We start from the raw sequence: 71340 nt of genomic DNA on the forward strand, positions 1-71340 counted from the left end.
CAGTTTAGGGGTTCACCAACCCAAACAGGGAATTATGTGGGTCACACAGAAAACAGACTCACAAGTGAACAAATAACAGAGTAATTCCACTTTGAGAAACATCAGGAAACCATCTCTGTATGTGTAAGGAAGAACTTTTCAGGCATGGAGGCATGGGCCTATATTCAGCACAAGTCTACCCAGCAGAATAATTAACCTGTTCAAGCTCATCTACCACTTGCTGCTCCTTGAAATATGTTGGAACTAGAAGGTTCTGTGCCAGTTGGGAAAGGCAGTTGACACAAGGAGCAAACTGCTAGCATTGACAAGGATATGATAAATGCTAGGGCGTGCGGAAACTCTAGAACGAGTGACAAATTAGCAAATTAGTGGGCAGTTTTTGATGGTGGGATTATTATTATGGCCACAGATTTGAGTTACTTACTATTTGCTAGGCCCTGAGGGTATAGAAAGATAAAGGAAGTAATCCCTGTTCTCAAGAAGCTTTGGGAAGAGAGAGACACACAAAGTTACACCACAGGACAGCAGGTGACAAGTATCAAATGGTTGTTCTTGGCACTGTGCTAGAGTTGATGGAATAAGACCATCGAGAAAAGCTACTGTGGGCATGTAACACCAGGTAAGTGGTAGCGGTATGCCCTTCCTCTCTTCCTCCTTCCCTCCCTCCCTCCCTCCCTTCTTCCCTTCTTCCCTTCCTCCCTCCCTCCCTCCCTCCCTTCCTTCCTTCCTTCCTTCCTTCCCTTCCCCCCTTCCTTCCTCCCTCCTTCCTCCCCTTTTTCTTTCTTTCAATAGATATTTATTCTGTTTTCTAATTGCAAGGTACTGTGCTGGACAAAGAGAACAGTGAGATAAAACATGATGCTGAGAGGAAAAAGGAAAGGCACATTTGGGGATTAATTGATGATAATAATGGCTAAAATATAATGGGCCCCGTATGAGTTTCCTGTGGCTACCATAATAAATTATCACAAATATAGTGGCTTAACACGACAGAACTTTATTCTCTCACACGTATGAAGGCAGAAGTCTGAAACCAAGGTGTTGGCAAAACTGTGCTCTGGGGAGATTCCTTTTCTTGCCTCTTCCAGCATCTGCTGGCTGTTGGCACTCCTTGGCAACCTGTCTCTACCCTCACATGACCTTCTCTTCTGTCTAGTTACCCCGTGTCTCTTATTAGAGATGATCTTTTCATCTCAAGATCCTTACTTACATCTTCAAATGACCCCTTTTCCAAATAAAGTAACATTTGTAGTTTCTAGGAATTAGGACATGGGCATATCTTCTGGTGGGGGGCAGGGGGGACACCATCCAACCCATTACAGGCTCTTTCCATGTTCCAGGCCTTGTGCTAAGCATATTATATGTATTAACTAACCTAATTCACAATAACCCAGTAAGATCAGTTATTATTTTGGTCCACATTGAGGAAATGGAAGCTTGGAGCCATTAGGTAACTTGGAGCCATTACTTAAAATAATTTGGCTTGAATCGTGGGCTTGTGTCGAGGAGGAGTGAGAGACAAGTTTGGATAAACAAGTTAAAGTCACATGCAGAATGCCTTCAATTACACCTAGATAAAATGTTGTGCCTTATTCTGTGGGTAATGGGCAGCCACTGAGGGTTTTGAGCATTGATGTGTGGGGATATTGATCAAAAAGCACTGCATTAAGTAGACTGGAGGAGGGTGGGAGTGGGAGACTTATTAGAAGTGCTCACGTAATTGCTATGAGAGATATGTAGGCCTAGACTGGAGAGCTGGCCACAGAAACAGCTCATCCTTCTTTTCATCCCAGCATGTGGAGCCAGACTCCCTTTTCCATTAGACTTAGCTTTTCCATCTTCCTAGATGCCATTCCAGGAGGCAATTGAGAGATCGGACCATTTCCATTTGCCCCATTTTAGCCCACACTGGTTTTTCCATTAAAGGATTGCTCTCAAATTTGAAGGCACCTGAGCAGCGCCTAGAAATGCAATCCCTGTGATTTTGATGGTGGTCCCTTTTAAGACAATGGCACTTTGGGGACTGAAGGATGTCTCTCTTGAGTTTAAGAGATGCTCAACCCTGACCTTATGATGGAATAAGCCCTGAAGCCAACTTAAAGCATAAATAAAGTCAATAACAAGGACTCATGGGAATGGTCATCGATGTGGCTGCCATGAAGCTAGACCTTTGCTTTCTTTCTCCAGAATCAGCAGACAGGCAGAGGGAAATATCTCTAGTCTTACTTCTCATCTGTTCTTCTTAGTGACTATTGCTGCTCCTGTACAACCTGAATATTAAACACCCCTTACTCATTTTTAGTCTTTTCATCTCCTTCTGATATGTGATCAGTAACGCCTGATGAAAAAGGCATTTCCTATTGGATAATAAAAGGTTTGAGTACGAGAGACCCCCATTCATACTCTGAGTCCTCAGCCCAACCTGTTATTTAGACTTCAGAAGCCATTAATGCTAGTCAGAATAATGAAATGTTTCCAAAAACTGTAAGCTCATTATTTTTCTTTCTGCAAGAGTGAAAGCAAAAACTTAAATGCTTATTCACACCTGGAGTTCGATTAATTTTAAGGAATGCTTTCCTACAAGGACCAGACATTTGGTTCATTAAAAAGTTTTTGATACAGAATAGCATTCGTTACAAAATAAAATGCAAGTATGGCAGGTGAATATAAAATTAAAAAGTAAAATGAAAACATTTTTAAGTTTGAGGAGGATATCTTAACTCCTAACTCCATGTAATATTCTTCCAGGGTAAAGAAAAATTTTTTTTCTAATGCCTTTGTCCCCAAAGTGTGGTCTGGAGGCCACCAACATTGGAGTCCTGCAAGAGCTTTTGGAAATGCGGGATCTCAGTCTCCACCACAACCCCTACTGAATCAGAACCTGCATTTTAACAAGGCACCTCAGGGAAGGGGTCAGTTTTTCACTAATGTTAGTCCTTTGGAAGATATCTGAATGGTTACAGAAACTAAAAGGAAGAATTGGGATTAACTAATTCATTCTATAGAATTATGTGTGAACAGACCCAATTTTGGAACACATCACTAGAGAATCAGACTTTGGAGTGACCTGTTAAAGAGGTACGTGTCACTCACAAGTAGGCCACCTCCCCTTGGTCCTTATAGTAATTACAAATTAATAAGAAAATCATAGAACCAGAAACTTTTAGAACTGAGATGAATGATAGAATTTTATGGTTAGTGCATGTTAGGTTCTGAGCCTCGTATTGGGTTTGTTACTCATGAATTTGGGTACGAAGTTAAAAATAAACATGTTCTTGGTGAGATTAGATTAGGGCCTCACAAGCCCCGGGACCTTGAGCAAATTTCTTCATGTCTTGGAATCTCAGTCCATAATCTGTAAGATCCAGTCGGCAAACTTCATAGCCTTGTCATGCATGTTAAGTGAGGAATGTTGAAGCACTCTGAAAGCTGTGAGAACCTAGAATGTTATCATATGGCAGATTTCAAGGCCGAGTCCCAGTTTCATCCAATTAATTGCATCTTGTGTGAGATAATATCACAGCCAAAGCCTGTCTGATGTAAATACAAAGGTAAGCTTGGGTGCCTGGGTGGCTCAGTGGGTTAAGCATCGGACACTTGATTCCTGCTCAGGTCATGAGCTCACGGTTTGTGGAATTGAGTCCCACATTGGGCTCTGCACTGACAGCACGGAGCCTGCTTGGGATTCTGTGTCTTCATCTCTCTCTGCCCCTCCTCTGCTTGTGTGCACTCTCTCTTTCTCAAAATAAATAAGCATTTTTAAAAAAGAGGAAAAAGGTGAGCTAATTAATAAGAAAGTGTCATGGTGTTTCCTACATTGTCCAGCAGGAAAAGGTCCTCTGATAGTCATGTTCAAGTGTAGATGGAGAACCACTATTGTTCAATGGTCAGGTTCTGTTGACCGAATGTATGAATTACTAAGCTGGACAAAGGTAATTTATTAACATTCATTCATTCAACAAACATTTACTGAGCCAGGCTGGCTAGGGACACAATGGTGAGCAAAAGCACACATCACCCTTGCCCACACGGAGCTCACAATCTAATGAAATACTCACATGGATAAACGTTAACTGTGTCATTGTTCTGTGCCATAAAAGCTCAGGCCAAGGAGCCAAGAGAACTTGCCCTAGAGAGACTTGACCTGGTCATAGGGGTTAGAGAAGACCTCCCTGAGGAAATGGCCCCTAAACTGAGAGCTGATGGATGAGAAACAACTAACGTGGGGAAAAGGGGATGGAAGAGTGTCCCAGTCAGAGGGAACAGTGCATGCACAAGTCTTTTTGCAAGAGGGAGCATGGTGGTCAGAAAGGCCAGTCCTGTTAGGTGGAGTGATGGCTTGAGGCTGGGGAGGACATCCAGGGACTGACCATACCCAGCGCCATGCATTTGAGCTTGGTTCTTCTCAGAACACCTGGAGGCCTCTGAAGGATTGCACTGTGGTGGAGGAGGAGGAGGAGGAGGAGGAGGAGGAGGAGGAGGAGTATTTTGCAATGACCAGACCTGGGTTTTGAAAAGATCACTCTGGCAGCAAAGAAGAGTATAACTAAGGGGCAGGAGGGCAGAGTGTGTGTGCAGAGGCAGGCAGGAGATTTTACAGCCTAGGAGAGAGGGAGGAACTGCTCCCCTCCACAGAATATCCAACTGCCGGTCTAGTTCCCTCCTCCCGGGGCAACCTTGCTTCTGAAAGTCTCTGTCCACCAACAGAGAGGCAGCCTGTGTGCAATGGGCTCTCCCCTCTAGACAGACAAAGTGAACAGACCAGAGGTCCAGCCAGCAAATTAGTCCATTTTGAATCCATGCGAATCAGTCCCCTGTAGGTGAAATGATAAAAATGCAGTGTCCGAATATGCAAGTTGAAAATTCAGTCCTGGATTCTTGGTGGTGCTAAATACCAGGTAACCTGAAAGGGCCCATCTGAGAGTGTCAGCCAGGCTTCAGCATCCCCTTAACTCATTTCCTAACTCCCGTGAAGAGGCCATCTCTTTCAACCACTCACTGAAAAGATGTAGAAAGTAAGGCCTAATCACACAGTAACTTTTAAGGACCAGTTCCTTGACCTTTCTAAAACTCATAAGGCGTGTGATCCTTTCAAGATGCCTGACTGGTCAGCATCATCTTCATAGACAAGTAATGGAGAGAGTCATAGAAAAATGTCTTTAAGTTAAAAAAGAATTTTTTTTTAACTTCTGTTCTTTGTACTTTAATTTCAATCTCCAGCCCCTAGTGTAGAAAGGCTAAAGAGAATGGGTATATTCCATCTATACCTTAAAACTGACTACCTGAGCCTTCAACAATTTCTGGCATAATAAGACATTCACAAATGTCTTTAATGAGGCTTTCCATATAGGTGTCACTGCCTTTATTTCTAGATTTAATTTCCAGGCATGACTGGAGAACTTTGATCCAGTTTTCAGTCTCCCAGAAACTTTGATCCAGTTTTCTTTCCCTTGCTATTCACTCTTACCTGCCATTCTTTAGCTTATCCAAGTACAAAAAGCTCAGCGATTGTCCTGGGCTTCTCAATGTACATTCTAGTCTAGCTGTTCCTGTTTCCCCTTTGCTTCCTCATAGGGTTTCCTGCTCTGACCCTTTCTTTCATATGGTTTCCCTTATACCTCTGAGCCCTTTTGTGATGTTTCTGGGCTTTATTCTTGCATTGTTACTTGTTTATTCTTTTTTCTACTGCCTGTTCCCTCAGGGAGCCGCTAAAAATTCAAACCCTGGCCCTCGTGTTGTTGCTAGAGATTTTACCGTGTATTTGTAATAATTATTCACGTACGTTCCAAAACAAGCAAAAAACCAAACAGATCCATTTCCCCCATCATTTTTGCTTTAAGATTGAACATTAGATGTGATTTACTGTTAACTAAAGTTAAATGTAATCTGGTTTTCACATGGTTTTCTTCTTTTCCATGCTTGCAGTCATGATTTTTGATAAGCAAGATTCAGAGGTGTGTTAGTATTTAGCAGGGTGGTTGTTGGTTTTTTTTGGTTTTTTTTTTGCAAGAATCCTTTGCAACCAAGCTACATTTTGGATTGATAATTTGCAGGTTGGAGGAGCTTGGCATTGAGAGCAGGATGAGGTCTTTAGAGGGCTTTGAGATTGCAGTTTGTGTTACACATTTGATTTTTCACTCAAATTGGCAGTCTCTTTCCAAAAGGAGCATTATTCTCTCATCTTTAAAGTATGCTGAGTTTAGTCAGTTTGGATACTAAGCAAATTATCAGGAGAGTTCTCAAGATTTAGGAAGAAAAAGCCAAACCATTTTATTCAACTAGGGGCCACAACCTCCAGGGTTGTTGGTGAGTAATTCCATGGCTTTCTTTTATTTTAACCCACTTGTGGCTGTGTTAACACTGTGCAAGGGCTATCAGCTGAAAAAGGATAAGTATCAGTCTAGCTACCAAATTACTTTGACTACACAGCGCTAGGGGGAAGAAAAGTTTATTTGACTGAAATATTTTGCGGTCAGGTAAGTGGGATTACTCTTTGTGGAGTGCATGATTACAACTTTTTACACCCTGGAAAATGTAGCTCCCTCCCCATCCCTCCCCGCCTTTGTATGTGAGGATAAAGCACATTGTGAAATGGCTTACAAGAGAAAGAAAAGTCTGCACCAGATGGGTTCTCATGAGTGACTATCGGGTTGAACTGAACCTAAGAGCCTGTTTTTATATGGGTCTAAACATCTTCCAGTTCTGTCTGCTTAGGTACTGAAGGGATGGCTGTCCTGTTTGCTGAGTGCTGCTGCCTTCTACATCTCCTTACTGGTTCCTCTTTGGGCATTAAATTCTCACATTTGGATAAATCTGTTTTTTAAATAAAGGGACACAGCAGCTCCCAAGAGGTGGCAAAATGGTATTCCAACCATTTCCACAGGATGTCTTGACCCAAAAGGGGCTCCCTAATTTCTCTATAGGAGGTGCTGGTTGGAAGGAGATTTGAAGCTGTGTTTACACAACAGGATCAGATAAATGTCCATTGTCCATACCAAAGGAGGGGAGATTATGAAGTGCCAAGACTCATCTCCCCACTCCTTACCACTGCCACCATCCAGATTTCATTGCAAATTTAGCACATTAAAAACACCCTCAGTATTTTCCCCTTAAAATCAGCTCCCTTCCCTCCCAACTTCACCTGCTTAGCGCAGGATTTTCCCTGTCAGGTTAAAACATTTGAACTACCTTTGTTAAATTCTCCTCCTTAGTTTTCACCCTCCCAATTAATCATCAAATCCTATCAATTCTTCCTTTATAATGTCTTGGAAACTTTTCTCCATTCTTTTCTGTTACTGCAGAACAGAAATAGATGAGGGTCCAGCTCTGTAGTGTGGATGGGGAAATGAGAAACACACCACATACAAATGGGGGGAAAATAGAAATATATTTTTTTAATGCAAAATAACAAGGCTCCAAACTAGCCTTATGTATAGATCCTGAGGCACTGGCTAGCTTTGCCTTTGTCTTGTTTTGTCCAAAACAGTGGGGGTTCTTCCTCCTGTTCAGGGGCTGTGGTGAGGCCTTTCAGGGGTCCGGCTTAGGTTACCTGATTCCAGCCACCCCTCTACTTTAGGATCGGGAACTCTTCATTTCCGGATGAACTAATCTCCACTCAGTGCATATGTTTGCACTCTAAATTCATGTTGGTACAAGTTATTGAGTATTTCATTGTAATTTAAACATTTTATACGTTTATATTTTACCTCCACCGGACGAAGCGCATTCTTCCTTATTCTCAACCGCCCCTCCCCTTCCCCATAGCAACCAACACAGGGTTTGGCTATTTGTAGTCCATAAATAAAATGTTTGTTCAATCATAGAGCCTTAGAATTTTAGAGTCAGAAAGAATCTGAAGAGATCCTCTTGCCCAATCCTTTATGTTTGAAGAAACAGGTCTAGAGAGATTAGTGGACTCTTCTAAAGTCACACAGCTGGCTAGTGACAAAGCCAGCACCAGAACCCAGGTTGCCCCTGCTTGAGGTCTGTAGCCTAAACTGTCCTTAGATAATCAGTGACAGAAATATCTGCCTTTACACAAGGTCTCCTAGGGATGGTGGTGATAGGTGTAAATATTTACTGATATATTTACAAAGACTCAGTTCTTGCCGCTTGCGAGACTGCTCCTAAGGTCTAACTCCTCAGCTCGGTGTTGAGGAGTCCCAAGTTCATGCAGCACTCCTTTACGGATGCGGCCTCATCCCGGTTCTTTGACAGGACCCGCACCCCACCCCACCCCAACCCGGGAGTCCCGTACCCACGGGCTCCCCCTCTCGGCCCCTCCCTGGATGCAGTCTGTCACACAGCGGGCGCGGTCTCTGGTCTCTTCTCCTGGATGCAGGCCGGTGGAAGCCCAGAGGGAGGGTCTCAGGCCACCCGCCAGGCGGGGTCTTGGCTTTGCGGAGACAAAATTACAGGGCAAGCCATTTAGAGAAAGAGACAAAGGTGTATCAAGCATAGAAGTGAGAAGGGAGCTACTCTCCGGACAAAGCAGCCGTCTCTCCTCCCAGGTGAGGAAGAGGACCCCCCCCCCCCTCCGCCTCTAAAGAAAGGTTTTATAAGTTTTTCAAAATCAGCTAACGTACGGGAGGGGCTTATTCCTAAACTTCAAGTTTATCATTTACACCGAGCGGTTAGTTTCTCTGTTGTCTTAGGGTTGTGGAATTACCCACAGGGAGCAATTTTAAGAATGTCCAGCCTCTATGACTTTTACTGCCAGAGGGAGTCCGGTCTTGTGGTCTTCCATGAGTGGGATCTTGTGACTTTTTATGACCTGCTGACTTTTAGGTTAAGGGTCAGCCTAAATACCAAAATGGCTTTACTTAGGTCAACTTGTCTCCCCAGCCTCCCTTCCCTCCTGCCTCACCACGTGGACTCAGCTCGGAGGATCAAAGTCTGTTTGCTGCCCGGCCCCAGTAGGCGTGAGGGGTGCTGCGAGGACCCGCAGGGCCGGAGGAGCGGCCCCGCGGTGCTAGGGGACCCCGCCTGCCCTGCCCCTCCCCCTCTCCCCCACCCCCAGCTGCACGCGGCCCGCGCCCCCAACCCTCCCCCACGACGCCCGCCGCTGCACCCGGCCGCGGCCCCCGGCCCACGCCCGGCTCCCGGAGGGAAAGGCCCCGCCCCCATCTGTTGGAGCCTCGACACCGCCCCTTCCCGCCCCTCCGGGCCTCCATCCAATAGCGAGCGCAGATGGGCGGGGTGCGGAGGCTGTCGTGAGGGGGCCCTGGCCAATGGGGAAGCGTGCCGGGCCTGGTGGGCGGGGCGTCGAGGCCTTGTCACGCTCGGGTCCGTGTGAAAACGGGGGTTCCGAGTGCAAAGCAAAGTTTTTTTGTAAACCGTCTGCAAAGGAGGGGGGGCGAAGAAGGCGCCGGAGACCGGGCCGAGTGCAGCTGCCGTGGCCGCCGCCTTTTTAGCTCTTCAGGCGTCGGCTCCCGGGTCCGAGCCACAGCGGAGGAGACCAGCAAGGGAAAGACCTGCGCGGAGAGCCTGCAGATGCTCGGAGCCTTCGTAGCGCGGAGCTGCCCGTCGCCCGCCCCCGCCGCCCGCCTGCTCCTGCTCCTGCTCCGGCTCTTCGTCCCCGGGCTCCGGGAGCCCCAGCTCCCCGCCGCCGCCGCCGCCTCGGCCTCCGCCGCCCCTCTGTGGGTGTGGGGACTGCTGGGGCTGAGCCGGGCCTCCGCGCCGGCTCCGAGGACGGACGCCTGAGGAGCTGCGCGCCGCCGGCCCGCCGGGGACGCCCGCAGGCGCGGGGGCTCGGCGGCTTGACCCCCGGGCTCGCCCCCGTCCGGCCGCGGAGGCCCGTCAGCGGTTTCCCCAGCGGCCCGGTCGGGCGGCGAGAGACCCGCGCGGCCCTCCCGCCTCGGTCGCCCGGTCGCCGGTCGCCGGCCGCCGGCGACTCGCCGCCACCGCCAGTGTAGCCGCCGGGCCGCGCTCGGCGGGCCCCTGAGCCGCAGCCATGGGGTGCTGGGGTCGGAACCGGGGCCGGCTGCTGTGCATGCTGATGCTGACCTTCATGTTCATGGTGCTGGAGGTGGTGGTGAGCCGGGTGACCTCGTCCCTGGCGATGCTCTCCGACTCCTTCCACATGCTGTCGGACGTGCTGGCGCTGGTGGTGGCGCTGGTGGCTGAGCGCTTCGCCCGGCGAACCCACGCCACCCAGAAGAACACGTTCGGTTGGATCCGGGCCGAAGTGATGGGGGCTCTCGTGAACGCCATCTTCCTGACCGGCCTCTGCTTCGCCATCCTGCTGGAGGCCATCGAGCGCTTCATCGAGCCGCACGAGATGCAGCAGCCGCTGGTGGTCCTCGGGGTCGGCGTGGCCGGGCTGCTGGTCAACGTGATGGGGCTCTGCCTCTTCCACCATCACAGCGGCTTCGGCAACGATTCCGGCCACGGCCACTCGCACGGGGGTCACGGCCACCCCAAGGGGGCCCGCGGCAAGAGCAACCGCACCGGGAGCAGCGACAACAGCGTGACCCCAGGCGAGCAGAGGCCCGAACAGGAGGAGACCAACACCCTAGTGTCCAATAGCAGCAGCTCCAACGGGCTGAAACTGGACCGGCCAGGTGAGAGGAGAGAGTGGCCGCCGCAGGTGGTTGGGTCAGGGGAAACCGGGACCCTAGGCTGGCCCCGGGGCGGGATGGCCCGCACGCCCCCTGGTGCCCGAGCCGGCCGGCGCCGCGCCGCCTCCTCCCCTCGCCCTCCGGGTCCCACACCCGCGGGGCACACGAGGAAATAGGACCCCTCTCAGCCGGGTGCTGGGAGCCGGGGTGGGGGCGGGGGCGCGGCTGGGGTGTCGGTGGGGACTGTGGTTTGGGGAGTGGGAAAAGGGTCAGGAGGTGACCGTCAGCCCGCCGCAGTCCACAGCCGCACTTGGCCGCCCTTACAAGAGACTGCCTGCTTTTGGTTTTCACAGGATCAAAAGCGCTTCCTGATTAAATTTCTTGGCCCTCTTGGGAAACGGAGAGAACCCCCAGTTAGTTCATCCTTGGTCGGTGGCTACTTGAAACCTTGCCCTGCCCGAGCAGTTCTTAGGCCCTTTAAGCGAGTTTCTCAGTACGATATTCAGAGCCAGCTAGCCTTGGACTTTGCCGAGCTCCAAACCCTGGTTGGAGGTTTCTTTTATGAACAGCAGTGTGTGTTTCAGTTAGTTGTCTAAAATCGAAGCCTAATCCTGACAATCCTAGGTTTAGGACCTGTCTGGTCGTGTTTGACATTTCACTGAGGACTTTTCAAAATCATCCTAAAATAAAAGTGATGGCCACTTATTAATCTTATTTTTTACTGTATGCTTTTCATTCTAAACATTATTGCTCCTGAAGGTAATTTGGAAAATGTTGAAAGGCGATGGAAAAAGGAAATCAACCCAAGTCCAACTACCCAGGCTCAAAGACATTGACAATTTGGTGTATTTCCTTCCGATTTTTTTTTTTTTTCATTTACATTTATTTGCTTGGTAGTATGATGCTACACAGACAATTGTTGCTGTTTTCAAGATGCAGGGTGTCGTGTTAATGACATTCAACTAGTACGTTTGAAAAGGTTTAATAAACGATTGAATTTCCCCTCACCCATGCTCTCCCAGGTGTTATTGCAAAGAAAATTAAGCTGCTCTGGTGTGCATACAGTAATTCCTTTCAAAGATGGATACATTTGGTTTAAGAGCTAGTAGGGTTAGATAGTGGTCATTTATTGCGGCTTTTCCTGAAGTTTATGATTGTTGATGGGTTTGTGTTGTTGATTTTTTAGTTTCTGAACCCTCTCCACCAAGATACTCTATGGTTTACATTCATGATAAAAGTTTAAAAGTTAGCCACTACACCTTAGTGACAAAGAGTGACTAGAGCTGTGTGTCAGATCAGGCACCGTGGCATTTAATTTATGGGGGATCGCATTAAATTTTATATTTTCTGTTTGTTTGTATATGCCAAAAAGTATAGTGGAATGTTCCCACCCCCACAGGAAAGATGAAATTTTGGGGGGAGGCGGGCAGATAGGAGAGTGGTTAGGAGGATGGGGAAATGTAGTGTCTTCTTAATAACTTGATTTAGCCCTGGCCATTTTGCCCTGGCTCATTCCCAGTATGTCAGTTTATATTAAACTGCCCTAGGCACACTTTTAAATCATATTTTATGAAAAATGTTCACCTCCTTGACTAAGATGGAGTTAGATGAGGATGTGTGTGTAAACACTTTAAATGTATTTGATACAGCAGTTTTCTTTCTTTGTAGATCCAGAAAAGTCCAGAAATGATGCAGTGGAAGTACAAGTGAATGGGAATCTTATCAGAGAACCTGACCATATGGAATTGGAAGATGATAATAAGGCTGGACAACTTAACATGCGTGGAGTTTTCCTGCATGTCTTTGGAGATGCTTTGGGTTCAGTGATTGTAGTAGTAAATGCCTTGGTCTTTTACTTTTCTTGGAAGGGTTGTCCTAAAGGGGAGTTTTGTGTGAATCCATGTATCCCTGACCCCTGCAAAGCATTTGTAGAAATAATTAATAGTACTCATGCAACAGTTTATGAAGCTGGTCCTTGCTGGGTGCTATATTTAGATCCAACTCTTTGCATTGTAATGGTTTGTATACTTCTTTACACAACTTATCCGTTACTTAAGGAATCTGCTCTTATTCTTCTACAAACTGTTCCTAAACAAATTGATATCAAAAATTTGATAAAAGAACTTCGAGGTGTTGAAGGAGTTGAGGAAGTTCATGAATTACATGTTTGGCAACTGGCTGGAAGCAGAATCATTGCCACTGCTCACATAAAATGTGAAGACCCGGCATCATACATGCAGGTGGCCAAAATCATTAAGGACGTTTTTCATAATCACGGAATTCACGCTACTACCATCCAGCCTGAATTTGCTAGTGTAGGCTCTAAATCAAGTGTGGTCCCATGTGAACTTGCCTGCAGAACTCAGTGTGCTTTGAAGCAATGTTGTGGGACCCGGCCACAAGCCCCTTCTGGAAAGGATGCAGAAAAGGCCCCGACAGTTAGCATTTCCTGTTTAGAACTTAGCGACAATCTAGAGAAGAAGCCCAAGAGGACTAAAGCTGAAAGCATCCCTGCTGTTGTGATAGAGATTAAAAAAATGCCAAACAAACAACCTGAATCATCTTTGTGAGTCTTGAGAAAGATGTGGTATTTGACTTTTGCTTTAAACTGCAAGAGGAAAAAGACTCCATTGAAATTCTAAGTTTGCCAAGTAGTGTAATTGAAGTCCTTGTCTGGTCACACAGTTTAATTCTATTTTTGTAAGAACATAATGGGACTGCTTAACATAGTTCTATATTACAACTTTGTGATTATTAGTGCAGAGTACAGCTATGCTGTAACAATTTTGGAAAGCCAGTTTTAACACTATGTTACATTTTTGTTTAAAGTAAGTATAAACCTTATATAACATAATGACATTTGATTTCCAGTTTTTCCATGGTAAAAAATTAATTAGGGGGATAAATAAATTAAAATTGTTACTGGAATTTCTCTGCTTTTCTTTTCCCCCAGTATTATACTTTATTTATTAGAATTAGAATCACTAAACTTTGAAAATCATCAACAGGTTCGTTTCCTTTGATGTTTCGGGTAATATTTATTTGCCCTCTGAGATCATTACGTAGCATAATGGCAGCATGTTTTTAAGAATGACTCATGGATATTATTAGGAAAGGTTCCCCTTTTTCTTCACATGGGGTATTTACGATACTAAAGATCAGTTACTGTCCTGGATTCTGTCTTGCTGAGTATTATTCTAATAAACAATTGAAATAATTAACAAGTTGAACTATAGTTTACATATGATAGGGCATATGAGAGTAAGAGCAGGGAAGAAGGTTCACCAAATTAAATATATAGATTGTGGTAAGTTAATAGACTGCATTTCTAAATTATTCGGAGAATCTTAACTCCTATCTTCTTTTACCAAAGTTAGTCTAAAATGTGGACATGTTCACCAGCATCACTTTCTTTGAAAGATTTTCATTAGAACATTGAGCTGAAAGTTGGCTTACGAAATATATATAGTAAGTATTTTTAAGGCCGTTAAAGCTAACCTAATAATTACCTGTTAAATGACAAGCTTATTCATGTAATCTTTTCAGTTGTAGATATTTACAAAAAACTTAACGTTAGTCGTTTCACGGTGACCAATCATGAATGGATCCAAACAGCTTTTTTCGAGCACAACCAGCAGTTCTTGTGCTTTGCCCAGAGCCACTGACTTAGGGGGGAGAGAAAAGAAATCTAAGGGTTAATACAATTTGGATACTAAAGTCGTAGAAAGCAAAGTTAACGAAGGCAAAATTAATCATTAAGATTCTGTAGGTCATCCAATCTTGACCTATCTCGGATCTTCTAATAGTGGTCTATTTTGTAAGATTGCCACAGTATCTACACAGGATGTTCCTGGCTATGACATTGTTGCTGTGGGTTTCAAATCCATACACAAATATTATTTAAGGCTAGTTAAGTTATATTTTTCTTGACAGAGAGGGGCTATGCTTTGTGAAGAAACTAGAGTTTTGTCCTCAAAAGGATGAATAGGAGTGTCGGTTATCATGTATAGCTCTATTTTTCTAGAAATAAGGTATCCTGACTACTTCAGTAACTTTTATAGCTGACTACTTTTGGGGTGGCTGTCTTTTGGGATTTGAAATAATTCATTGTTGAATGGGTCTTAAGATGAAGGCATCGGCATTGGGCAGTTAACTTTTTAAAGGGATCTTTTGTGGTAGATGGTGTGTTTTTTTCTAGTATAAGCCTATTGCTGGCAATGGGCCTATTTAAGAACAGCCGATTTTTCCAATGAGAATGAGGTAATTTTAGGAACACCGTTTGTAAGTTCACATTTGCTATAATGGGCCAAAACCATAACCTGCCAATTTGCAATACATCTTGATCTTTTAATACTCTTATCTGATAATTGTGTAATTCAATTCCTAAACTGGAAGTTACTTTGAATTTTGCAAAACAGTTTTTTAAACATGAAATTTGGGAATCTCCTTATTTGGGTAAACGAGAAAGAAAGCTTGAAACTGTACTGTTATCATGTACATTCCTGACTTAACACTTAAAACTACAAAACGTTTCATTAAGATCTTAAAACACTCTATGTTACAGAAACATTTTGGTAACAATGCATACAATAGGATAATTGGTAAAATACATTCAGCGGGGTTTTCTTTACAAATGCTCTATTGGGTCTTTCTTAAAGGTTGTACAACGTATAAGACATCAGCTAACTGAGTTTTTGTTTCTGTTTTTGTTTTAATGGTGTACAGGCATGGAACAAGGGCTTTTTTTTTTTTTTTTCCCCAAAAGTGCTTTGGAGGTAAAAGCCTTTAGATTTCAGTTATTTCACTTTGCATAATTTTTAAGTAGCTTATATGTAACAAAGTGGTACCACAGAATTCTTTTTTTCAGAGGACTTTGTCATAATAGCAAAATCAGTGGGCACTGACTCACCTTTTGAGTTTTAGCAGAGAATTATTTATTTCTTTACAATGCACTTTCTAACCCATTTTTAGCATTATCTTTTTAAAAATGCTTTTATATTTAAATATTGTGGGATTTAAGTGTCTTTTCCAAAATAGCTTATTCCTCCCTGAAAGAAAATGAGGGGAATACCCTGAATTATTAGGAGACTTAAACCCAATATTTAAATATGCTTTTTATAGCAATGCATCAATTTTAGGAGGTGCATCTCTCCTGCTGGCTCTTTTATATTTGAGCAAGATCAGTGTGTTTAGAATATGTGTTTAGAAACTTGTCTGTTGTCTCGGTTTTGTGAAAAGGAGGTGCTGCATGTGCCTGAATTAAAACCAACGCAAATTTTTCCAAGCCAAATGCCGCCTTAGTGATGAGAGTGATTTCATTCTCCACTGTCACCTTATAGCTTCTATGATTGTTTAAAGGTTTTTTTTGAAGGGCATCTGCATGGTAAAAATATGGACCAGGACCTTTTAAAAAAGTCAAAAAAGGACAAAAGCTTTGGTGTATGAATTTTAGCGTTTTAGAAAACAATGTCTGGATAACTAAGGTATGTAATTTGAATAGGAAAAATTTCCATCAAGAGCACCTTGAAAAATCTCAATAGGTAGAAGACTATGGTTATAACATGTTTGTATCTTGTTTAACATGCCCAGTTAATTTTGAATTTTTGAAAGTTTGGGGGGAAATGGCCTATGGAACCTAGTGTGAAGTGTTTAGTAGGCTAACCGGTATTGAGTTGAAGATTTTCACTGTTTATAAGCAGATACCGTTTGAATGATATAAATGTCATTTACCTGCTGTCTTAAGATGTTCACACATACACAAATATGGAGAATAATTCTACAATATGGAAATATTTATTTTAATAGAGTTTCAGTTAAGTCCTAAAACAGTGTTAAAACTCTTGGGAAGGTGGAGGGTTTTTTGTTGTTTTTTTCAGTGGAAAACTGTCAAATACAGTGTTTGGCCACCTGAAATGGGAATTGTAATAGCACTATTTTCATGTAGCGCTACCAATATTATGTGGCAATGCTATTCTGTCGTACTAACAAGCTCTGGAATATTTAGCGGTCCTTTTCACCGGCACAGGAGCCTTTTGTATGTCATTCACTTTAAACTTTTAAACCAAAAATTTTGTGGTCCAGTGTCTTTGGCAAAAAGATGCTGAAGGGAATGTAACATACAATTGTTATGTGGCTATATATAAAAAGACACAAATTGCCCTGTTATGGTTCTGCCTTGAAACAGCACAATGAAGCGTATCGATGTATTCTGTGATTCTTCATGAAACTTCCATGTTGTGTCGTTTTGTGTCAACCATAGCCTGTCCTTTGGGCCAGATGTGGCACAGTTAAATGCAAGTATCATCTCATTAAATGCAGATGCAGATCAAATGTCCTTTAGTGCTGCAACATTTTACCTGACTTTTTGTATGTTTTATGACTGTGCGTTGTTTTCCAAAGCTGTTCCTACCTCACCATGAGGCTTTATGGATTGTTATGTATTATAAATGTTCTTTATGAGACAGACTACTGTGTTTCTTCTCATTTATTAAATGTCAAGTAGAAAAATAAACTAATTTTAATACCTACTTCATCATTTTGTGCATGTGGCCTCCCCTCCTATACTAGGCTGGGTTATGTAGACTTAAGGTATTTCAAGGGAAATTGCAGCTTAACTTAAGTGTTGCTAGTGCACAGACCAGGTTATAGGATGGTAATGGGGAAGGAAAAAAAACGTGGGCAAAAATTGCAACCGAAATTGAAGGGCTAACACTGCAAAGGCTCACTAACATGAAATATTCAGTGGCTGTGAAATGTTTTTGTTACAAATATTAAGCTCACACGTTATATAATTATAGGTTAACCTGCCTCTTTTGGTACTTGCTATTTGTAAGCATAGTTACTAATATGGATTATTAAATGTTTTACTATTACATGATCATCTGGAACTACTAACCCAAGAGTACATTAGTACATTAGTTTGGTTATATGAGTTCAGGACTGTGATAAATGTAGTCTCTCATATAAAGAATTTCTTTAAAGAACTTGTGCTTCTGGCTGGGAGATAAGCAGATAAAAGTTGCATAAGAAAAAATCAAATTGGCAATAAATGGCAATAGATAATAGAATTGGTAAATACAGTAATACTCCAAAGAAGGGATGAAGATCTTTGGGAAGGATTCATGTACATGGGGGCTGAGAGACAAGGGCATGAGATAGTACAGAGGGCTGAGGATCGAGAGGTAGGAACTTGCTAAAGGTTGAAGTGCCATGTGAACCAGTTTGAATTTGGTTTCTAGGAATGGAGGAAGCCATCAATATTTGGAGAAATGAGAAGGTGGAAAAGGACACAGATTAGCTTTGGCATGGCGAGTAGACAGTGTGAGACTGGAAGTCAAATCAGTTCATTAGGTATTCAATGCTAAGAGAATGAACTAGTTCCCAAATACCCTTGCCCGCATGTACGCATGCATACCACATTTCAGTTGATTTCCAAACACATCCTTTGTTTATACCTTAACTCAATGTCTGAGATCAAAATGCACAGATATAATCAGTAGTATCTTATAGCTGTTGGCCAACTTATTTTCTTATCTGAATGTCATCTATTAAGGGTTCAGAAAAGAATTCTCAGGCAATGTGGTCTTTCAAGAAGTATTTGCCAACATTCCCTACAACATAATTTCATGTACTATGCATTGCACATCTGGATGAAAGCTGTTGCTTTTGAGTTAAATGAAAATAAAAGTCATGGACATTTTTTAATGAATTTTGTAAACATTTCTGAGTCTTCAGAATTGACCATAATTTTTGCTCCCCCACTGTAGGCTATGTAGCTTTTTTTTTTTTTAAGTTTATTTATTCATTTTGAGAGAGAAAGAGTGTGAGTGGGGGAGAGGGCCAGAGAGAGGGAGAGAGAATCCCAAGCAGGCTCTGTGCTGTCAGTGCAGAGCCTGATATGGGGCTTAAACTCATGAACCATGAAATCATGGCCTCAGCTGAAGTCAAGAGTAGGCTTAACTGACAGCCATCTAAGCGCCCTGAGCCCTTTTTTCTTGTAAATCAAGGAATTTATGGCACCTTGTTGCATTTGCTTATTTATAAACTTGTTTACCTTTTAGATTACAAACTATGGTGTCAGAGCTGTCGTCTCTTTATCATCTATATATATCATCTATCATCTATAATTATTTATTTTTTGAGAGAGAGAGTCCACAAGTGGTGGAGGGAAAGAGAATCTTAAGCAGTTTCCACACCCAGCCCAGGCCCGATAGGGGGCTTGATCCCACAAAGTGTGAGATCATGACCTGAGCCAAAATCAAGAGTCCGAAGCTCAATTGACTGAGCCGCCCAGGTGCCCCTATCTTTATTTGCTCAGGATTTAGCACAGGGACTGGCACACTGTAGGAATTCAAAGGTGTTAAATGAATATTGAGGAATGGTGGGAGTGGAACAAAAGAATACTATTCATAGCTAAAATATACCTAGCACTGAAAATATAGTAATAATATTAATAGCTATAATATTCTGGGCTCTTATGAAAATATACAAAGCAACACATGGTTTCATTTAATTCTTTCAAACCGTTAGGCATATTTCATTATTCCCATTTTACAGACATATTCAGCACCTTACCCAAAGTCCTCTAGCTAGTAAGTGATGGAGCCAGAACTGGAATTCTGCAAGGAATCCATCAAGTAGCTTGCTTTCCCATCACTTTGAATCACCAACAACTAAATAAGTAGATTCAAAATGAAGAGTTCTTTTTTTTTTATTTTAAAACAGTAAACACTACTAAGAATAAACCTTTATTGAATTAAGAAGATCTACTGCTTATAAGTGACCAAGTAATGCAAAAGAAATGAAAGCACACCAAGTAATTAATACTCATCCTATAATTCTGTTAAACTGTTTCTAAAATTTCTAGTGTGCACAGTGAGTGGACTATAAAAATAAACAATACTTATGTCACAATTGAGTAAAAATCAGTATGTCACAAATAATAATTTGAAACATTGTGACTCAAATATAAACTTCTGCAAAGATTTCTAGTCTTAAATCTGATATAATTTTATTGATTGATTGATTTTAATATGAAATTTATTGTCAAATTGGTTTCCATACAACACCCAGTGCTCATCCCAAAAGGTGCCCTCCTCAATACCCATCACCTACCCGCCCCTCCCTCCCACCCCCCATCAACCCTCAGTTTGTTCTCAGTTTTTTTTTTTAATTTTTATTTTTTTTATTTTTTAATATATGAAATTTACTGTCAAATTGGTTTCCATACAACACCCAGTGCTCATCCCAAAAGGTGCCCTCCTCAATACCCATCACCCACCCTACCCTCCCTCCCACCCTGAAGAGTTCTTTTTAATTTTCATCTAATTTGTCTTTCCAAATAGAAAGGCAAAGGAAATGAGGAAAATAAATTTTAAAGCATTTGCTATTTATTTTTAAAAATTATAGTAGTTACCACATGAAGAACCTTTCTACCTAAGTTAGGGACGCCTGGGTGCCTCAGTCAGTTAAACAGTCTGACTCAGCTCAGGTCATGATCTCACAGTTCGTGGGTTCGAGCCCCATGTTGGGCTCTGTGCTGGCAGTGTGGAGCCTGCTTGGGATTCTCTGTCTCTCCCTCCCTCTCTCTCTGCTCCTCCTCTGCATGTGCTCTCCCTCTCTCCCTCTCTCTCTCTCAAAATAAATAAACTTAAAAAAAAAAAAAAAAAAAAAAAGAACTTTCCTACCTAAGTTAGGTTTACTTACATTATGGTTTAGTGTCTTTTTTTTTTTTTTAATTACATTGGGGAGAGGAATAACAATCTTTTTTAGAATTCAGAGCCTCTCCTGGTTTTACTCTAGCCTTGTGGACAACTGCTAATCGTTACAAACTAGTGGCATTTTCACCTAAGTTATCATATCGCATTGTTTGAGGTATTAACTGCTTTTGCTAGAATACAAAGAACTATAGCTTAAATATCCTTTAATGCTGAAAGCAGTAGGCCTCTAGGGGAATGAGGAGTAGAGGTGATTGAAGAAAGTAAATATGGATGAGGAGGAGGAGACACAGGAAGAGGACCATCTGTGTTTCAACAGGAATGCTGTGAGCATTTTGGTGAGACAATTTATCATAGTTACAGGAGTGTCCCATGCACTGAGTTTAGAGACCCTGGCCTCCTTCCTCACATATGCAGGTAGTTCCCCCTTCCCCCGCCCATCAAGACACCCTAACTGTTTCAAATATCCCCAAGGGAGGCAGAATGCCCCCCCATGGGAAACCATAAAAGGCTAACCAGTGAGAACTCCTCCAGCCTCTCCCACATGATCCAAATGCTACATCTGGTCTCCTCCTTTTACATAGACTGTTACCACAGACTCTTCCTGTTTTGTTCAAATTTTAGTTTCATCCTTAAGTCCAGGAAACATGCTTCCATGCTGCATGGTCACATAGGAAGTCTAAAGGTGTGATTTCTAAGACTTCTAACCATTGATAGGACCAGGTAGACAGGAGCTCCTCTGATCGTTTGGGAAGATTGTTCTGCTCAGGAAAGCAGTGCAAATGTGGCCATCTGAATTGGTCATGGAAGCCCTTGGCTGTCTCTTTTGAAATATAAAGTAGAAATGGGTTTCTGGCAACCTAAAAGGGTTTAGAATCAGTGATTTTTATTAACGTGCAAATTTAAATATTCAAATAGAAAAACTGAGAATGGTTGCACTTATTTTTTTTTTCTAATGGTGACGATGTCTAAGACAATATTGAACAAAATTTATCAGGAATTTTTATAGCCTGAACCAAGAGTGACCTTCAATGGCACCTGCCCTGGGCTCTTGCATTAAGTTTTAAATTCCTCTGGAAAGTGATAGTGATGCAGCAGTATCTATTGATGAAGACATTGGGTCCTGAGTTTCTACACATTTTAAAAGTCATCGAGCTGAAAAAATTAGGTAGTATATTATGGTAGAATAATGATCCCCTAAAGATGTTCATGTCCTAATCCCCAGAACTTGTGAATATGTTACTTTACATGGAAAAGGGACTTTACAAGTATTATTAAGTTAGGAATCTTGAGACAAGGCGGGGGGGGGGGCGGTTATCTTGGATTCTACATGGACCAAATATACTCATAAGGGTCTTTAAAGGAGAAGGCAGGAGGATCAGAGTTAAAAGATATGATGACAGAAATATGGGTGACAGAAGTAGGGTTGGGGTTAGAGAAACTGGAAGATGCTATGTTGTTGGCTTTGAAAATGGAGGAAGAGGGGCGCCTGGGTGGCTCAGTCGGTTAAGTGTCCGACTTCAGCTCAGGTCACGATCTCACAGTCCGTGAGTTCGAGCCCTGTGTCAGGCTCTGGGCTGATGGCTCAGAGCCTGGAGCCTGCTTCGGATTCTGTGTCTCCCTCTCTCTGCCCCTCCCCCGTTCATGCTCTGTCTCTCTCTGTCTCAAAAATAAATAAACGTTAAAAAAAAAATTAAAAAAAAAAAAAAGAAAATGGAGGAAGAGGTCACTAGCCAAGGAATGCAGACGGCCTCTAGCAGCTGGAAAAGGCAAAGAAACAGATTCTCCCCTAGATCATCCAGAAGGAGTATGAATCTACTGACACTTGTATCTATTCCATAAGACCTATTTTGGACTTAAGACCTCAAGAACTATAAGGTAATACATTTATCTTATTTTAAGCCACTAAGTTTGTGGTAATTTGTCATAGCAGCAATAAGAAATAAAGGTAGTGTATGTATATTAGTGTGAAACTATAATTTACACACTAACTTTGTGTATTTATTATTTTGCTCTCACTGGAGTTACATTACAGACTAACTTGTAATTAAATTTTATGAAAAAATGGCTAGACACTATAAAAGGTGATATAACTTTTTGTTTTATGCTCATGCAGTAATTCACATTGGATAAGTAAGTTAATGAAACATTGCTCTGCAGGTAAGGAGATGCTCAGGTTGAATATATGAAATACAGTGATGGATTTTCTTTAACTATACATATGATCTGACTTTGTATGTTGAGATACCAAGCTTTAGGGATAGATAATTCTTTAAGGGATTTGGCGGGCATCCAGACTTGCTCATGTGTTACCACAAGACCCAATCTGAACGAAAGGAGAGCACATGGTGAGTGAAACAACCTTGTATGAATTAAAGATGTCATTCTGAGTCCACCTGAGGTAACTATAGAGTGGCATTCACCACAGCAGCCGCCATTCTCCTCTCCTTACATTTCTCTCTTTTGTCCCACTTGGAGCCTGGTCACTCCTTCTTTTCTTCTTCCTCCCCTCTCCATTCTCTTTTTCCTGTTCTTCCTCAGCACAACCCCTTATTAGGCATATGACCTTGGGAGGTTGGATACCTCTTGGAGTCTCATTTTTCACATCTGTGAGATGGGACAACACATCCTTTATAAGGTCCTTGTGAGGATTACATGGGACAAAAACTAAAATGTATCTAGCACATTCTGTGTTCTGGCACTGTGCTAATTTAGCCCATGTAATCCTTACAAGCACCCCATGAACCAAAGGCTATTATTATCTCTTTAAAGATGGGGAAACTGAGGATAAGAGAATTGAGTGACTTCTGGTGAGTGGAGGAACCAGGACTGAACCCAGCTCTGGCTCAGGCAAAGTCTGTGCTCTTGGCCATGACATCAGCTCTACTGAGAATCAGCCCAGTCTCCCATCTGCGAGGATCTTCAAATTCAGCAGTATGCAAAGCCTTTAGCTCTGGAGTCAGACCGCCTGCTTTCAAATCCCAGACTCCACACTAAGACACTTAAACTTTCTGCCTTCTTTTCCTCATTTGCAAAATTGTAAGAATAGTATTTCTTTTGGAGGGTTATTTTAAGATTAAATGAATTAATACAAGTAAAGCACTTTGAACTGTTTCTGCTCCTTATTTTAAGTGCTCAGTAAATATTAGCCGGTCATTTTATTCCCTTCCTATTTCTTACTTTCCTTCTTCTTTCCTTCCTTCTCTTTTCTCCTCCTTCTTTCTCTTCTTTCTTTTTCTCTCTCTCTAAGCCCAATTTGTGACCCTTAAAACCTTGATTAATCCCTTTCTTAACTCTTGGGCTTATACCAGTTCTCTTCATTGGCACCACATTTCTCTCCATCTTTCAAAGTCATTAGACATTTTTTCCCCTTCTGGTGATGCCTAAAACAAACACCACCTGCAGGAGACAGGAGTATCTGGAAGATAAAGAGATGTTTACCTGTAATCTCTTCTAAGGCTGCTATGGGGAAAGGAGGGAAGGTGGGAAAATAATTGAGGGTCAGAACAAGAAAGACAATTCCAACAATCACACAGGCCACGGAGAGAATGGGTGTGAGGTGCTTCCATTGGCTGCCGTGTGTCACATGTGCTGTCTGTTCTCTCGCTGGGGAGCCTGGTGGTGATTTCTGCTAAGGGCAGAGCTTGGACCCAATAGCTTGGAGATCTTTCTAGCTGAGATGTGGGGATTTTCTGAGAAGTCCTTGTGAGGGGCAGCGGTATGGCACAGAGAAAAGAGTCCTTGGTGAGTTTCCACTGCTCTGACCCAGCAAGCCAGGCATCACCACCTGCAGTTCTAGGGAAGCACATCCAAAGGAGGTAATAACATTCACTGTGTGTTTCTTCCTCTTCCTCCTCTCCTCCTCCTTCCTCTTCCCCTTCCTCTTCTCCTCCTCCCCTCCTTCTCCTTTTACTTCCCCTTCTTCTTCCCCTTCTCTCCCACCCCCTCCTTTTCTTCCTCCTCCTCTTCTTCTTCTTCTTCTTCTTCTTCTTCTTCTCCTTCTTTCTCTTCTCCTCCTCCTCCTCCTTCTCCTTTGCCTTCTTTTTAAATCAATGGATAATATAATTTTTACTTTTTTTTTCTAACTGGATTGTTTGAGTACCTCTGAGTGTGCAGGCAGCAAGCATGTTGGGGTAGGTCTGGTGAAAAAACTCCTGAGTCAGCAGCTAACACATTTTTTTTTTTTTTTTTTTTTTTTACTGAACACCACTAGTGCTGGGGGTGGGGGCTTTAGCTGCTGAAGAGTTTTAAATTGTGTTTTCCCTCTCTTAATTACAACTTAGTGACAAGTCACATAAGGAGCACCCATTTGAAACAGAAGTTAATGAGCAGCAAAAAAAAACCACACACAATGATTTTGCATATTTGCTTCAGTATCTGCTTCTCTGCATCACTCAGTTGCATTCGTTAATAACTATTGTTTTATAGAACATTCTAGTATCCACACTCCTACAAAATCCAACGTACAAAAGAGAAAAGATGGTGCTGATTCCATCCCAAGAGGTTTTTCATTTATTGGAAGTCAAGACTGCTCTTGCCCACAGTTTGGGATTTGTGGAGAAGGGCTTGCAAAGAGCAATCTGAAACTTGTCTTACATCATCGTTCAAAGCACAACACGAGCATTTTGTATGTATTAAAAAAAAAAAAAAAGCTAATTTTGTGAAGTGTATAAATTAGGTTTTGAAAGCCCTTTTTGTCTATTTTTGGTGCTGGAACACAGGGCAATATTTCAACTTGTATTTTAAAACTATGTGTGTGTATATGTAACTATATGTGTCCACAAATTTTTTTTCTTGCTTAAATAAAAAAAAAATTCCGTTGAACAACATATGCCACTTGTTAAGCAATGGAACGATTTCAGTGATACATTGATTTCAAGTAAAAATATTGTTTCCTGTAAATCACTTATTCCACGTAAAAGTGACAAAGTACCAGGGCCCAGTGCCAAATAAGATCCTGGTGGCAGGAGGGCTGAGAGTACATGCACTTGAATGTGAAAGGCTGCAGCAGGTCATAAGGCTGGTAGGGCCACAGGTGTGGGTTGTCCTGGGTTCTCAACTGTCCTGGTTCTTTTTTTTTTTTTTAATGTTTATTTTTGAGAGAGAGCAAGACAGAGTGCGAACAGGAGAGGGGCAGAGAGAGAGACACACACAGACTCTGAAGCAGGGTCCAGGCTCTGAGCTGTCAGCACAGAACCAGACTCGTGGCTCGAACTCACGAGCTGTGAGATCATGACCTGAGCTGAGGTTGGTTGCTTAACCACCTGAGCCACCCAGGCTCTCCAGTCCCGGTTCTTTTTCAGTAGCAGGAGCAGTACCTCCGGGATAGTGGTTGGGAACAACTGTGCCTAGGGCACAGGCAGGAGGGCAAGTTGAGGAACAGTGTGGGCACCTTCTCCCCATCAGCACCCAGCATCACTCTGCATCCAACGTGGTGGTTCGCTCGTGGGTTTCAGAGACACAAAAATGAAGGTTGGAGTCCTGTGACCTGTCCGTTTCCTGTCTTCATCACCCTGGGCATGCCACTTTGATCTGCTTGGGGTTAATGGGATTGTTGTGGGGATTAAAGGAATAGTGCATGTACAGTCCTTGGCACAGAGCCTGGTATTAAATCAATTTTCGGACATTATTATCAGACCTCACTGCGATCCCAAGAGGCAAATACTCTCCCTTGACCAACCACCAAATGAGGCTTAGTGAGAATAAGTTTTAATCTAGATTACTTCCTACACTAGATTAAGTATCTAGTCTGGGCCTACCTTCAAATAGGGGTCTCCAAAGCTCTAGATTTTTTCCCTGAATGCCACACTTACACCTTGTAGGGGTTTTCCAGGATTTCTCTGTTCTCCTCTAAAGCCCAGATGGATTTAGTCATTCAACAAGTATTTACTGAGTGCTTATTAAACAGCAGACGCTGTTCTGAGGGCTGGCCCTGTAGCTGCGAGCGCAGACACAAATCTCTGCCCTTGTGGAGTTTACAGTCTAGCAGATAAGATAAAGAAGTACGATGTATATTATATTAGCTGATGATAGATTCTGAGGAGAAAAAAAATAGAGCAGGGATGAGCGCTATGGGCGTGTTTGTGTGTCTGTCAGAAGGAAGGAGTGTTGTCGTCAATATTTTAGATATAAAGGCCAGAAAACCTGAAAGAATGAAAAAGAGATTTGAGTAGAGAGCTAAATGGGGTGCAGGAGCAAGCCCCTCAGATTTCCGGGGGAGAAGCCTTCCAGGCAGAGGGAATAGCAGGGTAGGACCCTGAGGTGGGGGTTGCTCAGCTCTTGGAGGACATAAAAGCATGCCCTGGGGAGGGGGGGAATGGTCTGTGCACCTAGAATTATTTGATCAGTCTGAGAATCAGCTTTCTTCCCCCAAAACCTGTTTTTCTAACACTTGGACTTCCCTTTAAGGAGTTGCTGCCCCTTGGTTGGGTCACTAAAGCCTGGGGTTGAAGCAACCCTGAGGAACAAGGTTGGCTTAGTGGCCGTCTGATTTGTTGTGTAATAGCATTGACTTCCTAGGTGACTCAGCAAGGTTCTGTGCGTAAACGTCAACTCTGGGGATGATGAGCTCCAGCCCCAAGGCCTCTCAGGTCTGGAGGATTCCCCACCCCAGGACCAAGGAAGGGGCTATTTCTTCGAGGCTGACCTTGATGTCGCTTTGCTGCCTGGACTCCTGGAGCTTTGAGCAAATGCTTTGCCCCTAAAGTAGACATCTTCCAGCTTGATTTTGCCTCCCTGGAAAAAAAGAGAGCCTGCTGAATGCGGTGGGTGAGTGAGAACATGGACTTTGGAACCTGAGAATTGGTTTAAGTGCTCGCTCTGGCATTTACGAGTTATGTAGCCTTGAGCAAGTGATTGACCTGCAAAATAAGGACATTCTTCCTGAAGTCTTAGGAGACTGAATTAAAGCGCAGTGATGTAGGAAGTGTGCCTTGCACAGTGCTGGCAATTGGTAGAACCTCAATGAACGGTCGTATGATTATTTTCATCCTCTTGAGCATTCCTGAACTAGCAAAACAGCCCCCCCCCAGCACTCTGTCCAATTCCTAATCCTTATCCAAATATTGATACAGTTGTGGTCCCTGTACATCCAGAATCACAACTGAAAAATGGGTGGCATGATCTCCATATGCAAAGTAAACTTGCACTGGGGGACTAGGCTGGGAGTAGGGGCGGAGCCACATCAGATCAGCTGGTTGAATTCAATCAACTTTTGATTCCCTGCCCTCATCTTTTGTAGAAGGAGTTGGATGTCTTTCCCATTTGACCTTAGAATGTGTTATTCTCCATGTGCCCTTCCTTAGGCTCCTCATTTACAGGTGGATTCTGGTGAGTGGAAACCTGGTTTGAATATAGCAAGAGAGATCACGATTTCAGAAAAATCTATGTTGTGTGTGTTTTAAGAATGTCGATTCACTATGTCCTAACGGTCGGTTTGTCATCCAGATTTTTAATATTTTGACATGTGTAATTTTGTGTTTGCAGAATTATCTCCTTTTTATCAGATACTTCTGTGGATTCCACGGAGTCAAGATCCAAAGGCTTTCCCCTAGAGTTTTACTTTCCCCATATATACAGGGTTTGTAGGGGTAGAGGGGCGGTCACTAGCCTGGGATTTAACTTTTCTTCGGGGAGACCCATGTGGGGCAGTGGAGGTCACTCAGTTAGTGCTAGTCAGCAATTAAAAGCCTCCAGACACAAGAGTCTGCATTCCAGCTGCCATCCCCTCTGTCCTAAGGTGCCTCTCATCAGTGTGGCCAAAGACATCTACTCACCTCTGGAAGTTTAAAAAATAAACTTATTCTTTTTTTTTTTTTAATATTTATTTATTTTTGAGAGAGAGAGAGAGAGAGAGAGAGAGACAGAGTGTGAGCAGGGGCAGAGGAGGGTCAGAGAGAGGGAGACACAGAACTCATAGTGGGCTCCAGGCTGTCAGCACAGAGCCCGACATGGGGCTCGAACGCAGGAACCATGAGATCATGACCTGAGCTGAGAGTCAGATGCTTAACCAACTGAGCCACCCAGGCATCCCAAAAATAAACTTATTCTTAATTATACAATTTATATCCAGATTCATTCTCCTAGTAAACAATTTAAATGATACTGACAAGGTTCAAGGACGTTTCCCTCTGTTTTCAAGATTTTGACAAAATAGTGGATTTTGAATACCTCAAAGATTTTCACTTTCTATTGCTCTAATCCTATGGTTTTGTTCTTTGATCTAATCACCATCCCCTTATGATCTTCAGTTTGGTGTGTGTCATTCAAGACATTTTGCTATGTGCACGTGTGTGTATGTACATATCTATGTGTTGATAACCTATGACTGTGTGTGTATATACACAGGTATTAAGTTAATATGAGTACTATATTTACATAGGTATTCAAGCCATATTCATATATATGTGTATGCATATATTACTAACATATAATTAATACCTTTATTAATTTATGCAGGATTATTTTCTGTGGAGATTGTTTCTCAACTGAATCAGTTTGCAACTTGCTTCTTTATGCAGCAAGATGCAGTTCATAGAGATTTACTTCTCCATTTGGAGCTACTGCATAGTTTCTGCTAGTGATCAGTTTATTTGGTCAGGCTTCTGTTGATGAGTATTGAAGGAGGTCTAGTTTTCCCCTCTTGGAGACAATGCTGCAATGAATTATCTTCATGGTTTTTTTTTTTAATGTTTATTTATTTTGAGAGAGACAGAGACAGCGCAAGTGGGGGAGAGGCAGAGAGAGAGAGAGAGATAGAATCCCAAGCAGGCCTCACGCTACCAGCGCAGAGCCAGACGCAGGGCTTGAACCCATGAAACTGTGAGATCATGAGCTGGAACCAAGAGTCGGATGCTCAACTGACTGAGCCACCCAGGTGCTCCTGCAATGAATTGTCTTTAATCGCATTTCCTTAAGCACATGCGTCTGCCTTTCTAGAAGGCTGATTTTAAGAAGTGTCATGGGGGGTATATACAGTTTAAACTTATTAGATACTGCTGAATTGCCCTTCAAAGGGCCAATTTAAATTCCCACTGACAGTGCATGAGAGTACTTGAAAAGTTTTCATATTATTAAACTAAGATTCTTGCCAAAACTTTGTGGTACTTCCAATTTGGCTTTAATTTGCATACATTTGAAAACCAGTAGATTGGAGTGTCTTTTCATGTCTTTATTGGCCACTGATATTTCCTCTTTAGTGAATTTCTTTTTCAAATTCTTTCCGTAGTTTTCTCATTTGGGTTGGTTATCTCTTTTGCATGAATTTGTAAGAGTTTTTTAAAATATATTCTTTTTGGGATGAGCACTGGGTGTTGTATGGAAACCGATTTGACAATAAATTTCATATGTTGAAAAAAAAATTAAAAAGTAAAATAAAATATATTCTTTTTGGGGGCGCCTGGGTGGCTCAGTTGGTTAAGCGGCTGACTTTGGCTCAGGTCATGATCTCACAGTCGGTGAGTTTCAGCCCCGCAACAGGCTCTGTGCTGATGGCTCAGAGCCTGGAGCCTGTTTCAGATTCTGTGTCTCCCTCTCTCTCTGCTCCTCCCTGCTCACACTCTGTCTGTCTCTCTCTCTCACAAATAAACATCAAAAAAATTTAAAAATAAATAAATAAAATAAAATATATTCTTTTTTTAAAAAAAGTATATTCTTGATATTATTTGTTTCTCCTAGGCTATTGCTTATTCTTAAATTTTGATATTCTTGTGGTATCTCTTCGTACACAAAGCATTTATATTTTTGAAGCAGACAAATTACATTTTCTCTTTATAGTTTTTGCTTTTTAAATCTAGTTTCAGTAGACATTCCAAGCCCCATGTAATGAAAATTTGTTATCATGTTTTATTTTAATATATATGCATATAATTCACACATACATACACATATGTAATTCACATGGAATTTATTTTCAGGTATAAAATGTATTTTTTTAAATGGATAGGGTTCAAATATACATATTATACACATATTCAATTTATATATATTCAATTTTGATTGAGTATTTTAAAGCAACTCACAGATACATTACTCATTATTATATATTATTTTTTAAAGCCTCATCAGTTCAAAATTTAAATAGAAGTATTTATATATTCCTACCTCACAAGGCTTCTTAAAAAAACATAACAACATAGAATAATCATACCTGACAAAATTAGGAAAAATGTCTCATATGTCATCTAATACCCAGTTTAGGTTAAATTTTCCTTGATTGTTTAAAGATATATTTTCATGTTTGAACTGGGATCTAAACAGATTGGTGGGTGTGTTTCTTGATTTTCTTCTAACCTGTAGGAGTTCTGTCTTCCCTCACCATTTTTATTTTTTATGAGTGGTAAGGAGATATTTTATGTGTGATATTCTTGGCTTCTATATTTTTTATTTATTCATATCACAATACAGATTGCTAGGGTTTTTTGTTTGTGTGTTGGTTTTGTTTTTGAGGTCTTGACTTTTCTTTAAAGGCTTAAGTTTGTGTGTTTTAAAAAAATTTTTTTTAATGTTTATTTTTGAGAGAGAGAGAGACAGAGTGAGCAGGGGAGGGGCAGAGAGAGGGAGACACAGAATCCAAAGCAGGCTCCAGGGTCCAAGCTGTCAGCACAGAGCCTGATGCGGGGCTCAAACTCACCGAGTGTGAGATCATGACCTAAGCCAAAGTCGGACGCTTAACCGACTGAGCCACCCAGGCGCCCCGTTAAAGACTTAAGTTTTTAAGTTTTAGGTTCACAGCAAGTTAAGAGGAATGTGCAGATTCCTCGTCTACTCCCCACCCCCAAGGCACAGCCTCCCCCATTATCAACACCTCACCCCAGAGTACATTTGTTACCATCAGTGAATGTATATTGAAAGATCATAATTACCCACAGTCCATAGTTGACCTTAGGGTTCATTCTTGGTGTTGTACATTTTATGGGTTTGGACAAATATATAATGACATGTATCCATCATTATCCCTTCACTTTTTCATGCGATTAATTTAGTAAAAAAACTGATCATTAGTCCTGAAGAGTTACCCGTGTTCAAGGTGTGTGTCTGCCTCCTCACAATGTCATTTAATGTCCCCGGTATTTCCTGAAAAATGGTAGCTAAAGTCTTCATTAGATTCAGGTTCAAATGTTTTGGCATGTATACCATGACATTTTTTTTTTTAATGTTTATTTATTTATTTTGACAGCGGGCCAGGGGGCAGAGAGACAGGGAGAGAGAGAATCCCAAGCAGTCTCCACACTCAGAGTGGACCCTGACGCGGGGCTGGACCTCACCACTGTGAGATCCTGACTTGAGCCGAATCAAGAGTCAGAGGCTTAACTGACTGAGCCCCCCAGGCACTTCTATCATGACATTAAAAAAATTTTTTTTAATGTTTATTTATTTAGTTTTGAAAGAGAGAGCGAGAGAGACAGAGCATGAGCAGAGGAGGGGCAGAGAGAGAGGGGGACCCAGAATCCAAAGCAGGCTCCAAGCTCTGAGCTGTCAGCATTGAGCCTGACGTAGGGCTTGAACCCACGAACTGTGAGATCATGAGCTGAGCCAAAGTCGGACGCTTAACCAACTGAGCCACCCAGGCTCCCCTATCATGACATTTTTTAATGGGGTAACTGGTGTATATGAAAGGAAGTGGGTTTTCTGTTTTGCTTTCTTTATATCCTAATTTTGTATTTGACTATCTTGCTAAGTTCTGTGAGCAGTTATAATAGTCTGTCAATTAATTTTTTTATATTCTTTAGACAAATGACTATATTATCTGTTAATAATGGCACATTTTCCTTTTCCAGCATTTATACATTTTATATATTTATTGCATTGGTCAGAGCATCCTATAAAATGTTGAAGCGTGGGGCACCTGGGTGACTCAGTTGGTTAAGTGTCCGAGTCTTGGTTTTGGCTCGGGTCATGACCTCATGGTTCCTGAGTTCGAGCCCTGCATTGGGCTCCACTCTTGGTGCAGAGCCTGCTTAGGATTCTCTCTCTCTCTCTCTCTCTCTCTCTCTCTGTCCCACTCCAGCTCATGCTCTTTCTCTCTCTCTCAAAATAAATAAATAAACTTTAAAAATAAATAATTAAATAAAATGTTGAAGCAGAGGTAATACTTAGTCTTTACTGACTTTAGTGGGATTGCTTTAGTGCTTTACAAAAATGTGCCACCTTTGTTAAGTATTTTGGTTAATGCCTTTTAACAAGTTTATGAAGTTTTGTTAGTTTTCTAGGAGTTTGTTAAAAATTCATGAATGGACTTGAATTTATCAAAGGCTATTGTTTATTGTCTATTGAAGTGGTCATCTGATTTTCTTCTTTAATTTTATTAATATAGGAAATTATACTAACAGATTCTGTATGTGAACTACCTTTGAGTTCTCAGTTCAATCCTCACATGGTCTTCTAATACAGTGCTGATCACAATGTTGGTTTCCCAACATTTTCTTTAAGATTTTTGCATCTATCTCATAAGTTATATTGGCCTTTAAATTTCTTTTCTTGTGATATCCTGTTTGGTTTAAGAATCAAAGTTAAGCTAGCATCTTAAAATGAGTGAGTGGTTTTCCACCATTTTTCCAAGCTGTGGAAGAGGTTATATCAGGAATATTCATCTCTTGAAGTTCTGCTAGAGTTGTCCCTCATAATTATTAAATATATTTTCTATCTATAGTCATATGTCTTTCATTTTTCTTAATGTTTAGTTTAATTGTTCTTTTTCTCTTTCGTTATATTTGCCAAAATATCCATTACATTGAGCTTTGCAAATAGATCATTTAGTTTTAGACACAAGTGCAAATTTGTTTTTAAATTATTAATTTTTAGTTTCAATCTTATTTTATTCCTTTTTTCTATTTCAATTGAGTTTACTTTGTTTCTCTTTTATTAGCTTAGTTTTTTTTTTAAGTTTAACTCATTTGTTTTTGAACTTTATAATTATTTAATGTGTATTTAAGATTATAAATGTTCTGACTGCTGGTTTGGCTGAATCCTTGAAGATTTCAATATGCACTACTCTTATTCTGTATCATTTCCACGTTATATGTTACCACTATTTTGACTTCCTGTTTAATCCGAAGGTAAGTAGAATTGGGGAAGCTATATTTTTGTATGGTTTCAGATTTATTTTATTATAGTTACTGAATGAGACTGTATGAAGTCAACATTTTAGAATGTGCTGAAATTTCTTTTGTGGTCATGATCATGAAATTATCAAGTTCTGCAAATTTCATGTGTATTCCATTTGTTTGTTGAGAGAAATTTATTGAGTTGTGTTATTAAAACCCTCCCCATACCTGTAATTACTTTCTGTCTGCTTGATTAGTCATTTTATGAAAGAAATGTGTAAAACTCTCCCACTATCACAAATATTTGTCACTTTCAGTTTTACTTTATATATTTCAATCTTGTGTTTTAAGCATATCAATAATCATCATTATATCTTCTTGAGAGATTGCTCCTTTTATTAATATAAAACATTTCTTTTTATCACTTTTAATGCTTTGAATTCTAGGTAGTCTGACATTTATGTTGTTACAACTACTTTCATCCTCTTTATATTTGCTTGATATATCTTCTTCTATTTCTTTATTTTTTCATTTTCCTGTGTCATTTTTTTTAAGTGCATCTCTAGTTTAAAGTCTATGGCTAGACACTTTCTAAAAATCCAGCTCTAGATTCCTTTTTTTAATGGGCAAATTTAACCTGTTCATATTTATTGAGACTACTGATGTATTTACAGTTAGGCATGCCATTTTGTGTATGTTTTATATTTCCATACATTATAGTTTTGCTTTTGCTTTCTGCTTTTTGTTCCATTTAATTTCCTTTACTTGTTAGAAAGTTTTACCTTCTACTTATATTTTTGTAGGTACTTCAGTCCCTTTAAATATTTAACACATAATATTAAGCATACTTAAAAATATTTTTTTCAACGTTTATTTATTTTTGAGAGAGAAAGACAAAGCATGAGCAGGGGAGGGGCAGATAGTGAGGGAGACACAGTATCTGAAGCAGGCTCCAGGCTCTGAGCTGTCAGCACAGAGCTGGACACGGGGCTCAAACTCACGAACCATGAGATCATGATCTGAGCCAAAGTTGGGCACTCAATCGACTGAGCCACCCACGCGCCCCAGCATATTTTTTTTTTAACCATGGCTAGAGTTCAATCTTTTTAATTGAAATACAGTTGACATAAAATATTACATTAGTTTCAGGTATACATCATAGTGATTTGACAATTATATACATTACAAAATACTCACTGTGATAAGTGTAGTTACCATCCATCACCATACAGAGTTATTACATTATTTTTAAAAAATTTTTTAATGTTTATTTTTGAGAGAGAGAGACAGAGACAGAGTGCGAGCAGGGGAGAGGCAGAGAGAGAGGAAGACACAGACTCTGAAACAGGCTCCAGGCTCCAAGCTGTCAGCACAGAGCCCAACATAGGGCTCCAACTCAGGAACTGCGAGATCATGACCTGAGCTGTTGTCGGTTTAACCTACTGAGCCACCCGGGCGCCCTGAGTTACCACCACATTATTGACTGTATTCCCTATGCTGTACTTTTCATTCCCATACAGTTCAATTTGTCTCTAGTAAGTCCCTTGAACAGGAAACTTAGCACGTCTTTACTTTTCTCCTCTCTCATTCCACTGCACAACCATCCATGCTAATATTTTTTACAGTGTATTTCTTTATTTTGATAAAATATATATACCATAAATTTTACCATTTAACCGTTTTAAATGTGCAATTCAGCAGCATTAAGTACATTCACGTTGTTATGCAACTATCACTACTCTCCATTTCCAGAAATTTTTCATCATTCCAAACAAAAACTCTGTACCCATAAGACCATAATTCCTCTTCACCATTTTCCTCCAGACTTGGTAACCTCTATTATATTTTCTGTCTGCATGTATTTACATATTCTAGGTCCCTTATATACATGGAATCATATAGTATGTTCTTTTGTGTCTGGCTTATCTCACTTAGCATTATGTTTTCCAGACTCATCTGTGTTGAGTCTTTTTTAAAGGCTTTTACTTTTTTAAAGGCTAATTAATATTCCATTGTATGAATATACCACATTTTGTTTATCTACTTCTCTGTTCATGAACATTTGGGTCATTTTCACCTTTTGTCTGTTGTGAATAATGCTGCTATGAATATTGATGTGCAAGTATATGTTTGAGTCTCTGATTTCAGTACTTTGGTGTATACACCTAGAAGTAAAATTGCAGGATCATGGTAATTTTGTGTTTAATCACCAAAATTGGGGAAATCACCAAAATATTTCCCATAGTGGTTGCACCATTTTACGTTCTCACTAGCAATCCTCCAGGATATCAGATTCTCCATACAATCCCCAACACTTAGTATTTTCCATTGTTTTGATGATGTCCATCCTAACGGATATGAAGCAGTATCTCATTGTGATTTTGATTTGCATTTCCCTAGTGGCTAGTGATAGTGAGCATCTTTTCATGTGCATAATGGAATTGGCATATCTTTTTTGGAGAAACGCCTATTGCAGTCCTTTGCCATTTTTCATTTGTTTGTATTTTTGTTGTTGAGTTCTAGGAATTTGTATATATATGATTTTCTCCCATTTCATGGTTGCCTTTTACTCTTGATAAGTGTCCTTTGATGCACAAAAGTGTTTAATTTTGATGAAATCCAAGTTATCTATTTTTCCTCTTGGTGCCTGTGCTTTTACTGTCTATCCAACAAATCATCACCAAATTCAGTGTCATGAGGGTTTTCCCCTATGTTTTCTTCTCTACTAATTTTGGTTTTCACATTTAAGTCTTTGATTCATTTTGAGTTAATGTTTGTATATGATGTGAGAAAAGGGTCCAATTTCATTCTTTTGCATGTGGATAGCCAGTTTTCCTAATACTATTTGTGGAAAAGACTGTCCTTTCCCCACTGAATAATGCTATAGCCTGAATTGTGGTCCCCCACTTCATACGTTGAAGTCCTAACACCCAGTACCTCAGAAAGTGAAAATATGTGGACAAAGGACCCTTATGTATTCTTTATTTTTATAAATATTTTTATGTTTGTTTATTTATTATTATTTATTAATTTATTATTTATTTATTTATTTTTGAAAGAGAGAGAGAGTACAAGTAGGGGAGGGGCAGAGAGAGGGACACAGAATGTGAAATAGGCTCCAAGCTCTGCACTATCAGCACAGAGTCCAACGTGGGACTCAAACCCTCAAACCCATGAACCATGAGATCATGACTTGAGTTGAAGTTGGACACTTAGCCAACTGAGCCATCCAGGTGCCCCTGGACAAAGGAACTTTAAAGAGGTAATTTAAGTTAAATGAGGTCATATGTATGGACCTTAGTCTGTAAGACTGCGTTTGGAGGTAGGATCTTCAAAGAAATGATCTAGTTGAAATAAGGCTGATAGGGTGAGTCCTTAATCAATATAACGGATCAGATGTCCTCATAAGAAGAAAAAGAGACATTAGGAATATGTTCTCAACAGAGAAAAGGCCATTTGAGAAGATAACAAGGAGATAGCCACTTGTAGGCCAAGACAGAAGACTTAGGAGAAATCAAACCAAATTTAGTAATATTAAATTTTCCTATCCATAAACATGGGATGTCTTCCCATACCATCACCAAGGGTAACTATTCATGTTACCAGGCATAATTACCAAACTTATCAAGAGCTTAGTTCTAGAATTTTTTTTTATTTTGGTTTTTGTTTCACTGTAAACATTTATATACACTTAAATATATATATAAAATACACAAAATACACATATATATGTACATGTACTTTTGGTGTGTACACACACATAAACACATGTATTTCACCTCACTACTTTTTTTTAAATATCTATTTATTTTTGAGAGACAAAATGTGAGTGGGGGAGGGGCCGAGAGAGATAGAGACAGAATCTGAAGCAGGCTCCAGGCTCTGAGTTGTCAGCACAGAGCCCAATGTGGAGCTCGAACCCACAAACTGTGAGATCATGACCTGAGCCGAAGTCAGAGGCTTAACCAACTGAGCAACCTAGGCACCCCTTACCTCACTACTTTTTGAAACTCATTCGTCATGGATTCATATTTCTTCTTGTTGGAATATATCTGTAATTGTTTTAGAGAGAGTCTACTTTGGCTGGACATGGAATTTTAGCTTCTGTTATTTCCCCTTAACATTTATAGAGGTATTGCTTGTCTTATATCCAATGTAGCTAGTGAGGGCTCATGTCAATCTGAGTTTCTTTCTTTTGTAGGTAATCCTTTTTTCTCTCTGGAAGGATTTAAGATTTTCTCTTTGGTGCTCTGAAATTTTGCTACCATGTATCTAGATAGAGTTGGCTGAGAGAAGAGGGTCAGGGCACAGGGTACAGAGGGGTTCTAGCCCCTATATGTCTTAGCTGCTTTCAGTATCCACCTCCTCTGAGGGTGGGGTCCTCTTGGTAGCACCCTTTCCTTTTTGAGAACAATGACCTTCTCCATAATCTCGTGTGCTTTCTGCCTTTTAGGGACTCCACACAATTTCTGGCCCAGAAGAGTTTCCTCCTCTTGTTTCTGAGTTTGATTATAGATTTATTTCATTTTTATTTTTTAATTTTATTATTATTAATATTATTTTTGAGAGACAGAGAGCAGGGGAAAGGGGCAGAGGGAGAGAGAATCTTAAGCAGCCTCCATGCTCAGCATAGAGCCAGATGCAGGACTCAATCCCACCACCCTGGGATCACGACCTGAGCCAAAATCAAGAGTCGGACGCTCAACCGACTGAGCCACCCAGGTGCCCCAAATTTATTTCATTTTTAAATTGTATTTTTCAAATATAAAAGCTAAAGCAATCAAACTTTTGGAAGAGAACATAAACTATCTTTACCATCTTAGGCTAAGTAAAGATTTCTTAAATAAGACACAAAAAGCATAAACTAAAAAAATTGATAAATTTTACTCCATCAAAATGAAAATCTTTTGTTCTTTGGAAGACATTCTCAAAAAAATGAAAAAACAAGCCACAGACAAGGAGAAGATATTTGCAAAACAAATACCCGATAAAGGACTTATGAGCAGAATATGTAAAGAACTCTTAAAATACAATAATTAGAATCAAAGAGCCCCCCTTTTTTTAAAAATGGGGAAAAGACATGAGCAGACCCTTCATCAGAGGAGTATGAATGGCAAAGGGACATGTGAAAAGATGTCCAACGTCATTAGAATTAGGGAAACACAAGTTAGAACTACAGTGAGGTACCCCTACACATTGGCTGAAATGGCTAAAATTAAAAAGTGCTGGTGACAGTCTAGAGCAACTGGAATTCTCCTTCACTGCTGATAAGAATGCAAAATTGTACAGTCACTTTGAAAAACAGTTTGGCAATTTTTTTAGTTTTTTTTTTTTTTTTTAACGTTTATTTATTTTTGAGAGACAGAGAGAGACAGAGCCTGAGCAGGGGAGGGGAAGAGAGGGAGAGGGAGGCACAGAATCCCAAGCAGGCTCCAGGCTCTGAGCTGTCAGCACAGAGCCCGATGCGGGGCTCGAACCCATGAGCCGTGAGATCATGACCTGAGCCGAAGTTGGATGCCCAATCAACTGAGCCACCCAGACACCCCAACAGTTTGGCGATTTTTAATATTCATACAACCAGCAGCCCTACCCTAGGGTGGTCTCCCAGGAGAAATCAAAATTTATGTTCGTGCAAGATCTGTGTGTGAATGTTTATAGCTGTCTTATAAGTAAGTGTCCAAGGCTGGAAGCAGGCAGTTGGCGAATAGATGGACAAGTTCCGACACGTTCATGTGGTGGGCTACTTCTCAGAAATCAAAAAAGAGCTTCTGACTCACACAACACAGAGGAATCTCACACACATTAAGCCAGATACAGAAGGTTCACATTGTCTAATTCCCATCAAATGACATTTTGGAAAAGCCAAGCTGAGAGGACAAACATCAGATTTGTGGTTGCCAGTGGCTGAGGGTTGGAGGAAGGGGAGGACCGTAAAGAGCACCGCAGGACTTTGGCGGGGGGGCGGGGGGGGGGACATGAATGTTTTACATCTTGATTGTGGTGGTGATAACGTACCTGCACGCCCTTGTCAGAAGGTCGCAAACTATACGCTTTGAGAAGTGTCATTTTTCTATGCAAATGATGCCTCAATACATACTGACGTTTAAAAAAAGTTCGGTGTTTTTTTCTGTGATTGTTAGAACTTGAGCCAAAAGGGAGAGTGGTAGCTTGTGCTCAGTTGGTCGTCTTGAAATGACACTCAGCCCACGAGTTTTAAGCAGCACAAACATCAGCATCCACGTCAGAGCTACCTGGGTCAGTGCTGCTTTCTGTTGGTGGTTGTCTGGACCAGGGTGACCAGCCGCCCTGGTTTGCCCAGAACTGAAAAGGTGTTTCTTGGGACATGAGACTTGAGTGCTAACACTGAAAGGCCTGCCTGGGCAAAGGGGGAGGAGTTGGTCACCCAGCCAAGGCCTGTTTTTCATTCCTTTTTAAATCCACCTATGGTACCGGGCAGGGGAAGAGGCCCAAACTCGTTGACTGATGTGTTGTTGAAGAGGTGTTCAACAGGCTAGTGACCAGGTCCAGGTGCCGTACAAGCTGTGTGGCCCTCAAGGTCATCATGAGTCAGAACCGACCTTGGCAAACCCCAAATTCCTGCATCCTGCTAGAGAACCATTGCCCCCAACAGGCTCAGTCTGGGGGTCCCGTGTCAGCCCCAAGACATTTCCTCTGTTGGCATATAACCCAACCTCTTAGCAGTTCAGTTTCTCCATTTATTAACTCAAGCTGGAGTTAAGAGTTAAGTTTGCTGCATGTTCGTTAGTCTTTGCAAAAGCCGTGGGAGGAAGGTACTGTTACCCTTGTTTTACAGAAGTAGTTACAGAGGCTCCAGGAAGCTAAGTACCTTGCCCAGAGCCACACAGTTATACAAGGCAAGTTGGGATCTGAACCCCTGCCCTGCTTGTTCTAAGCTCAGATACTGAGGCACTTTCCATAATACCAGGCTAACATTCGGAAGTGGACAGAAGGCACTCAAGCGTCAGTTTTCTGTCTCACCTTCCTCCAAAAGGGAAGGAAACTTTTCTCCCCACAGGTGACTCTATCAATCAACAATTATGGTTCACTGTATTTAGACTTTCCTGAGTGAGAACTAGGGAAAGAGGAACTTTCCTGGGGGCAGGAGAGAGGGGAAATGGTGGATGGTCTCCTGCTCCCGCCGGGGCAGGAGACAGAGGGTCCCGAAGAGGGGTTGCTCTTGGTCTGCGAGGGCTGATTCTCTAGTCTGGCCCGTGATCTTTCAGGAAGCTCTCTCCTCTCTGGTTCCCCTCTGCCACCAACAACCGTGCATTTGCAGGATGCCTCTGACCCGGGATTGGCCTGTGACCTGTGGTTAGTGACAAAGCAAACTTGGCTACACAGGCTCAGCCTGGCGCTCTCCCTAAGGCCCTGTGGCCTCATTAGGTGGTATGTGCCTGGCAGGCACTAGAGCAGGACATGGGAGGTCAGCAGCTGGCAAGAATCCTGCAACCCAGCACACGAGAAGGTAGGAAAGAATCCCAAACTCCTGAGTGCCTGGGGAGGGAACATTCTGCCTTGCTGGCTGTGATTTTCCTCCCCCCTTCCTTGGCAAAGTGAAGGAATTAGGTGCATCTCGGCAGCAAAGTCAAAATTAATTTTGCTTCCCTCTGCAATGAGAGTCCAGCTGAGCTGGACAGGGAGGGGCCCTAGAAAGGTATTTCCACCTTGGCCTGACATTAGGTTAGTAGAAACGGACTTTTTGTTCTTACTGGTAGGTTATTAAAACCCTCAAGGAATGTGCAGAAGGCAAATTTAGTTTGAGGAGCCCAGCAGGCCAGGGAAATGCTGAATAAATAGTGCAGCTGTTTGGGTGACTGCAGTGTTGGTGACAGGGAGCATTTGAGTGAGGGCTGCCCCAGGGCCACACCTCACGGCAAAGGGGGGGCGGGGGGGTGCTCCACCCTGAGAGGGTCTGCAGGCTGCTTCTGCTCAGCCCCAGTCCCTTCCCACAGTTCCTCCCCTACTCTCTGGGGGCCTGAGAAGCTCACTAGCCTCTTGTCCTTGGACTTGATCTCCACTGAAATCTCTCCGGGTTGAGTGCAGGAGGAAAAGGGAAGTTGATGCGGGGTGACAAGGGAGGTGGGAGAATGCCACATCCACTACGTTCTGATAATCTCTGGAGCAGTGAGCCTTTGTAGGCCCCTCCAGTGCAGGAGGGCCTGTTGCTTGTAAAGTGTTTTACTGAGCTGCTGACTCAGAGGTACAGGGTTGATTGCCCATAATCACAGCCCCATGTGGTATTGCGTCTTGTCCAAATGCAGAGATCTCTTTAGCCCCACATTCCCCTTGCCCCTTCTAAGTTAGAGTAGCATCTTCTAAAATGCAAATCCCCCTATCTCCCTACGCTCAATTCCACAAAGGCAGGAATCACCTTTCTAGAGGAAGTGTTCTCCCTCTTGGAACCCAGGGGAGCTTTTCTAAGCACAACTATGATCATGTCAGCCCTCCCCCAGATCTTTAGCAAGACCTAAAAGCCCTGCTGATCTGGCTCCTGCCCACCTCTCAGCCCCACCTAACAGCCATGACCTCCACACCTACTCATTCAATTAATGCAACAAATAGTATTGAATGCCTACTGTGTGCTAGGCATGGATATATGCATTGAGGATACTCACGTGACCCAAATAAAGTCTCTGCTTTTGTGGCATTTATATTCTAGAGTCAGGAAAAATTTATAGCAAGTTGGCTGGCAATAAAGCATTAAGGAGAAAAACAGAACAGGGAGGGGAAAAGGGGGTCCTACTTCAAAAGGATGATCAAGGAGGGGTGCCTGGGTGGCTCAGTTGGTTAAGCGTTGGACTTTGGCTCAGGTCATGATCTCACTGTTCATGAGTTCAAGCCCCACGTCAGGCTCTGTGCTGACAGCTCAGAGCCTGGAGCTTGCTTCAGATTCTGGGTCCCCCTCCCCCATCCCTCCCCTGCTTGTGCTATCTCTCTCTCTCAAAAATAAATAAACATTTCAACAATAGCCAAACTATGGAAAGAGCTTAAATGTCCATCAACCGATGAATGGATAAAGAAATTGTGGTTTATATACACAATGGAATACTACTTGGCAATGAGAAAGAATGAAATATGGCCTTTTGTAGCAACGTGGATGGAACTGGAGAGTGTTATGCTAAGTGAAATAAGTCACACAGAGAAAGAGAGATACCATATGTTTTCATTCTTATGTGGATCCTGAGAAACTTAATAGAAGACCATGGGGGAAGGGAAGGAAAAAAAAAGAGAGGGAGGGAGCCAAACCACAAGAGACTCTTAAAAACTGAGAATAAACTGAGGGTTGATGGGGGTGGGAGGGAGGGGAGGGTGGGTGATGGGCATTGAGGAGGGCACCTGTTGGGATGAGCACTGGGTGTTGTATGGAAACCAATTTGACAATAAATTTCATATAAATAAATAAACACTAAAAAAAAAAAAAGAAAAGAAAAGAGAAGAAAGGCCTTGAAGGAAGGATGGCCAGGATTTTAAAAGGATGGTCAAGGAAAGTCTCACTTACAATGTGTCATTGTAACAAAGGCCTAAAAAGAAGGCAAGCCAGACATATGAGGCAAGCACATGCCAGGCAGAGACCAGCACATACAAAGGCCCGGAGGTGGGAGCATGCTTTCCATGCTCAAGAACAAGGAGGACAGTGTGGCTGCAACAGAAGGGGATAGAAGACGGGATCAAAGAAGAACCCAGGCATTTGCACTTTGGTTCTTATTCTGAGTGAGATGGCAGGTTTTGAGCTGAGAAATGGCATGACTTTGACTTAGGTTTTAAATCGATCCCCGCCTGCTTTTTTGACAATAAAATGAAGGAGGGAAGGGACAGGATTGGGGAGACCAGTTAGGAAGCTCTTGTCAGAATCCGGGAGAGGGATGAGGGAGGCTTGAACACAGTCCCTGTGGTGGAGGTGCTGAGTGGTGGCCAGAATCTAGATGCTTGGCAGGGCTTTCAGGACTGGGTGTGACGGGAACTGAGGAGTCAGAGATGACTCCAAGCTTTTGGCCCAAACAACTGGAAAGATGGATTGACCACGTACAGAGATGAGAAGACTATAGGAGAGCAGGCTTTGCAGGTAAGAGCAGGAGTTTGGTGTTGAACATGTTAAATTTGAGATAAATATTAAACCTCCCAGAGAAGGTATCAAATAGGCATTTGGATGTTCAAGTACGGAATTCAGGAAACAGATCTAGCTGGAAATGTGTATTTAAGAGTCATCAGCTATAGGACGTGTTTAAAACCATGAGCATGGCTGAGAATTGTCCTTATTTAAATTCGGGACCACCCACCTCAATGGGCTTTTAAAGAGACCAAGGAGTCCAAGGACAGAGGCCTGGGGCACTTCAATGATTTGGGGTCAGGAAGATGAAAAAGAGTCAGCAAAGGACACAGAGAAGGAGCAGCCAGTGAGGTAGGAGGAAAAACCAGGAGAGGGTGGGGTCCTGGACGCCAGGGGAAGAAAATGTTCCAAGGAACATGTGACCAGCTCAGTTAAAAAGTCCGGAGGGGCCAAGTGAGATGGGAATTGGGTATGTTCAATTCATACCCAGTTCAAGTTCAATGAGAATCAATGTGTTGGCCAGTAATTGGTCACCTTGAGGTGATGTGTTCTGTGGAGAAGTAAGAGGAAAAGACTGATGGAAGTGGGGTCAAGAGAGAATGGAGGATAGGAATTGAAGACAGAGAGTACAGGTACTCTTTTGAAGAGTTTTGCTGTAAAGAAGTATAGAAAGGGGTCAGTAGCTGGTATGGGACATGGAATTAGGAGAGGACTATTTTGTTTTTAAGGTTTTATTTATTTATTTATTTATTTATTTTGAGAGAGAAGAAAGAGAGAGAGACAAAGCCAGGGAGGGGCAGAGAGAGGGAGAGAATCTCAAGCAGGCTTGGTGCTGTCATCACAGAGCCCGACGTGAGGCTCAAACTTGCTAACCGTGAGATCATGACCTGAGCTGGAATCAACCAACTGAGCCACCCAGGCACCCCGAAGACTATTTTTGAAAGATAAGGGAAATAGCATTATGTCCGTAGGCTAATGGGAGTGACATGATAGAGGGTGAAAATGTGATGATGAAGGAGAGAGACACTGTTGGAATAAGGTCCTTGGGTAGATGACAGGATGGGCTCTAGTTTCTAAGGAGAGGGTCTGGCTTCAGCAAGGAGCACTAACAGTGTCCAGAGTAACAGGAGGAAAGTGTAATATCTGGATACAGACTTAAGTTGGCAGATGTGGTAGGAGCATATGAAAGTTCTCTGGCAAGTCTTCTTAGAGAGTGGGAGGGCGAATGAACAAGAGAAATTAGATAGGATTCCTGGGGAGCCCTAGGTGTCCACCTGACCTCAGTTGGCTGTGAATTTACAGTAAGGTCAGTTACCATCGTTGATGTTTTCTAGACACATTTAGCTGTTGTGGTACAGGTGTTAAGTAGGTGGAGAGCTAGATTTAGCCAAAGCTGGCATTTTTCTAGAAGAATACAGTGAAGGAAGAGGGGGCAGGGCGTTGAGGGTATTAAAATGAGTGCCTATAGTGATTGACTAGATCATCTAATCGGGGTGAGAGGGGCACTGGGGAGATGGAGGGAAAAGGAAGGATGGGTAAGTCTCAGGAGATAGAAGAATTATTGGAATTCAGGTACCAGAGGGAGTGAATTGGGAAGACAAGAGACACGACATTGAGATTATGGGGGCATGATCACAGGGGCGAGCAGCTGAAGTGAAATGGAAGACAAGATGACCAGAAGTGATGAAGGAGATGAAGGAGAGGTCAGTCGTGCCTTGTGTGCTGGATCGCCCATTGACCTCAGTCCCCCTTCCCCTCTGCGCTCTCCCCAGTGCTGCCGGAGCCAGAAGCCCAGAAACCACATTTCCCAGAATCCTCAGCCAACAAGCTTCTAGGTTTGTTTCCACAAATGAGAGGCACTTATGATAGACTTGGAAGTAGGAGAGAAGCAGAAATATTATTGTGTCTCTAGCAGGGCAGTGGTGGACAATTACATGAGCTTTGGGTTCATAGATAGAAGCTTTGTAGCCGCCTGTAGGTGCTTTCTGTCACATCACCTGCCTTCCTAATAGAGTCAGATCACTGTGGAAGGTTTCCTGTGTTTCTTGAAACTTCCTGAATCTTGAAACCTGGTATTAAATTTGAATTCTATGGCAGCTTCTCTGACTTGTCTTTCAGCCCTAGCGTTTTGTTGTTTTTAAACATTTAACTTCCTGTATTAAATAGTTCGTGCTGGAAATACCTAGAGGGGTTTCTGCTTGCTTGCTTTCTTTATTGTTTTTTAATATACCAGATTCCTCCCACCAGAGAGCTTTTGTACCTGCTGTCTTCCCCAAACCCTTATTCAAAATGCTCTGCTCCAGTGCCCCTCTCTTTACCTACTTACCTTCAGCTCTGGGCTCAGTTGATCCTTCCTAATGGACATTGTTCCAATTACCTATTGCTGCATCATGAACCACTCCAAAATATATAAACAACAATCGTTTTACTATGGTCAGGAATTTGGAAAGGGCACAGTGAGGATGAATTGTCTCTTGTCCACATGTCTGAGGCCTCAGGGTGGAAGACATGAACAGGTGGCTGGTTGAGGGCTGGAATCATCTGGAAACATCTTAACTCACATGTTGGAAACATCTTAACTCACATGTTTGGTGCCCGGACTGGGATGGCTCAAAGGCTGGGCTCAGTTGGGACTGCCAACTAGAGCCCCCATATATGGCCTCTTCATGTGGCTTGGAAGTATGTGGGTTGGACATCCTTACAGTATGGTGGCCCCAGGGCAATTGGACTTCTTACATGGTAGTTTGGGACTCTGGAAGACAGAGTTCCAGTGAACAGAGCGGAAGGGCTTTTATGTTCTAGCCTCTGACATATTGGTACTTCCACTGGACTCTGTTGGCTGAAGCAAGCACGAGTCACCCGAATTCAAGGGGAGGGACATAGACTCTTCTCCATGGGAGGAATGTCAAAACCTGATATGTTTCTGTCAGTATTCTTCCCTTAGTTTGTATGTATTCATTATGATGAGCACATAAGTCAGGCGAGCAAAGCTGGCCATGTGTAAGAGACTTTAAGGGCTAGTGAGCCAGAGAACGTTCACGCTCTCGAAAGTAACCAGCCACCTCTTGGCACTGGCTACTTGTTGCCCCAAGGGAAGGCATACCCAGTGCTGCTAGAGTCCCAATTTTTCAAGAGGATCCAGAACTCAGGGTGTTTATGTAAAAGTTTCCAATTTTAAAAAGGCTGTGCAAGCCAACTGCCTGGAACGTAGTAGGCTCAGTAAAGAGAAGAAATAGAAAAGTATCTCACACGCCCACCACCATGCCCACTGCCATTCCTATCCTGAGTTTCTGCTGATAAAGAGAAAAAATAAAAATACCTCATAATGTGGAGTGTGGGTGGGACGTTCCCACCCCTTGGTCAGGGTGCTGTAGGAGATGACGGAGTGAGACAAGGAAACCAGGCTCCTACGTGGGCCTGACACGTGGTACGATCCACACAGCAGCTCAAGGGGCAGGTAGGTCACCGTGCTCTTCCTTTGCTTCGTTTTTCTTCTAAATGCTGAAAATGATCTGAGGTACGTAACTAATTGTCTGGCTCCTCTCACACAACAGGTTAAATCTCCTTTGTTTTGTTCACTCTGTGTCCAGGGCTTGGAGAAGGTCCTGCCATAGAAGGTGCTCAGTGGATTCCTCCTGGAGGAATGTCACGCGGGTGTTACAGGTGAGGCTCAGGGGGCCAAACACCTGGGGACAGGTCCCAAGGTAAGTGAGGAAGCTGGGATTAAGAAATACACGTACACACACACACACGCACACACAATTTGGTGCAAACTAAGACTACCATTGATGCCTCAATATGGAAGCTGTTCCTGATACTCTAGAGCCATGTGTTTGAAAACGTTTGAGCAATTTAAAAATGCATTTGTTAAAATCAGTTTCCCTACAGGATATTACAGGAAAGAAGGGGATTAAGAGATTTTGGTAATCCTTGGGAAACATTGCAAGCTTCATGATTCTCATCTATTTCAGGCAAAACTGTGAATATTTAAAAAAAATTTTTTTAACGTTTATTCATCTTTGAGAGACAGAGAGAGACAGAGCATGAGCAGGGAAGGGGCAGAGAGAGGGAGACACAGAATCCGAAGCAAGCTCCAGGCTCTGAGCTGTCAGCACAGAGCCCCAAGCAGGGCTCAAACTCACAAACTGCAAGATCATGACCCGAGCCCAAGTTAGATGCTCAACCGACTGAACCACCCAGGTGCCCCCCAAACTGTGAATATTTAAATATGTGATGTAAATGCAGAGCCTGGGAATGGAGAGAGGGAGGAGCAGGGTTTTGGAAACCAAGCAGGGGTGCAGAAGGGCAGCTTGGCTTCCCTAAATTTGCCTAGAGGTTCATAGCAGCAGCAGCAGCAGCAGCAACTACTCTGTTTTCCATTCTTTTGTTCATTTTAAAGACATTTGTGGGGTGCCTGGGTGGCTCAGTCAGTTAAGCATCTGACTTCGGCTCAGGTTATGATCTCATAGCTAGTGAGTGTGAGCCCCACATCAGGCTCTGTGCTGACAGCTCAGAGCCTGGAGCCTCCTTCAGAATCTGTGTCTCCCTCTCTCTCTCTCTGCCCCTCCCCTGCTCATGCTCTGTCTGTCCGTCTGTCTCTCTCTCTCAAAAATATATAAACAGAAAGAAAGAAAGAAAGAAAGAAAGAAAGAAAGAAAGAAGAAAGAAGGAAGGAAGGAAGAAAAAGAAAGAAAGAAAGAAAAAGAAGAGGGTCTCTCTTTCTTTGTTCCTTCCTTCCTTCCTTTCTTTCTTTTCAGGGGGAGCTCACCTGGCTCAGCCAGCCGGGAAGGCAGAAGTTTTGCAGTGTAACAGAGGTGCGGGGTGTGGTGCCAGCCAGCACAGATACAGCACAATGTCACCTCTGGAGAAGATGGCCTCAATAAGCAGCTGGTCGCCGGTGACCCGCCGTCCTCCCACACTGCCCACTGATGTCAGAGACGCTGAGGACGCAGTGGTGGTAGCCTGTTTTGACATCACTGCCAACAGCATGCTCACAAGAGACCTGGAGAGAGAAAGTGAGCCCTACGCAGAGAAGAGAATATCCTTCCAGCCTTTTTTCTGCGGAACTGGGCTTTGAGCCAGACTTGCCTGACCCCAAACCCTTTCGCCCTCCGTGAGTTTTGCAGATGAGCCTCAAGTCTTTTTGCAACACCAGTGGATATTTTTCCCCGATAAACGTTGCTCCTTTCGCAGACAGCAATAAGTTAGGACAGTTTCTGGGGCGCCCCCCACCCCCACCCTGACGCAAGTCACACGCACCGTGTCTTCTATCTGCTTGCAATCCAAGGCAGAATTCCAGTAGCAATTCCCGCGGCAACACTTCATCTCAACGCCGGTCCATTAAGAAGGACGCTGTCCCCTCCCCCCACCCACCACACACTGGACGGCCGCCTGCACCTTTAACAGTGCTTGGCACACGGTGGGCCCTCAAGAAGTGGGAGTTCACGGAGCAGTAACCATGATTCAGCACCCACTGGGCCGCAGGTGCAGTACTAGATTCTCTGTGAATAGATTCTCTGGCAGCAACCCTCAAAGGCAGCCACAGGTCCTACTTTACAGATGAGGAAATTAAGGTTTGGGGAGCACAGTAGACTTGTCCACACTCACAAAGCTGGTTAGCAGTGGCGCTTGCATTTGAATGGAAGTAGCCTGCCTCCATAGCAGCTCCTGTGGTATAAACCACCCTGGGGGTGTACGTGTGGGGGGCGGCAGTATTCAAGTTGCTTGTACCCAGTGCTGAGGGCGTCCAGATCCATGCAAGCATCTTGTGGTCCATGTGGGAGTGGAACTGGGAGGCAGCTTCCCCGGAAGGGAGGGGTTTGGAGAAGCTGTGAGGAGGAGTGAATGAGAGAAAACAGGTCAGGGCGGTAGGTGGGGCACATTGCAGGCTAGGTGACACGGGCTCAGCTGGGCCCCTTGGGTTTGGAATGGGAGGGCGATGAGGGAGGCGCCATATGCACAGGTCACGGCTGGGCTCAGCCCAACCCAAGCAGTTGTTGTTGTTGTTGTTTTTTGATGGACCAGCCAAACTTGTCCTAGCAGCTTCCTGGCTTTCTAAGGCCTCCCCTGCCTTGTTCCTAAGTTACGGGGCTAAGAAAATAGAACATGTCCACCTGGCCAGCTTCTTAGCTGGAGCCTCAAGAAGTTCTAGCACACAGACAAGCAAAAGAGGAGAAAGGGATAATCTGTTCATTAAGTCATGGAATATTTATTGAGTGCCTACTATGTGCCAGGCGCCACTATTGGTACTTGAGATACAGCAGCAAACCAAAAAGATTGACGCCTCTGCCCTCGGGTTGCTTCTCGTGGGGAATGGGGAGACAGTCCATAATCACCGTAAGAGATAAGTAAATTAGATCTTAAAGACAGTGAAATAACGATTAAGTGAAGCAGAAAAAGGGGGACCAGTAGTGTGTGTGACTGGGGCTGAGGTTGATTCTGGCTGCAATCCTAACACGGTGGTCAGGGCAAGTGAAGGAGTTATCCATGTAGTTCCAGAGGAAGAGTATTCCAGGCAGAGGGAACAGCCAGGTCAAAGTGCAGAGGCAGGAAAGTGCAGGCTGTTGTGTTTGAGAGCAAGAGCTAGAGAGAAGGGGGTGGGGCAGGGAGGCAGGAAGAGATGGGGATTGGCAGGGTCCAGAGCAGAGAATGGAGGCTAGCTCTGAGCACAGATGTGATGCGATCTGACTTCTATGTGTAAAGGACACTCCCACTGCTGGGCAGGTAGAAGGTGGAAACAGAGACCACCTAGGGCCTGGTGGGGCCCGAAGGTCACAGGGGAGGGCAACGTGGAGCAAGGGAGATACCGTGGTGGTGGCGGAAGAGGTTGATTTCGGGTATAGATGAGGGAAGAGCCAGTGGGATCGCCTGCAGATTGGATTTGGGGACGGAAAGAAAGAGAGGAAGCAAAGAAAGCCTCCGGGTATTTGACAAGAGAAGTTGCAGTTTCCAGGGGCTGAAACCGGGAAGGACAGAACGGAGCAGTTTCTTTTTCTTTCTTTCTTTCTTTCTTTCTTTCTTTCTTTCTTTCTTTCTTTCTTCCTTTCTTCTTCTTTCTTCTTTTTTTTAATGTTTATTTATTTTTGAGAGAGAGAGAAAGCACAGGTGGGAGAGGGGCAGAGATAGAGGGAGACACAGAATCCCAAGCAGGCTCTGGGCTCTCAGCTGTCAGCATAGAGCTCCATGCGGGGCTCAAGCCATGAGATTGTGACCTGAGCCAAAGTCTGATGCTTAACGGACTGAGCCACCCATGTGCCCCATGGTGCAGGTTCCAGAGAGGCCTGGGGAGAACTGGAGTAGCCTCAGATCTACTTCATCTGAGATGTCTGTCACTCCAGCTGGGCATGTCGGGTAGGCAGGTAGACAAGAGAAAGGTCTGGACTAGAACTGTGTTTGAGGTGTCGTCCTTTAGACAGTGGCCATGAGCCTGAATGAGGTCATGAAGAGTATAAGTGCGGACAGAGAAAAGGAAAAGGGCTGGGCCTTGGGGACTCTGAGAAGCCCAGGAGAAGAGAAGGAGCAACCAGGAAGGCAAGAGGAGAGCCAGGAAGGCTGGTGTCCTTGAGGCCAGGTGAAGAGAGAGCTTTCGGGAGGAGGGAAGGTCCAGTTGTACCGGGTGGCGCTGAATCCAGTCTTGCTGTCTTCGCAGGGCCCTGAGCTCCCATTCCCCTCCCCTATTCAATGGGAGCTACAATGTCCACTACTGAGGGGTGCAGTGAAGATGAAATGAAATCGTGTCCTGGAAGCAAAGGGCATTTTGAAAGCTTTTATCAAATGGGAGTTTCTTTCTGGAGGAGAATTCAACCATACGATGATGATAAGAGAAATAAACTCATAATGACCATAATGCTGCTGCTGCTTATTTGTGTCTCAGAAAAAAATGTCTAAGGCATTGCCCTTGTCATCGGGCAGCAGAGCGGCAGTCGGGAGGACCCCCGCGGAACAACGGGCAACCAATAGCGCCTGCTGGGCACAGGCTGGAATTAAGAGACCGAAAGGCCAAGGGAGGGTTTCCCACGGTCTTGGACTTCACAGAGGGTGGGCCCTGGGATGTGGAGATTTGGGTGGGCGGAAGGGAAAAGATGTCCACGTGAAGGGAAGGGTGTCCCGGAGGTACAGAGCAGGAACTGATGGGGGCCCTCAGCACAGCACTGCACCCAGCTCCCCTCGGGCACGCAGCCACTGGGAATGGCATAAGCAACCCCAGTCCTGATGTTGTAAGACCTGCCTCAGTGTCTTTGTGCCTGTCACCAGTTCTCAAAACCCCACAGTAGGAGCAGTGAGGCCAGGTGCCTGGGAGGTCCCACTGCTCTGGTGGCCAGTGGCACATCCTGGCATGGGAAGACCAGGGGCACCCTGCAGACACTTCAGGCACAGACATTATCACAGGTGCCAGTTTCTTGGTCCTCTGTCCTTTCCACTGGGCTTGGAAACCTTTCAGCTCCTCCCCTGCTAAGGCCTCCCTCAGGCTCAGATAAGGAGCTATTTTTGCTATCCACCCCTCCCCCACCTGCCCCTCGGGTCCCCTGAGGCCTGATCAGAGCTCTCAGAAGGGGACTCCTGAAAGGCCCTGCACTTCAGGGGACCGGGAGGGGCCACCGGCTATCCGTTAAGGAGAGGACGGTGTGGAAGCAAGTGACTCAGAGGAGCCAACAAGATGGAGAGGGAGAAAGAGGAAGAAACAGGTGCAGGGGAGAGAAGGAGTGGGGGTGGGGGAGCAAAATGGGACCCGCAGGGGCCTGGGCAGGGATGAGGAGAAAGCGGAAGAGGGCTGGAGAGGAGAGACAAGGAGGGAGGCAGAGTGCAGGCCCCCAGCAGCACCCAGGCTGAGCCCGGGACTGAGAGATCACTGCACGTGTGGGTGGCTGAGGCCAGACGGCAAGCCGCCCAGATGCCCAGAACAGAGGGTGTCCTCAGCCCTGCCCCTGAGCACGAGGCCCTCTGATGCCCTCCCCTGGGGCCCCCGGGCTCACAAGCCCAGCAAAGTATCCGGAGATGGCAGGGGTCATGCAGAGGCTTTCTGTCCCTCCCCAGCCTGCCCTCCACGGGGCTGGGCCTCCCTAGCTCTGGATCTTTAGGGGTGTTGATGGGGTGCAACAAGCAAGAAGTTCTGGGCCGAGAGAGAGGGAGCAGAAGGGATGCAGAGGTCTAGAAGAAGGTGATGTAGAGGGATTCTGAAAAAGTGCTAATTTTGAAAAAAATTGAAAATAGAGATTTTTAAAACATCGCGTCCCCTGCTAACTGGGGCTCCTAAGTACTAAACGAGGTTTACTACAGCAGCGTGTGTTTTGTGGGTTGGTCACACTGTAGCTTATCTGTGGAGCTGCTGACAGTAGAGGCGATCAGGAGGGGTGAGGCGGTGAGTGTATGAGAGTGTGCAGGAGGGTGTGTATGTGATGGTGAGTGTGTGGGGGTGAGGGTGAGTGTGCGTGCCTGTGACTCCTCGGACTAGCCGTAGCAGGGTCCCTCACGGGCCTGAGACAGGGTTAGACGTGTCTGGCTGGGGGGCTGTCCTACAGAAGTCTTGTTCCCCAGTCCCTGCAGCCGCTGAGGAGGACTCGCCCCGGGAAGGAGGTGGGTAACCGCACTCCCGACGTTAGGGGGAGAAGTGACCCGCAGCCCATCAGGGGAGGGGACAGACAGCCCAGCCTGATACTCTCCAAGCACTAGAAAGAGGACTGCAAATAAAACGGAAAGATGTTCCCTCAAAGACTCTGACCCCATCCACCGTCGCCCCAGTCCAGGGCCCCTGACACCCCCGCTCCAAGCCGTTGGCAGCAGTGGCTGGTGGCGCCCAGTGGGGAGCACTGGGGAGGCGAAAACCCTGGTGGAAGCATCTAGGGGTGGGGACAGGCAATGGGGGTGTGAAGAGTTGGAGAGGTTTGAGGCCTTGTGAAAAGGAGGCACAGCAAAAATAGAAGCCAGGGACGGTTTATCGTGGTCCGTGTGCACGTAGCACGGAGACACTGGGGGAAAGTCAGGGACACGCAAACGGGAACAATTAAACGCTATCCATTGTTTTCACTAGACTAACATTTACTGAACACATATTTGTCTGTGCCAGGCGCCGGGACCACTAAAATGAACGAAACACAGGCCTGCCCAGTCCTTCGGAATTCACCACGCAGTGAGTAAGATGAGCGTAAAAATGTCGTCGTGTATCATTCTTAAGTAGTGATGATGATGATAAAAGCAGTAGCGTGCTGAGCACTAGCACGTCCCGGGCACTGATGCAAGCATTCTACACATACTCGGTGTTAGGACTGAGGTACGAACGACATACAGATACGGGAGGCGTCCAGAGCAGAGGCCTTTCTGCAGCCTGGGGCCCAGGGGTAGAAGTTCATTGTCCTCACTCTTCACCTCAGTCCTGAGGAGAAGCTCCTCCAGGGGAGAGAACAGCATTTTCCGCAGGGTTCTAGAATGGGTCAAGGAGGGCATCTGAATTCCCAGCAGCCCTCACCCCCACCTCCGCCCAGACCCGCTGCTCTCCCCGCTGGCCAGTCTCTGACCTTCCTCCTGTGGGGCTGGCCGGGTCAGACTTGTCTAGACCAGAACACCCATTACCCAATCTCTCCAACCCATCTCTTCAACTGACGCCCTCGGGGCCTTGTGGGGAGAGCAAACCTTGGGAGGACTGGGGAGGCCGCAGAGATAGTGGCAGATAGAGGCTTGAGGGTAGGGATGGAGGGGCTGCGGGGCTGGTGTCCAAGGCTGGGGGGGGCTGGACAGAGGACGAGCCAGCCAGCTCCCTGGTGCCCCACTCAAGAGCAGTCCCTTTGGGGAAGGCAGGGCTGGTAGCTCAGAGGTGGGTGGGGACAGCAGAGAGAAGTGGGAGGTGCTGGTATTTGCAGGGCTCAGCGTAGGAGAACAAATGTGTTCCCAGACGGTGGCCCACCCACCTTTTCTTCCCATTTCTGGTTCCATCCTGTATCTTGGGGGGCCACCAGTATCACCAGTGCCTATGTAGACAGCCCCACCCGCACACTGACACATCGCCAAACAGCAATGGGCGTCCTTGGGCCCAGGGAAAGGTTGTCAAGTTTGGGACATACTTGCATTAAAACAGTATTCCTTGTGTGTCTGAAATTCAAATGTAACTAGGCTCCCTGTATTTTATCGGGCAGTCCTAATCGGGGGTGTCCCCACCAGCCATGAGGTCGGCCCTCAGGAGGCCCAGGGTGGAAATCCTCACAAGCCCTGCAAGCTGGCTCAGGGCCCATTGGGCAGTGACTTTCGGGGTCCTCGTGCTAGAGTGTGGCTGGGGAACACAGGCTCTGGGTGGGTACTTCTTGGCCCTGTAGTCTTTTTTGGCCATTGAAGAGTCATGTCCGGGCCTCCTAAAGCTCAGGAGCTAGAACAGGGGCCCCTCTGCCTGCTTACTGGCTGTATGGGATGAGCCTCAACCCACCTTCAAGTGAGAGCTCACTTCAAGCAAGGGGCGTGCCAGGACCTTTACTGGCCTCCTCGGTTGGTGCCTTTACGTCTAGATCCTCTAGATATTCCAAGTCCCCGGGAGGCAGTGACTTCCAACGTTGGGAGACCTATGTGATAGATCTGCTGAAAGCCTGGGTAAAACACAGGTCACCCAGTTATATTTGAATTTCACAAGAACAATGTAATAATTTACTATAAGCATGTCCCGTTCAATATTTGGGACAGACTTATACTAAAAAACGATTTCTTGATTATCTGAAACTCAAATTTAATCCGGTGTTCGGGTTTTGATTTCATCTTTCTTTTTGGTAAATCTGAGAGCTGGGACATTGGAGTGCCACAGCTAGGATCTGGCCCTAGCTTCTCTGCCTCTTGCCCGGTGAACCTCCCCAAGGGTCACTTTTCCTGTCCACCCCCCAGGGCTGATGGAAAGATAAAATGAATAAGTGCCTGGCATGAGTGACAGTTGTTATTGTTGTCCCTGGCCAAGGTCCCACCGCTAGAAGGCTGCGGGGCTGGTAGGTGCCCTTCGGCCTCCAGGCTCAGGTTCTCAGTCTTCTTGAGAACACTCCGCAGCCCGCTGCATGCTCCTCGGACCTGAGACCACCCTGCCTGCAAGGACCCAGGCAAGGGCGCCAAGAGAGGCTCGAGAAGGAAGCGTGCTCTGTTTGGGAGATCTCAAATTCCCTGATGACTGGAGAGGAGTCGTTGTGGACAAAAGGGAAAGGGAGGAGCTGACATTTATTCTGGGCTCAGTGTATGTCTGGCGTTTTGTAGTTTCTAATTTAATCCTCACATTCCTGGTCATTTCTCTTTTGCAACTAAAGATGTATTCATAGGACCAGAGGAGACGGCCCCTGATGCTACTCTGCTTGTACCCTGGTTCTTCCGGTGGATGTCCCCTTCCCAGTGAGCCCTTCCCTGACCACCATGCTTAAAATGGAAACCCTCCCCCATGGCTTGGAACTCTATTCCCCTTCTCTCCTTCCTTCTTTTCCAAAGCACCCTCATCAAATACAGTAAAATATTGGTTTGCAAGCATAAGTCGCTCCAGAAACATGCTTGTAATCCAAAGCACTTATATATCAAAGGAAATTTCAAGAATCATTGTTGTGATCGCATACTACTCATATGGCAAGACATCGCTTGTTTATCAAGTTAAAATTCATTAGAAATGTGTGTTTGTCTTGCAGAACACTCGCAGACCAAGTTACTCGAGAGCCAAGGTTTTACTGTGTATTAAATAGGTCTCCCTCCCCTTCCAGAATGTAAGCTCCACGAGAGCAGATTTTTCCGGTCTGTTCTGTTTACTGACATGTTCCCTGTGCCTGAAACAGAGCCTTGTACATATTGGTTGAATGAATTCAAGATAATAAGAATAACAGCTAACATTTATTTTGTGCCTACTTTGCCCCTGGAACTGTTCTAAGTACTTTGCGTAAGTTCATTTACAAAAGTTCATTTACATATCCTCATCCTCATATCACCTCTGTGAGGCACAGAGCAGGCACAGAGAGGCTAAGTAACTTGCCCAAGGTCACGCAGCCAGCGGGCAAGAGTTATGCTCTGGTTGGCCTGAGTTCCTGGTGGAGGATCTTTTACACGCTCCACAGGTGTCCATCACCCTGGCATCTGCTCCTCTTGTGTGGCCCATTGGTGGCACCCCTCCCACTCCTCTGTCACGCTGGATTGTGAATGTTTGTTTACTGCTGACGTGGCCCCTTCGAGGGCAGGGGCCAACCTCCTTCACGTTTGTTTCCTCAGTGTTCTGTACGGTGGCCAGCCCATCGCAGGGCCTTCTCTCCATTCTCCCAGCTGGGGTTGGTTTGTACTATGAGCCTGGGGGGTGGGACGCACAGGTATGATCACTCCCCACCCCCATTTTACCACTGAGGAAACAGGCTCAGAGCAATACAGTGATTTGTTGCAGCAGGAAGAACAGACAGTAACCAGACTGCAGGCCACCTGCGTCAGTGCTTTCCTGGCCACCGCCCCCTGGGGTGGGGATCCGCACTCTACAGCCCCACGGATTCTGGCTGCTGCCCAAGGCTTTGGTGGGCACCTGTCTAACCACATGTCAGAACTGGGCAAAGGCAAAATATTGGTGTGGGGTGGGGTGGAGTGGGGTGTGGTGGGGGTATGGGTGGGTGGGGGTGGTAGGGCAGGGGTGGGGGTGGGGGGGTGGTAGTGGGGGTGAAGTGGGGCGGGGGTAGACCAGAGGATCCAGCCAGGTTCTTTCAGTGGGGCTGTGGGGGCTGTGGGGGCTGTGGGGGCAGCTTCTTGGAGCTGGCGTGGGTGAACGGGTGAGGTACGCTTCCAAGCCTGCGATGCGTGTCTACCGGGTGTGCTTTCAAGCACACAGGATGCAAAGCAGGGTATATTTAGCCCGTGGTCGCTGCCGTGGTATGAGCCTGCTGCCCCGTTCCCCCTGTTGGGGAAAACCCTTTGGAAGCTTTTCTTCTGACTGAGGAATGTGTGTGTTCTTCAGTGTTGGTGGCACAGGGTGTGTACGGGGTGGGGGTGGGGGGTGTTGTCCAGAAAACCTGAAGACTCATGGCTCAACCGGGGAAAAAAGGTAACAAGTTCCCAGGAAGAAATAAATATACCTCAGCCAGAAGCAGATGACGGTCCTTATATCTGTCCTTTTCCTTGGCACCTGAGGGTGTTGTATGGACAGATGCGTGCTAAGACCTGGGAACGGTGAGGAGAGGCTATATTTATTCATTCACTGACTCACTCATTCATTCATTCACTCATTCATTCAAAGAGTGTTTATTGCACTTCTGTTACGCACCCACCAAACACTGAACTAAGTAAGTGCTGAGACTATACTAGGGAAAACAATGTACCTGTTCTCATTGAACTTGCAACATTTAAAGGAGTCTTGCTGGTATGTAATCATTCTTGGCTGTCAGTGCTCTGAAGGAGAATTACTGGATGCCTTGAGAGGGTAAAATAAGGAATTTCAGTCCAGGAGTCAAGGAGGGCTTCCTGAAGGAAGTGGTGTTTAAGCGGAGTCCTGGAGGGTATCTAAGAGTTCATTTGGCAACTTGCTGAGAGAAGGGAGAGAAAAGAGCAGAGCAGCAATCATCCCAGGTCCTGGCCGGGGCACATGCTAAGACCTTGAGGTGGAATCAAGTGTGGCTTCTGCAGGCCATGAGTCAAGGACTCCATAGTGGCTGGTGTCAGAACTCTGATCGGGGACACAGCCCCTGCCCACAAGCATCTCCTTGTCTGATGGAAAAACAAGGGAGTTCGATCATGAGAACAGCTTTCCTGGCAGCAGAGATGTGAGGTCTGAAGCAGGGGTATTTGCCACGGAGGAACAAGTGAGTTTGGGAAGCCTTGCTGAATATGGCATGTCTCTGGTTTTGAAGGTGGGAAGTTTCCTGATTTGGCAGAGGGTGTAGGAGTTTGAAGAGCTGTGTGCAAGGCTGAGGAGTGGGAACAGGCATACTTTAGATTCGAGTGGGAGGTGAGTGAACATTTTCAGTTTGCATGTGTATATTCTGTCTCTCCAATTAATTCCAATAACTACTACATATTTCCCAAAGACTGTGTGCCACGGAAGCGCTGATCTAGCTTCTTTTACCCGTACAAATAGCCCTTTGAGGTAGACATGACCATCCTATTTCACCGATGAGAAAACAGGCTCAGAGGATTAAGTGACCTGTCCACAGTGACCCAGAGAAGAGGCGGCAGGACCAGGAACCAAACAAAGTGTGTCTGTGTTTGCCCTTCTTAATGACCTGACACTTTAGTGATAGTCCCTGACTGCTCTGGGGGGTCCTTCATATTAGCTAAAACCATGTTTAGTCATTTGCAGGCTTTGACTGGTGGCATAACTGTGGTAGTCTGACCTGTTGGCTCACACCCCACCCCTCTTTCCAGCCTGCAGAGGAGCAACTTGGAGTTCTTTATTGGAAAAGGCAAAATGCTGGAGGATGTGAGGCCTGCCCCAGATCCCAAAGGAAGTTGGAAAGAATCTGAAAACGATCTTTCCTCCACCCTATAACCACTGTCCACCAATCTTGATTGGTATCACCAAAACTAGGCGCTTTTTTTTTTTCTGTTTTATTGCTATATCCCCAGTCCTCAGAATAGAGTATGGCACCTACTAGACATACAATAAATTTTGTTGAAATCAATCTCTGTGGGTGGTGCGGGTGTTAAGGGGAATTTGACACACACAATCTCTGACCCCTGGCAGATCATCATCTAACTGAACATCATGCGACACACACATGCACATACATACACACACACACACACACACACACACACTCACATGCTCACAGGAAACCAGTCTCGGACCTAGCTAAGACACAGGAACAGCTGTTCTCTCCCTGGCCACATACAATGAAATAGTATTTACCTATAATACGACGGACTCAAGTGAGACTTGAGCCTGCCCACTAATTTTTCCCAGCGGTGAAATTAATCAGAAACAAAACACAAACCAAATAAACCAAAACAATATCGTCTAAAATTTTTGTTGCCTTCTTTTTTGGCAGGGAGCAGGAAGGGTAGGTGGTGCGTGTAACTTACCTAATGAAGTTGGCAAATCTTGAGTATACAGCCAGATGGATTTTGAAATACGTAATGTATATATACACGTGTGGAACCTCAACCTGTATACGTGTATAGAATATTTCCAGCACCCCAGAACTTCCTCATGCACTCTCCCAGAAAACACCCTGCTCCCGGGCAGAGGTTACTGCTATATTTCACTTTGCCTATTCCTGACTTTCACAGAAATGGAATCATATGGTTAGAGTCTGGCTTCTTTTGCTCAACAGAATGTCTGTGAGGTTCGCGCTTGATGCTATATGTAGTGGTTTCCTCTTTTTAACTGCTGTATGGCATATGTAATGCTGCATAGCAAATCTAATATATAGAAATCATATATGTAGGTAATATGAAACAAATGTATAAAATTATATACATATTGATTATATAATCCATTCATTTATCCATTCTCCTATTGATGGGCATCTGGGTTGCTTCCAGTTTGGAACTATTACAAATAGAATTATAACGGACATTTCTGTGCATGTTTTTGGTGAGCATAACCACTAATCTCTATTGCTTATATACAAGGGGTGGCACTGCTAGGCTTATGTTTAACTGTAGTGTGTTTGTCAGCAAGTTTTCCAGGTTGTACCAACTTATACTTCTACCAGCAGTATGTGAGAGATTGGAGGGTTTTTAAGGTCAGGAATGGGATCCTTCTTCCCATCTAACTATCCTGGCCATTTCCCACAAGACAGGACTAAAAGATTGGGTAGGATTTTAGCCAGGATCTCCATGTTCTGGTGAAGCTCTCACCAGAACCTTAGGGGAATCAAGGCTTCCTTGTGGAGCCAGGGAGTCTGGGGGTGGGAGGCTGGGAGTGGCCAGTGGGCTGGGTGAGGATCTGTTGGGTAGGGTTTCTCCATAGTTAGCCCATGAGACAGTCCAGGTGTTCTGAGAGCTGCTGTGTGATGTCCCAGTGGATTGTGCTGGTGTCCAGGTGACATCTGTTAGTGGTGACATTTCCAATCTGCCTACAAATAAAAGGTGAGTGGTTCTATTTATTCTGGAATAAATTTATGGCTGGAGATCCACCTACCACAGTAGGTTGTCTGCAGTCTTGTTCCCTCTTTCCCAATTTTCCACTCGGCTCCCTACTTCCTCCCTTCTACAAGAATTTAATAGCTGCATCAAGGAAATGGGTCAAGCACTCTGGTCCCAGGGAGAAGGGAGAGGTGGGCAAGATATTCCCTGATGTCTGTTGCCCCATTGAAGAGGCTGAAGGACTAAAAACCTTAGACTCCTGTGAGAGGAAGCAGTGACTAGACCTGGAAGGATTATGTAGAAGGCTGAACAGAAGATGGGCTTGTCCCAATTAACTTCAAGAGGTGCCTTCCAGGGACACTTACCCTCTTGTCGCCACTGAGTGGCATGGTGTTGCCCATAAAGTGTCCAGAGTCAAAAAAAAAAAAACAAAAAAAAAAAAACCCAAAAAAACAAAAAAACAAAAAAAACAAAAAGAAAGAAAAAGTCAGGTAGTCCTCACTTGGTGGCTCACTTCTGCCACTATGACTTAAGAGCACTTGGGAGAATGAAGTAAAAGGTCCCTAAGGAGTCAGTCAAACCTGGATTCCTGTCCTGGTTCTGCCCTTTACTAACAGCATTGAGGCCTTGAGAGTGATACTGGAGCTTTCAGGCCTTAGCTTCCTTGTCTGTAAAATGTGGCTGGTCTGCTGATTTAACAGAGGAGGCACATACAACATTAGCAAAAGGCACAGGGTGGGTGCTCGCCAGGGGCTCCTTCTCAAGGGGCGAGGAGAAGTCAGGTGTGGGGAGGAAGTTGGTTTCCCAGGGAGCCCCTGCCTGGGCTGATCCAGGAGGCTGCCGATGTGGGGCTGGGGAGACCATCTGCCTGACTTTATCCAGACACCTTTTTGACTCAGAATTCTCTTTCCTGAGAACAAACAGATAAAGGGACTTTGAGGTCAGCGAATGGACCAGAGTTAGATGTGAATTGGAGGGGTGGACGCCAAGCTAAGTTGCAAAAGTCTTTGCAAGGAAGAGAGAATTTCATCACTTGGTGTTTGGGCATCTATTTGTTGCCGTAGGAATGACATGCCAGGGGGAGGGTCACTTGGGCCCACTTGTCTCCCATCCTTGGAGGCCAGGCCATGAAGAAGGTGCGGCTGGTGTGGAAGCCACAGGTTCAGTCCTCTATAAGTACTGCATTTAGGGGGCAGATCTGGGTCCTGCTCACTGCTCACCGTGAACTTTGTAGCCTAGCCAGGCACAGGGCATGCAACCTTTTCCCCAAGGCTCCAAGCCTGGCATTCTTAATTTATTCCACCTTCTCAAAAGCCTTGGTCTGACCTGGGGACCCACCTCAAGTGGCTTCCTTCCCTTGACTACAGAGCCTTTGAAACTGGCTGAAGCATTTCCTGTCCCAGGCCGAGTCAGGCTAACGGGTGGGCCAAGCTTCCTCCCTGCCCCGCTGCTGTCTCAGGCCTGGCTTGAGTCAGGGCCAAGCTTGGGAAGGCAGTAGGTACGGGGGCTTTCCTTCCAGTTCAGGGAAGGGGCTGGGGACAAGGAAAGGGCTGGGGACGAGGCAGGGCCTGGCTGAGCACGTACCGCTGGGGTCAGGCGTGGACCAAGTATGGGGGCAGAGGCACGCAGCCGGGCACTTGGAGAACAGGGGCGCAGAGCTCCATATCTGTCCCTCCAAGGCAGCCTGAGATAGCTCCCTGTGGGCGCAGGACCCACGGCAGCTCACTAAAAGAGCCAGTGTAGGTAGCTTTCAGCAATTGCTTTCCATTTAACTCTCCATATGCTAAGTTCTAAATTTGGCTATCAGCTCAAGGCTGATACCCACTTGGCTTTTGCTTCCTGTTTTGTTTTGTGTTTTGTTTTTCGACAAATAAAAATCGTAAATAATTAAGGTGTACAACGTGATGTTTTGATATGTGTATCCATTGTGAAATGATCGTCACAATTAAATGCCACTCGGCTTCTTTATCAGGAATCCCACTCTCTGGGCTCCAGGGGCCCCTACCTTAATGATAATATTGCAATGGCAGTCGTGATCATAGTAACAGGGGTTCAGCCAGGCCATCCCACCGGAAGCAGAGAACACTCTTACCCCTTCCTGTCTGGACAGTCTTTGGGCTTTCTGGCAAAGTGCCAAGGGGTCTGAGGCTTGGGATGGATTCCCATGCCAGGCCTGTCCTCTTCCATTGTCCCCATCACTGTTTTAGGGTCTGAGCCCACAGAGAAGTCCCTCCTGAAGATGCTGCAGCCAAAGTAGCAAACATCTTGTTTGACAAACTACCAGATGTCAGGCAGTGCACTGGGAGGGAAGTGGCGAGGATGAGGGAGGGTGAGGGGAGGGGTGAGGGGAGAGCAAGCAGTAGAAAGGTTGCTGAGGCTGTTGGGTGAGGAGAGTAAGTAACCTTCCGCTTCAGGGCCTGAAGGATGGTGGGACCCTGGGGTGGGGGTGGAGGGACAGAGGATGAATAGGTGGGAGATGTACTGATTTGCATGCTATTTTTGCCGGGCATTTGCATGCTCTTCATGGACTGTCTAGAGCACAGCACAGGGAGGTTCCCAGGGGCCCCATTCTCTCTCCTCCCTCCTTCTCTAAGGTGCTGGGGTCTGCAAGCCCTGGACGGGGAGAAGTGGACTGCGGTCCCCCTGGACCACATCCTTGTCTGGGCAGGGGTTGCAGGGGTGGGGACCATGTCAGGAGCCCTGAGTCTGAGCAGAAGATGGGACCCCCATGGTGGGGAAGCCGGGGTTAGGAGACGGTGTGTGGGAGAAGGGGAGTGTCCCTACTAGGAGAAGCCGGGTGCAGGGATGCAGGGTGTCTCAGGATAAGGAGCTTTCTGGCTCCAGGCTTGTTCCTAGACCAGGGCCCCAAAGGAAGGAAGCCAGATGAGGCGTCTCCTCCCCAATCCTTATGAAGTTTTGTTTCCTGCAGCAAAGCCGGCTTTGACATCAAACGCCTTTCTTTCCCTGTGGTCCTGCACACCCACCAGCCTGCCCTGCTCCAGCCTCCTCCCTAGACCACCTCTGTATTCACTCCTGGGGGTTCCAGGCAGGAGGGAGGGACCAGCAGGGAGTGGGCCCTGAGTCCCTTCCTTGTGCCTTCACAGTGGCTGGCTGGGCCCAGGATCAAATAAGAACAGGGGTCCTGAGCAGGCTTTTGGGTGGACCTGGGGTGCCTGAGCCCTAGCTGGCTTCTGACTGGTCCAGGGTGGTTAGTTCCGGAGGGCCCTGGGGCAGGACTCTAGGTAACCTGGGAGGAATTCATCCCCACCCTGGGCTGTGAAGATCCTACCTCTTTGTACTTTTTCCTTTCTGGCTCTCAGTTTTCTTTGCTCACTCTCTTGCCAGCTATTTGATTTTTAAATCATGAACATATGATTAGCACCCTGTAGCCCCGTTAGCCTTTCCAGAGCACTTTTCTCACTGATAATCCCCACCTGTGCAACTGCTGCCGACAGGCCCACTCCATTCGGGGGTGGGGAGGGGGAGCGTCTATCTCAGCTCCTGGAAACAAGTCTCCACCCGCTGAGGGGCAGACAGGGGGCAGCAGGGCAGCAGGAGGGCAGCAGGAGAAAGCACTTAGGGCTGGGGAAGGCTTGGTGCCCTGGTGAGGCCTCCGCCGGCCCCAGAAAGCAGGATGGTCAAGCCACACCTGGGGAGAGCCTCTCCTGGCTGTTGACTCAGCTCCCGGGGAACGGCTTCAGTTCATCTCTCCTGAGGGGAGGCCGGCCTAGAAGAGGCAGGAGACAATTTATTCCACAAAAGAAACAACCTCGCTGCCCGGCATGCCCGCAGTTTGGCAGACCCAGGCGCTCTTTGCACACACATGGGCTGGAACATGCCCAGGCTATGTGCACGCTCACAGAGGCTGGAAGGCATGTGTGGGATCTGTCCACACTCACAGAGGCTCTGTGCGTGCCCAGTTTAGGAAACACCAGCCGACTCTAGCTAGGTTGCGCTCCGGTGTTGTTTGACTTCAGGTGAAGCTCCATCTTGTCCTCATGGGCGCGATCAGGACACCACTCTGCTATCGTGCACCTTGGAGTTCCCGTGACCCACCCCTCTTCCATTTTACACTTGACAAAACTGAGACCAAGTGGGGTGAAGCGACTCATCTAAGGCCATACAGCTGAGAAGCAAATTTTATTTTGAGTTACAGAGTTTAGAGTTTGGAGGTGACAGAGATTTGGGGGGTGACTTGAAGCCGGGAGCTTGCAGGAAAGGGACACAGGCTTTTCAGTCCTAAAGTCCTGAGCTCACGTCCAGCTCCAAACGTGTGTCCTTTGACGAGTTACTGAACTCCTCTGAGCTCCAGCTCCCTTTTCTTTATCTTTTTATTTTTTAATGTTTTAATTAATGTTTTAATGTTTAATCTTTTAATGTTTATTTATTTTGAGACAGAGAAATTGGGGGAGGGGCAGAGAGAGGGGAAGAGGGAGAGAGTCCCAAGCAGGCTCCAAACTGTCAGTGAAGATACCTACACGGGGCTCAAACTCACAAACTGTCAGATCATGACCTGAGCCGAAGTCAAGAGTCAGAGATGCTCAACCATCTGAGCCACCCAGGCACCCCTCCCTTTTCTTTAAAGTAGGAGTCATCAAACCTACCCTGCAAGGTTGTTGCAAGGCTTGGGAACCATGTGGATTAGGAGCCTGGCACGCAGCAGGAAAGCAATCGACCACAATACTATTTCATGCTACCTAGCATGGGCCGGGCTCTAGACTGGGGTTGCTGGGGAGGCTAGGGTGTCTGGGTGGGTAGAATGTGGGGTAAAGACAAGAAAAACCGGTATGTTATGGGACTGGTGTTATAGGGAATACTGAACAGAGACACATGGGTGGTGGTGGGGGGGTCTGGGTGGGGCCACTAAAGATTTCCTGAATTTTAAGGATGAATATAACTTACCTAGGCAAGGAAAAAAGGAAAGGACATTCGATTCCATTGAGGGCAGAACCCTAAGGACAAAACCCTAAGGACAAAGGCCAGGGAGAGTCTGATGTGGTTGATGTGGCTGGAGGGGCCTGGAGGGTCCACAGGGAGGTGTGGGCAGAGGAAGGTGGCTTTGGCCTGAAGGGCTGGGGAGTCTCTGAAAACAGACATATGTCAACACCAAGAGCTCTCAACAGAAAAGCAAATTTAGAAAGTAATGAACTTCGCTTCGATTTACTCTTTTTTTAAAAAAAACATTTATTTATTTTTGAGAGACAGAAACAGAGTGTGAGCAGGGGAGGGGCAGAGAGAGAGACACACAGAATCAGAAGCAGACTCCAGGCTCTGAGCTGTCAGCACAGAGCCCAATGCAGGGCTTGAACTCATGAACTGCAAGATCATGACCTGAGCCAAGTCAGACATTTAACTGAATGAGCCACCCAGGCACCCCTCGATTTACTCTTTTCTTCTCAAAGAGTTGCTTCATTGTTTGCTACAAACCTTTCACTTTTAATACGGATGACTGGCAAATGACAGTGTGGGCACCGAACTAGTTTCCTTGGGTAAAAAGAAGAAATTCAAACCTACCTGAGAAACGCAAGTACCTACCCATTTATCAATGGCTTCATAAACCACTGCTTTGGGTCTTTAGCCTGGAGAGCTCCCTGAGCCCCACAGCTAGAGATTTGCTCTCCTGATTTACCAATGTATTGCACACACGGAGGCTGGCGCTTGTCAAAGCTGTGTTGGGTGAGGGACACCTGGGTGGCTCAGTCAGTTAAGCGTCTGACTTCAGCTCAGGTCATTATCTCACGGTTCGTGAGTTTGAGCCCCGTGTGGGGCTCTGTGCTGTCAGCACAGAGCCTGCTTTGGATCCTCTGTCTTCCTTTCTCTCTGCCTCTCCCACCCTGGTTCTCTCTCTATGTCTCTCAAAATAAATAAATAAACTTAAAAAAAAAAAAAAAAGCTGTGCTGGATGATAGTGGGTGTGGGGGAAAGGTTTTTCAAAGTGTTTTGTTAATTCAAATTGATTCAACAAATATTTGCAGGGCCCTGTTCTAGATGTTTGGGGATGAGGGCTGAGATACAGTGAGGTTCCCTCCCACATTCTAGGGGCCTACGGTGGAATCACACTGGCACTTTGTGGCTAACACCAAGTTTTCAGGTGAGAAATGCTCAGTCGTCCCAACAAAGCTGGCAGAGTAATGAAAGCCTGGCATTTTCAAGTCAGACTACACCTGGGCTTAAAGCTGGACTATTTGAAATCAGGCAAGTGACTTTGTCTCTTTCACGCCATCACGAGTAAAGTGGAAGGGCCAGAACCTACTTCATAGGTTGTTTTCCAGGATTAAACAGGATGACGAATGTGAAGTGCTTGACATCAAGACATACACAATAAGCCCTCAGTAAATGGTCACCACTGGTATCAGTGATCTTTGGGACAAACTCAAAAGCTGAGTGAGGGAGCAGAAAAGAGGCTTTCTTATGGTGAGGAGGCTGGTAATGAGTTTAAGGGGAAATAGTCCAGATCATACTTCAAAATCATTGGAGGGAAGGTTTCTCCAAGGCCAGGATTGGGCTTTGTTCATTTTGTATCTCCAGTGTCTACACACATAATAGACATTAATAGTGAGCCCTGAATGAATGGTTCTTAGCTCTTGGTCAGGATCCAGGAGAGAGAGTTGGGTGGCACACTGTTCCAGGAAGATACTGTTTCTATGGCCAAGGAAGGTCAGTGGAACCTGGGACATCATCAGGAATTGGGTCATTTGTGAAATAAGCAAACACAGCATGGAAGCCCAGTAACACATTTCTGGAAAGAGTGCAGAGAGCAGAGAGTTCAGGAGATACCAGTCTGGGGGCAAGGAAGGAGAGGAAAACCTTGAGGCAAGTACCCTGGAGGGTCTGTGGCAAGAAAAACATCCTTGTTCCACAGTTCACAACTTTGACCTTAACCTTCATCAGAGAATCTGCCTGACTGTGTACCAGCAGCTTATGCAGTTCACTCTTGCGTTCAAACAATGGTGAGGGGCCTCAGTTTCCCACTCAAGAATAGGAATCTAGGGTGCTCAGGATGGTCTTCGATCTGACCAGGGAAGAGGCAGCCAAGGTCACAACAAGAACTTCCCAACGGCCAGTCTAACAGAGCTGGGAACACTCCCAAAATTGGGATGCTTCTTTCTCTGGTTTTGTGGGGGAGGGGGTGGACAGGGAGGATTCTGGGATGTTTGGGCAATGCTTCATCCTCATATGCTCACAGATTCAGAGAATCTTATAGCTGGACAGAGCTTTGGTCCGTGCCCCATAAAACACTGAGGACAGAGTCCCAGGGGCAGGCAGTGATTTGATCAATGAAGCTGGGACCAGAACCCACACCAGCTGGTTGTTTCATGGGTCGGTGCACACAGTTTGCAAATGACTCACACATATTATCTCCGAGCTCCTAACTGACACAGCCAACTGCCTACTTGACATCTCTTTCTGAATGTCTTAAAGGTTCCTCCAGCTCAGTGTGTCTAAGAGTGAACACTTAATCTTCTCATTCTGGTTCCTGGCTCCATGACCGGTGGCTCCACCTACCCAGTTGAGCAAGCCAGAAAGAAACCCACACACACTCTCTTTCTCACACCTTCTGTATCCAATTGGTTACCGAGTTCTGCTGATTTTATCTCCCAAATACTTCTTTAACCACCCTCTCCTTTTCTCTACTTCCTACATCATTACCCTAATGTAAGCTACCCTGACCTTTCACGTCTTAACTACCGCAATAGCCATCTACCTGCTAAGGGCACCCGAGCCCATTCTAGACCATCCCTCACAAGGCCGTCACATGACCTTCACAGAGCACAGATCTAGATGTGCCACGCACACACACACTAGCTTGGAGGAACTTCAGTGGCTTCCTTTCATCTTTAAGATAAAGCCACAATTTATTAACATGACTTCTAAAGCCCTACATCGTCTGGCTCCTGCTTGGCTCTGCCACCCGCTCGCATGTCATATGACACATGCTCCTCCTTCCTCCACACTAGCTACCCTGACTTCCCACAGTCCCACGCCATAGCCTCTCCAGCTTTCCTGTTCCTCTGCAGGAACAGTACTTTCTTGTTCCTCTGCATCAAATGCTCTCCTCCCTCCCTTGGCCTGGGTAATGCCTTTTCATCCTTGAGATTTCCAGCCCAAACTCCATTTTGTCAGGAAGACCTTCCTGAGTGGGTCAGGACCCTCCTAGGTCACATTCATGTAGCAATTGTCACAGCTCACGTTTTACGTTAGCTTGGTGAGTATTTGATGAAAGACTTCTCCTCACTATCCCATAAGCTCCATGAAAGGAAAGACCGTGTCTAGTCATAACTCAAGCACATTGTTCAGTGCCTTGCACATGGGAGGCACCTAAATATTTGCTCACTGAACACGTGAATTAATGAATGCTCCATTTTTCAGACTTTCTCCAAAGATGACACGATGAAGAAAAATCACCACTTTTTGTCCACAGATGGCCTCCTGTGCCTCTTTCTGAAACAGGATGGGGGGTTCGACAGTGAGGTGCACATGAATTTGGTTGTGCCGTGAAACTTACGTCCTGGTAGTTTCTTTTGTATTTTCCTAAAGAAGATCACCATGTTCTGGTAAGTGTGAAGAAAAACAGACTCAAGTGACATGTAAAATATGACCCTACTGCCATTTTTAAATGCACTGAAAATGAGTAACAGCAAATAGTAGGATACAAGTGACCTTCCTTTCTTTTTTTTTTCCATTAAGTATTATTACTTGGTAGAGAAATAAAAAGTATAAGCACTTTTCTGAATGTATTGACACACACACACACACACACACTGGTTTAAAAAATGGAAGGTCATGTGTTCAGATACCCAAGAATGGAAACCATATTTCCCCTCAGCCTGGGACCTTTCTGAAAGCAGAAACCATTTCACTTCCCCTGCCCCACCCTCTCCCCATTTCGTCCAGCACTCTCAGTTTCAAGTGATGGAAAACCAACTCAAATTAATTTAGGCAAAAAAAAAAAAAAAGAAAAGAAAAAAGAAATGTAGATGCTTCCATAGCTGGACAATTCCAGGCATGATGGCTCTCAGAGCTCAAGGGATTGGTCTTTCTCTGTTCTTTGCCCTGGCTCTCCTCCCATGGTGGCAAGATGCCACCTGTAGTCCCAGACTCCTATGTTGTACCAGAAGAGACTGTTCTCCCCCCAGGAAAAGTCTTGATGCTGATCCCTGCACCAAGAGCTGTGGCCAGAGTGGGGGTGGGGTGAAACCTCTTACTGGCCAGGCAATAGCTTCTGGTGATGGGACCTGCAGGAATCTTATAGGCTACAGGTGGGTGCTTCAGAACTGGAACACCTTTGCCAGAATAAGGGAGAAGGGATGATGGACAAGCAAAACAAAAAGCAACTAGCACACCCTGAGCACCCAGCTCTGCCCACGGTACGTGCTTGACCCATAGCACTGACTGGCTGACCTCCAGCTGGAACCATCTGGGGAGGAGACATGAGGAGGGTCGGGCAGCAGGACCTCGCTAGGTCCCACACCAGCTGCTGAACTTCCATCTACTTCCATCTACTTCCATCTGTGCCAACAGTCTCTTCTGAACAACCAGAGAGAGAAATTCTGAGTCTATGCACGTCCCAGAAACTGATGAGGAGGTGGAGAGCAATGTTTGCCAAGTTGCATGGAAAATTGCCCTTGAGCTTCTCCAAACACTGTATGCCCAGGAGGCCGAGCTTGATAACCGGTAGGACTGGGGCCCAGACTGGCTAAGCGGGCCACTCAGGATGGCCGGGAGTAGCTGGTGCCCTGCTTCCCTCCCAGCAAGCAGGGCCCATGGGCTGGCAGGTGCTCTGTAAGTGCGGATTGAGCTCTCAGGGATAAACCTCTTATGCAACACGTTGAGGGTGTAAGATGAAGAGGAAACATGATTTACGTGTTTGGGAAGTTCCTGGCCTGACGAGAGGAAAGTAACAAGACAAGATCGAGTCTGTACTTTGGGGCAGAGACACTGCGTGCTAGCCACCTCTGTGCCAGGGACTAGGTCTGCCCCACACCGTCTTTGCTTGCCTTGTCTTTTCTATTATTTCTGCCCTTGTGGTCCCAGCCCCTTTTGACCACACAGCCTGGTTCACTACCCAGTGCACCCAGGAGCCCCGGGCACAGCGCCTGCCCCTGATAAGAGAACCCTGCCTTCTCACGCTGGCCCAGCCCCACATCTGCCTAGAAGGTACCACCAGGCAAGGCTGGTACAGGCTCTCCTGGCAGAACCTCTGCTGGAGGGAAAGGTCCAAAGGTCATTTTTCCTGGGCCCAAAATGAGGAATGAGATTGATTCCTGCAGGTGCCACATAGGGGAGTCTTCTGCAGGCTTCACCATTTCCAAATACTCATCACTGATGCCTGGAGAAGGCAGGCACAGGAGAAAGTTAACAGAGAGGCGCGGGTGAGGAAGCGAGAGCAGATGGAGGCGAGACCCTAGGACCGTGCCAAGGCCCTTGAGCTGGCCGGGCAGACTTGGGGCTACCAAGTCATACCCTGCTCACCAATTCCCGGCAGCTTCCACGGGAGACTGGGCCTGGCACTGTCTGAAGTCACAGCTCGCCGGTGAGCTCCAGGGCCCTGATGAGGCCCTCCCGGTGAGCCAGCCTCCTCTGCCTCACCCCTCTTCCTCTGTCCCCCACCCTGTAGCACACTCCTCTCTGCTCCCTCCTGTGTTATTCTTCCTCCTCCTCCTCCTACTCCCCCCCTGAGCTGGCCTCCTCTCACACAGGTCAGGAGAGGCTGGTGCCAAGCCTGTCTGAGCAATTAATTGCCAGTGTTTGGTGTTTAAGACCGGCAGGCACTCCCACAGGGGTCCTTCTTGATCTTTCTGCTGCCACTGAGAAGACGGATTGTCCTGTTCCAGGCAAGTGCTTAATAAACATTTAATGAATGAATGAACACCTGTTATCTGATTTGAACCCCACAGCAACCCTTTAAGGCAGCCCAGACAGTTACCGTGAGTGCCATCTACAGCTGGGGAAACTGAGGC

General features: G+C 45.2%; 1 protein-coding gene and 2 long non-coding RNA genes across 6 annotated transcripts; 2 read left to right on the forward strand and 1 right to left on the reverse strand.

The window, feature by feature from the left end:
* Window positions 1-7323: 7323 nt before the first annotated feature.
* Window positions 7324-8955, reverse strand: LOC122235865. The gene is made up of 3 exons (XR_006213957.1): window positions 8867-8955; window positions 8258-8395; window positions 7324-7635 (listed from the first exon to the last, which is right to left on the reverse strand). It is a non-coding gene; the product is annotated as an uncharacterized LOC122235865 (long non-coding RNA).
* Window positions 8956-9083: 128 nt separating this feature from the next.
* Window positions 9084-17091, forward strand: SLC30A1 (solute carrier family 30 member 1). The gene is made up of 2 exons (XM_042976155.1): window positions 9084-10562; window positions 12228-17091. Exons 1-2 carry the CDS (start codon window positions 9953-9955, stop codon window positions 13127-13129), a joined length of 1512 nt encoding a protein of 503 aa, XP_042832089.1. The 5' UTR covers window positions 9084-9952; the 3' UTR covers window positions 13130-17091.
* A 9736-nt stretch (window positions 17092-26827) lies between these two features.
* Window positions 26828-56018, forward strand: LOC122235830. Of its 4 annotated transcripts, XR_006213900.1 has the most exons (5): window positions 26828-27604; window positions 46978-47050; window positions 48145-48871; window positions 53451-53513; window positions 55651-56018. It is a non-coding gene; the product is annotated as an uncharacterized LOC122235830 (long non-coding RNA). The 4 variants fall into 4 exon arrangements; XR_006213898.1 differs by having other exon boundaries at window positions 46978-47091; window positions 53451-56018; XR_006213897.1 differs by having other exon boundaries at window positions 53451-56018.
* The last annotated feature ends 15322 nt before the right edge of the window (window positions 56019-71340 follow it).

The sequence above is a fragment of the Panthera tigris genome, chromosome F3, assembly GCF_018350195.1.
Source record: "Panthera tigris isolate Pti1 chromosome F3, P.tigris_Pti1_mat1.1, whole genome shotgun sequence".
In the NCBI taxonomy this organism is placed as follows: domain Eukaryota; kingdom Metazoa; phylum Chordata; class Mammalia; order Carnivora; family Felidae; genus Panthera; species Panthera tigris.

Excerpts from the sequence above, each read along its gene's own strand:
- SLC30A1 (XM_042976155.1), top strand. The coding sequence starts at position 9,953 with ATGGGGTGCTGGGGTCGGAACCGGGGCCGGCTGCTGTGCATGCTGATG. Across the intron at positions 10,563-12,227 it reads GCTGAAACTGGACCGGCCAG|ATCCAGAAAAGTCCAGAAAT; the intron begins GTGAGAGGAGAG and ends CTTTCTTTGTAG.